Source organism: Phocoena sinus, chromosome 2, assembly GCF_008692025.1.
Source record: "Phocoena sinus isolate mPhoSin1 chromosome 2, mPhoSin1.pri, whole genome shotgun sequence".
NCBI classification, from domain to species: Eukaryota; Metazoa; Chordata; class Mammalia; order Artiodactyla; family Phocoenidae; genus Phocoena; species Phocoena sinus.
Window position 1 is genome coordinate 136,981,506 of NC_045764.1, and position 72,089 is coordinate 137,053,594.

Below are 72,089 nucleotides of genomic sequence, written 5' to 3' on the forward strand. Positions count from 1 at the left end.
TCTTTTTTTTTAAAAATACAAAGTATAGTTGATTTACAATGTCGTGTTAGTTTCAGGTGTACAGCAAAGTGATTCAGTTATACGTGCGCATGTGTGTATGTATCTATGTGTGTGTGTGCGTGCGTGCGTGTATATATATATATTATTTTCCAGATTATTTCCCTTATAGATTATTATAAGATATTGAATATAGTTCCCTGTGCTATATAGTAGGTCCTTTTTGGTTATCTATTTTATATATAATAGTGTGTATATGTTAATCCCAAACTCCTAGTTTATCCCTCCTTCCCCTTTCTCCTTTGGTAACCATAAGTTTGTTTTCTATGTCTGTGAGTCTGTTTCAATAATATATATTATCTTCATTTAAAATTTAATTGGAGGTTTATATAATTTAATTTTTAACAGTGACCATGTTTAGCAAACAACTGGCAAAATTCCTAAAAATTTAACAGTCTGCTCTCATGAGATAGTATAAGCCAGTTCTGCATACCACTGTTGACTCTAAGTCCATGCTCTTTCCACTCCTGACTCTCCTTGCTACCTTTATTACTGGCACGTAAAAGCTAGGGATGATCTGTAGGATACAGGGGAAAACCTGGGTACCAGTCATTACTTTTGGTGACCCTGGGCAACCGCTAGCTCTCTGACACTCAGATTTCTCTGCTGGAAAGGATGAGAACAGTCCTTGCCTTGCCAAGGGTTATTTTGAGGATAAAGTTGGTTGGTCTAAGTGATAGGGCTTTGTAAACTGTAGAGTCAGATACAAAAAAAAAGCCTTTATTATGATGGCATTTCATCACTGGTTTTCAACCAGGCCACCATTGTTAAGGACACAAAATGTGTTGCAGCTTTTAAAAGTATGCTTTAGTTTGAGATCTTCTGTAATGCCCACAGTAGACAGTAAACTCCCAGAAAAACTGTTCTCAACAAGTCCAATTTTTTGTTAGTCTTTACTCATTAAGAATACCTATCTAAATTGGGAGAAAAACAATTTTTTCTAAACTTTAGTTTACTCATTTCTAGCTGTTGTGGACTGTCTGAAGGGACCTCTTTCTGGCATTGTGGAATGCTTCTTAATTTCAAGAGTTGAATAAAAGTCCTTTGATTTTTAATTTTGATTTCTCAAGCTGCTTTGCTTTTTGGGCCAGACCAGTTCAGTAAGTTATTTTGTATGGACTGTGCCCCTCTACTTAAGGTGGTATCCTAGCTGTAAATTGGATTAAGTACCCCAAATATCTTAAGTTATAATTCTAAACTTGAGCAACTTTATAAAATATTTGCCTGAGTTTGCTGAACTTCTCTTTGGTCTGCAGACAACTTTTCTGCCAAGCTCTTTCCCACAACAGGCCCTTTGCCCACGCTGATCCTTCTGCCTGTAAAGCTCTCCCCTGATTCTTTGCGAAGCTGGCTCCTCCTTCAGCTTGAAAGCCACCTTCTTAGAAAGGTCTTCTCTGCACACTTGTTTCAAGTCATCCCCCCAGTCTATTTCCTTACTTATTTCCTTCACAGCACTGATCACAACCTGCAGTTTCCTTGTTCATTTGTTTACTTCTTTGTCTATATCTCTCATTATAACATCAGCTCCTCGGGGGCTGGGACGTTGCCCATTGATGTCATTAACTACGCCCAGTATCCAGCACAGTGCCTGGCACATAATAAGCAGCCGTTGAACAGATGAATTTGTCTCACAAGATCCACATCAATGCTGTGGGGCTGTGGCCACCTACAATCTCTTGAGGGAAGATCCTACCCTAAAGGTTATCCAGGGCTTGACCCGTGGTGCTCCCAGTGGCCACATTTCTCTTAGGGCCCAGGAGAAGACACAATGGCAGCACAAGCCTGCTGGCTCCTGTCTGCCCCACCCTGATGGGGCCACCTCAGTGATGTCGTACAGAATAAAATTCTCTAATCCTTTTCATTCTGTGACAGTCCTTTAAACAGCTGTTTTTCATGACCTGATATGGTGGGGTGGGGGATGGAGGAAGGAGGAGGGGGGCGGGGCGGGGGGGCGGTTGGTACATTCCCCGCCAACAAAATTAGTGTAGGGACACTATCTGCTCATATGTATTGCTTCAGGAGAAAGTGGGTAGCAGAAGCTGTAATTTGGACTAGGCTAGGGAAAAGTGAGAAGAGAAAAATGGGGAAAAGAAGAGCAAAGGAGATAAAAAGAGAACAGAAGAAAGGGAGAAGAGTAATAAGGAGAGAAGAGAGGAGAGGAGGACAAAAGAAGAGGATATCTGTGAGGAAAAAACATGAAACAGGTAGTGAAAGAGGAGGGAGGAGGAAGGTAGAGTTGAATGTGTGTTCTGCTTGGCTTTGCGACTCTTGGGTAGTGACTGGCCTCAGTGTGAGTGGATGGATGACTCAGCTGAGAGGGTTCTCAGGTGCTCCCCTGAGGGGCCACTTAAATCACTGAGGTCATTTTGAGAGGCTCAGGCAAGGCTCTTAGGTGACTGTCTTGGATGGATTCACAATAGTAATTTGGTTTTACAAAAAAATACAAACCTCTTTTAAAAAAATAGTGATTGTGGAGGAAAAGAGGAAGGAGTATTGCTGACTGGATTAAGCTTCAGATTCCTCACTTCCTGTCCTCACCCCAAGCCTCGCAATTACTAGGCTAATGGCATATAGTTTAAATTCAGGACTTGAAAACCAATCTTTCAGAAAACCTTCTTCCTCTTTGGTAATTGAAATATAAACAGATTTCCAAAGCAGAGTAGAATAATTTCACAATATACCTGTAAAAATTACTGAAGTACAATTATGGCAATATATTCTCACTGATGTTTTCCAAAAACTTACTATGAACATCTCAAATGTGTGTAGGAGGCCCAAGCAAAGCCTTGTAGTTCAAAAGAGGAGACAACTTTTTTTTTTTTTTTTTTTTTGCGGTACGCGGGCCTCTCACTGTTGTGGCCTCTCCCGTTGCGGAGCACAGGCTCCAGACGCACAGGCTCAGCGGCCATGGCTCATGGGCCCAGCCGCTCCGCGGCATGTGGGATCTTCCTGGATCGGGGCACGAACCCGTGTCCCCTGCATTGGCAGGCGGACTCTCAACCACTGTGCCACCAGGGAAGCCCGGAGAAAACTCTTAACACTCTTTTTTTTTTTTTTCAATGTCTCTTTCCCCTCTTCTAATACTTGTTTTTTGCCCTTAGCATAATATTTTGGGAATATTTAGTATAATATTTAGGGAATATAATATATAGTGTAATAATAAGGAAGGGGATATTATACCAAGCATATTTATTTAGATAATATTAAGATATCTTTGTTCCAAATTTTAAAATGTTAATCTTATAACCCATGAATTTCCTAGTTCGTACCAAAATGTCCATGCAAGCTGTATTCAGAAAAAAGAAATAGGGGGAAGGTGCAGCTTAATTGGTAGGCTGTGGTATACTGTACAGACTCCTTAAAAATATCTTTATGGTCATATTTCCTATTTTTCTACCTCTTCTGCTATAATTGACCCAGATTCTCCTACAAGTGTAGAACAGAGAGAAGAAAGACGTGGAAGCCTAAAGGAAGGAAGCAGAAAGACAGGCAAGACCTTCGAGCTCTTTATGGTCCAAGAGTGACATTGGCTACCCAGGCTCTGCCTTATGAATACGAAAATTTGTTTTCTAAGGGCACTCCAAATAGTGGTTGCCACATGGGCTATTCTATTTCAGAATGGTAATGAGTCTATTAGCATGCTAATCATGCTGCTATTTGTCTGAAATATTAAGGATTCCAATAAGGTAGAGTTTTAAAGATCTTTGATCTAATTTCCTTTTTTTTTTTTTTTGGCAAATGTGGGGAAAAGTAATTAGGAAATATGTCCTCAGATAATACTGGGACCAAATGCATAAATGAACTTTATTTTTACTTTCCATACCTGGAAATGATCCATCTTCATCTTATGCTAAGAAATTCTAACCCCAAAGATATCGGGTAGAGTAATTTTGGGGTTCCTTGAAGAAGTGGCCTGCCAGTGATCATTAGGTGATATTGTTTCATACTGTTGTTAGATCCCAGGCCTAAAAGTGAAAGGAACAGAATCTTCCCAAAAAGACATGTTGAAAAAACTGGAGACAGCTTTTACAGCTTTAAAAGTAGCTAAATGTTTGCTAAATGACAAGAGACAGAATAAATAGGTTGCTTTTGACCTAAGAGTTGGAACAACAAAGTGGCTTTAGGAGATACAAAGTAGCAGTTCTTTTTAAAGTACCTGTCTCTAATAATACAGTGTTTGGTTTTTCTTTGTATATACCAGAGCATCTCTTTAAAACACGGATTTTTCTATTAAACTTCTGTTCCTGCAAATGTGGTGTAGGTCAAATCCATGAACAGGTTAAGTCTCTGGCAAGAGAGGGATAAAGCACCCCAGCCAATAGGAGACCTGGCTGGTGATGTACTGTTCCCCAGTTCTGATTCATTGGCCGCCTAGGGTTTGTCATTCTATCCGCTGCGGCGTCCGCAAACAGCCTGCGTCCGGCGTGGGTCCGGTTTTCCGTAGTCTAGCCAGCTAAACTGGATTTTGGCCGCCTGCACGTGCAGTTTCAATCAGGTTTAGCAGATCTCTAACTTTTAATAGAAGGAGCTGTTACGTTTTTGATTATCTTCCGGATTTTAAAAAATCCTTCGTTCCTTTAACCTCACTGGAGGTCGATGGAAGTCCCCAGAAGCAGAATCACGTGACTGTCTAACAAGTGCAAATAAATACGATGTGAAACCCCATGAGCTACAGACGGAAAACCTGCCAGAAACTCAGAGCATGTGCCTCGTGCGTGTATAGGCTGCATCAGCGTGTGGGTGGGTGGTAGTAGAGTGTGTGGGTTGTTGCCCTTAGGGACGGGAGGTGTGTGCCTGGGGCACCTCCGTTCCGATCCGGGATTCGGATGCTCCCTTCAGCTTGGGCCTGAGGCCGGGGCCGCGAGGCGATTGCGGCGAGAGAAGCCGGGTAGGACAGTGACGTCATCTGCGTCCGCCCCTCCCCCGCTCGCCTGCCCGCGCTGCAGTTCCGGCCCAACGACATCCGGGTCTCTCCAGCTGCTCCACCGCGCCGCGGCTGTAGTTGGGGCCGAGCCGGCGGGGCGGGGCGGGGCGGGGCGGGCGGAGGCGTGGGGGAGGGGCAGCACAGCGCCGACGTGAGCGCGCCTGCGCGGGGACGCGCTCGAGGCGGCGGCGGCGGCGGCGCTAAGGGCGGGAGCGCGCGCGGGAGCGAGGGAGCTGTGGTCTCTGAGCCGGCCCGGCCCGCAGCTTCGGGTGCTCGGGCGGCTGCAGCTCGGGAACTGGTGGCTGGGGAGGGGGGGTGGGGGGCGCCAGGCAGGTGGGGCGCGAAAGCTATGAATCTTCGGCTCTTCCTCGTCCTCCGGGACCCGCTCTCCGCCTCCCGCTCCAACGCCCGGATGATCTGAGCCGCGAGGGCGCCGAGAGCCGGGGTCCCGGACGCAGCCCGGCTCCTCCCCTCCTCCGCCCCCTCCCCGGTCTGACCTGGACGGCCGCCGCCGCGGTGACCCTCTTCCCGCCCCCTCCCCGGCTGCCGTCGCCGCCGCCGCCTCGGCGGACCAGGGACCTGCCCGCCCTCTGCTGCTCCGGGTAAGCGCGACGCTCGGGCCGAGGGCGGGCGGGCGGCGCGGGCCTGCGCGGCGGCGACCAGGCCTGGGGCCTGTAAACAAGCCGGGCGTCTGCCCGGGCGCTCCCGGGAGGAGACGCGACAACTCCACCCCCTGGCCCGGCCTCCTCCCCGGAGCCGGGCGTCGGGCGGCGAGGGGTTAACGCTCCGCGAGGGAGGCGGCGGGGAGGCGGGGGCGGGGTGTTTGTGGCGGCGGCGGCGCGGGGAGGGGGCGCGACCCTCCGGCCGCTGAGGCCGGGCGGGGTGTTTGTGACGGCGGCGCGGGCGAGGGCCGCGGACCGGCCTGTCCCGAGAGCGGCCGGCGGAACTTTCCCCAAGCGGGGAGGGGGCGTCCGGCACCCGCACCCGCCCGGCCACCCTGGGCTCCAACCCCTGGAGAGAGGCCGGGAGAAAGAAGCGGGGAGGCCTCCTTTGGACCGGACTTGGCCTCGAAACACTGAATTCTGGAGAATTAGCTTCAGGTTTTATAGGGGGCGGAGCTGAGCGTGAGGCTCTTTCAGAACTCGGCAGTGATGCGTCCAATTCATTCATTATTAAGGCATCGAACGAATCCACCGAAGTAAATCGAACTGATTTCTTCTGTTTTTAACCGTGTAAATTGTGTGGGTAAAAGTTGTTGATGTTAAGAGTTTGGTTGAGATGTGGTTCTGTTCAGCGTGTACATTTTAAATATTTTCTTGAAGGACAGCTGGCTGTGGAGCGCCTCTACCAACCGCAGTTTTAGATACGTTTTGAAAATTTCATCACCGGAGGTATTTCTTTTTTCTCAAGCACCGCATGGTACTTAAAAATCCACAAAGGTCATACTTCAGTTGTCCAGGCCAAGAAATCTGTTCGCCTCCCCGCCCCTAACCCTAAATTTTCTGCTAATTGGAGTAATGAGCCGAATGCATTTTAAGAAGTGATTGGAAGACCATGGGAGGTGTGAAAATCTATGGGAGGTAGTTATTATTTTCCCGGAGTAAATAATTTTGACATTACTGAAGGAAGTTAGGAATTAAAAAAAAAATTGTTCTGAGGAAAAAGGTTTAATCTTTTCAAATTTGCACACTGGAATTTTAAACACAATCACTTTTTAGGTGCACAGAGCTCTGAAGAGTCAGAGGGCTTATTTATTTTAACAGTGCTCTTCTGAGCCTTAGGGGTTACAGAGCTCTCAGGAGTCCAGCAGGGCTTGCTCCCCAACTGCTCTTTAACTCGAACAACCTCACTTTTATATTTTTATCTTTTTACATATTGGGCCTTTTCCAGAGTGTAGTTCTGTAACTCTGCAGATTAGGAAACTGACTAGGGCAATAGTGACCCACGCCTCTGCCTTTTTTATAAATATAGATGTTCCCTTTATTGATTTAATGTTTCTTTTGCCAATAAATAATTTGAAGCCCAAAATAACATTCCTTGTTTGATGTTTTAGTTCTGTTCCTATGTGTAACTCACATATATCTGTTTAAACATTCAGTCATACAAGGCTGATTACTTTTAACCTGCAAGTTATAGCAATACCACATGAAACTATAATGAGCTAGGCATGGAAGTTAAGACATTTTTGATTAGATATCACTAAATATTTTTCACATCAGTGAAGTAATTATATTATGGGAGAGGTATATTAAGACTGGTAAAGTTTGGCTAGCTACCTCAGTATATATTTGAGAAATAAAATGGTTGAATGATTGAGTCATCAAAAATTCTTTTTATGTGGTGTGTGTGTGTATTTTAACATATAATATAAAAGTGGTTTATATTTTAGTTTGAAGAGCAAAAGTGATGCCCATAATTACAATGTAAACTGTTGAAGGGAACACTGCACTAGGAGACAGTAATTGTTTGGTCATGACTGTGCTCCAAAATAATCAGCAAAGCCAAAGGGGTAGATTATATTATCAAATGTACTGTCCAGTTGTTATATTTTTTTATTCTCAATATTGTCTATTTAATATGCTTTGACTAAATGCCTGCTATGTGCCAGGCACTTAGATGTTTCAGCATTCTGAAGCTGATTTTCTTTCTGGGTTGTCTCTTATTTAAAAGAACTTAAAGTTGTTGATTGTTGTTTAGGAAAGATATTCCTGTAGGTAGCTTTTATTGATTTTTCTGTTGGGATTGAGAAGTCTACAAAAACTCTTGGGAGGAAGGCAGATGGAGATTCCACAAGAGACAAAGGGTGGTTGAGACTACAGGTTTGAACAAGCACATGACCCTTGGTAATTTTATGTGGAGGGCATTTTAAGAACACATTGTTAAGGTTTTTCTGTCAGTTCAAGCTGAGTCTTGCTTATCTTGACTTGTTAAGAAACCTTCATTTGAAAATTTGTTCTCTAATACCCAATTTTCTTCAAAGAAATTAATAGTACATCGTATTGTCACATGGTAAATATTGCTAAGCAGTTAGTAAAAACCTACAGTCTTTGAATTTGTTCCCCTAACACCTAGACTATTTATTATAATAGCTAATAGCATGTGTAGCTGATTCTGGTTTAGCTGTAAATGCTTATTTATTTAAAAATTTAAGACTAAAGACTGACATATGTCCATAGGGAGCTTGTTATCCCTGAAATGCTCATGCATGAGAGCTGGATTAATTTCTTAAGATGTGAGGTTGTGATCATGTAGAAACAACTAATTATAAGATGATAATTTCGATGATCCCCTGAATGACTGACTCTTGTCTGGGCATCTGACTCTGAGTGGTACTCCTGACTACTTTCCATCCTTAATCAAATCAGAGGAAGGAGGCAGCCCTGTAAGAAAATCAGCGCAAGTGGTGTCCTGTAAGTTAAACAAGATAAAACAAGGTATGGCCCTGTGAAATATTATGGACCTTGGGGGACGGGAAAGGTGTTGTGAGGCAACTAGGTAAAACTCTGTGCCTTCCTGTACCCTGGGTAGTAACTTTATGCCAGAATATGTTCTGTCTTCCATCTCATATTACGTTGGTGACAAATTTTTAAAATTGAGTTGCTTCATTTATTATTTCACTATTACCCAGGAAATTCTCTGAATTTCCACCTGGGATTATTAACTACTCTTATATGAAAGTAGCTTGGGTTCAATGATATCAAGATCAAAAGCTTGATTACCTCTATTTTTTCTTCTTTTGTTTTTTCCAGTGTCTAATGTGCTCCGTATTACACAAGTAACAATTTTATATTTTATTGAGTCTCCAGAATATATTTCTTGATGATTTTGACCTTTATATGTCCTAGATATCTGTGTACTACCTAGATAAGCTCTTTACCTAGCTTTTCTTTTGCTGAGGCAGGTAGGAGGAGCTAGAGAAAGTAATTAAGAGAGGGGAGCTTATGTATACCTTTATCTAAAATGTAATAGACTTTAGAATTTTTCTGAGAAACTGAGGGAAAGGTACTGGATGTTAATGTGTGTTAATAGATTGTTGGTACTGTGTTTATAAAATTAGAGATGTTTTAAACATTCCTTGAGTAAATGTGATAAAGAAGGGAGTTTGAGTTTTTAATATAATTCTTAACATGTTTATCTGGATCCCATTGACTTAGTTTATGTAGTATTCGTGTTTAGGATCTGGATTGAAAGTCACTAGATTTTTTTGTGGTTGATATGATTTGAATTAAAATCCTATGAAACTAAACTTCTTCTAGATACAAAAGAAAGTGAATAATAAAAGCCATAATTTATTGAAAATAAAGCATCAGCCTTTAATTTTCACCACAACCTTCTAAAGCATATGATGTTATCTCTGTGTTACAGATGAAGAAATGTAGGCTTAGAGAGTCTAAGTAATGTGCCAGAATCAGAGCTGTAAATACAGAATTATTTTCAGAATACTCTTGAGTAGACTTTTCCCAATTAGATTGTTGTTCCTAGGAATCAAAATTTGAAAAGCTGAATGTTACACTTCTGATACAGATTCCTAGAATTAAAAGGGACCTTACAAATTTATGTAGTTAAGTCTTCCAGTGCAAGATTCCCTTCTAAAACATTCAGTAAAGATTTAAGAAGTTAAAATCATTTTCTCATTCCCAAAGTTTCAGAAGTCAACAGAGATAAACAGTTTTATATGTTTGACCATCATTGTTCAGATCGAGAAATGGAATCAATATTAATTCTCAAATGGTTGATGTCTGTATTGAAGGACTTAGGGAAATGTTTCTGAGTGTGTACAGTCAGTGGAACCACATTGTAGGCTCCAGAGAACATGATAAAACTTCCTAGTGGGGTGATCTTGGGCAAGCTACTTGATTTTTCTAAGCCTCAGTTTTCTTTATCTGTCAAATGGAAAAGCCTTTCTCATTAGGTAATCTTGAATATTAAATGAGATAATCATGTAAAGCACTTGACGTATTTTCTACTGTAAAGAAATACCAAATAAATGGTAGCTGCTATTATTGAGTATATGAAATCTTGAAATACTTAGGGGAATAGAAACTTAGTGAGTATGAGAGGGTTGTCTTTCAGTATAGTTTTAGCAGTGAGCCTGGAAGACAAACTATAAGTCTTTGGATTGAGTAGAGACTTCAGAAAGGTGCTAAAGGTTGTGGGCATATAGAACTTGTATATGAGTAGACTAAAAGTTAAGAGGTAATGGAAAAGAAAATTGAGTATGAGTAGATTTATTTGACTGTACGAAGCTGGAGAGAAGTCATTAGGTTAATGATTAGGTGGGAGTTGATGGTTAAATAGAGGATAAAGAGTAAGTAATAAAGCAAAGGTGAATGTTCAGACAAGAATGATCAGTAAATGAGGAAGGACACAGGTTGGTGTTTTGAAGAGGGGTTGCGGTTCATGATTACAAATGATCAAGAAGATATTGCTACAGAAAAGATGCAAAAGAGAGTAAGAAAAATAACTTATTCTAATTAACTCAGTTCTTGTGAAACAAAAAAAGAAAATTTCATGATTAGAAATGGTCAAGAAGATATTGCTGCAGAAAAGATACAAAAGAGAGTAAGAAAAATAAATTATTCTAATTAACTCAGTTCTTCTTGTGAAACAAATAAAGAAAATAGGGAGTCTTCATGAAAGGCATTAAGGCTTTGTATGTGGGTCCTGGGTTATATAAGGTTAAAAAATTGTACTGGAACATTTCAGGTTGTACTACCTCATACCCAAACCATGCTTTAACACTCCAACTGTTGTTTTCTACTAGCATCTTGTACTGCATCTCCCTCCTCCATCACATTATTTCTCTGCTCAATATGTTGAGTGACTCCCTTTTGCCTCTAGAATAAAGCTTAGAATTCTTGGTTTGGCTTTGACACTTTCCATGATTGGACCTCAGGACTGATCTATTTTCAACCAAACTGGTCCTCTTGCCATCTCTGGAGCACACCCTGAACTTTTCTCTCTCTCAGTGGGTCTTTGCTCGTGCTAATTGATGGTTCAGAATTCTTGTCCCTCCTTCTCCAGCTTTTGTTTTCTTTTTTTATCAAAGCTCATTTCTATTATTTTCTCCCCCACAAAACCTTTCCTGATCACCAGAGTGTTTCATTTCTGTTCTCTCTGTACTTCTACAGCATTATGATTGTATTATTTGTATGGCTTTAATCATATACTTTACTGTTTATGTTTTAAGTATAATTGTGTGTTCAATTTAATTATAAAATTCAGAAGGGGAAAATGCAATAACTACTGTACCCAAAGCCTGGCACAGTGCCTGTAGATAGTGGACATTCAGATATTTTGTAAGTATTAGGCAAAATCTACCTGAGAATGGGAGTGATTGCTATAGCAGGTGGCGGAAGAAGTTAAAAGCTTTCTGGTGGCAGGTATTTCTGACTCTCTTCTTATATATTATTTTGGCTGAACCTGAATTTTTTTTTGGCCGCACCACTTGACTTGCAGGGTGCTAGTTCCCTCACGAGGGATTGAACCCGGGCCATGGCAGTGAACGCACTGAGTCTTAACCACTGGACTGCCAGGGAACTCCCCTGAACCTAGATTTTAAGTGTGAAGATTATACAAATCAGAAGAGTGGCCGTTATTATGTTGGCTGATTTCGGACCTAAGTATTTCATTTTAACTTCTTATGTTTTGGCTGTGAGGGTTAACAGGACATTCATGACCATCATGCATCTCTTTCCAGAGTTATATTTGCAAATATTATGAAGTAGGCATCCTTTTAACAGAAAGGAATTGCGGAATCACAGTAACTAGACAATGTATTGGTTAAAAAACGGAGGTAACTATCAACTTTCTTAAAAAAATTTTTTTACAGAGCAGATTTTTATTATTTATCTTATACATATTACTGTATATATGTCAATCCCAATCTCCCAATTCATCCCACCCCCCACCCCCCTCACACTTTCCCCCCTTGGTGTCCATATGTTTGTTCTCTACATGTGTCTCTATTTCTGCCCTGCAAACCAGTTCATCTATATCATTTTTCTAGATTCCACATATATGCATTAATATACGATATTTGTTTTTCTCTTTCTGACTTATTTCACTCTGTATGACAGTCTCTAGGTCCATCCACGTCTCTACAAATGACCCTATTTCGTTCCTTTTTATGGCTGAGTAATATTCCATTGTATATATGTACCACATCTTCTTTATCCATTCGTTTGTTGATGGGCATTTAGGTTGCTTCCATGACCTGGCTATTGTAAATAGTGCTGCAGTGAACATTGGGGTGCATGCGTCTTTTTAAATTATGGTTTTCTCTGGGTATATGCCCAGTAGTGGTATTGCTGGGTCATATGGTAGTTCTATTTTTAGTTTTTTAAGGAACCTCCATACAGTTCTCCATAGTGGCTGTATCAGTTTACATTCCCACCAACAGTGCAAGAGGGTTCCCTTTTCTCCAAACCCTCTCCAGCATTTGTTTGTAGATTTTCTGATGCCCATTCTAACCGTTGTGAGGTGTACCTCATTGTAGTTTTTGTTTTTGTTTTTGTTTTTGTTTTTCAGTACATGGGCCTCTCAGTGTTGTGGCCTCTCCCGTTGTGGAGCACAGGCTCCAGACGCGCAGGCCTACCGGCCACGGCTCACGGGCCCAGCCGCTCGGCGGCTTGTGGGATCTTCCCGGACTGGGGCACGAACCCGCGTTCCCTGCATTGGCAGGCGGACTCTCAACCACTGTGCCACCAGGGAAGCCCCCTCATTGTAGTTTTGATTTGCATTTCTCTAATAATTAGTGATGTTGAGCAGCTTTTCATGTGCCTCTTGGCCATCTGTATGTCTTCTTTGGAGAAATGTCTATTTAGGTCTTCTGCCCATTTTTTTATTGGGTTGTTTGTTTTTTTAATATTGAGCAGCATGAACTGTTTATATATTTTGGAGATTAATCCTTTGTCCTGTTGCTTCATATGCAAATATTTTCTCCCATTCTGAGGGCTGTAGTTTTGTCTTGTTTATAGTTTCCTTTGCTGTGCAAAAGATTTTAAGTTTCACTAGGTCCCATTTGTTTATTTCTGTTTTTATTTCCATTACTGTAGGAGGTGGGTCAAAAAAGATCTTGCTGTGATTCATGTCAAAGAGTGTTCTTCCTATGGTTTCCTCAAAGAGTTTTATAGTGTCTGGTCTTACATTTAGGTCTTTAATCCATTTTGAGTTTATTTTTGGGTATGGTGTTAGGGAGTGTTCTAATTTCATTCTTTTACATGTAGCTATCCAGTTTTCCCAGCACTCTTATTGAAGAGAATGTCTTTTCTCCATTGTATATCCTTGCCATATTTCTCATAGATTAGTTGACCATAGGTGCATGGGTTTATTTCTGGGCTTTCTGTCCTGTTCCACTGATCTATATTTCTGGGGTTTTTTTGCCAGTACCATATTGTCTTGATTACTGTAGCTTTGTAGTATGGTCTGAAGTCAGGGAGTCTGATTCCTCCATCTCCTTTTTTTTCCCTCAAGATCGCTTTGGCTACTATCAACTTTTAATTTGAGTCAAACAAATGTCTGATATATGAATAGTCTGTTTTCATATAAATCTCTAAGCTAAACTTTAAACCATATCAAATTGTTATGCTATTTCTAGTATTTAGAAAATGCATAGTAAAATTTCCTTTATTGAATTTTTTGAATGGATAATTTTATATAGGCTGTCTGTGGCTGCTTAGATCCATTTATTGGAGTATGATACTAATGAGACCAGAATCATGAATTTGATTCTTTGTGTGGCTCTTAACTTTTTCTAGCCTTAACATTAGCTAGTAACAACGATAACTGACATTATTGACCACTTATATGCCAGGCATTATCATAGAAATTTTCAAGTACTAGCTCATTAAATCTTTATATCTATCTGTATGAGATAGATACTACTATTACTTGTATCTTAAAAGATCGGGAAATTAAGACAGAGGTTAATTTTCACAGCTAGTAACAGAAGCCAAACACATGTCCTTGGACTTTTCAAATAATTATATATGTGGGTCACTGCAGTTTCATTGCTACTGCTATAAGTAACTCTTCTGGCGATTGTAATGGGGTAGACAATCTTTGTATATGAAGGGTATGGCTACAGTTCCATTGTACCCAGAGAGTGAATCTTGTGATTGAGCTGCAATCTGAGGTGGAAGTATACATAAAGTTGAAAAGTACAGTATCACATGTCATGTCAGCTCCCTTTAGAACTTTTCACCAAGAAGAACCATTACATTTTTTAATATAAAAAGCACGTAAGTTAAAGCTATAATACAACTAGTACTATAAACCATACACAATTTTGTCTTATTTTATTCATGTTCACTTTTATGACTCCCACTGACATAAATGATTTCATCAGTCCTTCATTCAAATGAAATTCTTAGTGAGTTTAGGAAGATAGTCTTAAATACAAGCTAATTGGTCTCACAATAGAGATTATACTGTAAATGGAACATTTCAATATTAAGATTTATTAAAAGTAAATTCCTTGAAAGCAGGGACCAGGTTTCATTTATTTTAAATAAGTGCTCAATATATGATTGTTTAATCTTTGTAGTCTCCCTGCTCATTTTCTGATAAACACATGACAAAGAAAATCGAATGTGAGCCAGAAATACAGCATACTATGAGAGAGCATAGGTCACAGATAATCTAGTTTAAATTTAGGCTGGTGCTTTGTATTCATCTGTGATATGACTGTCTCAGGAAGGGGTGTAGATAAACACGTTGTTTGGTTGGTTGGTTGTTTTGTTTTGAGTCCTGCTGTATGTGGCTTAATTATTTTATTTAAAAATATGCTATTCAGGAACTGTTGTACTGCTTCAGAGAATAAGAACATAATTCATTACCAACTTTGAATGTATTGACTTCTTAGCCCTGCTCCTTGTCTTTAGTATGAGTGGTAGAAAATTGTGTCATATTTCATATTATGTCTATAGGAGATATGCAGTTTGCTTACTTTGTTACCAAAATTTAGTAATGAAAATGTTAACGATAAGGATAAGCAAGGAGTGGCTATATATATATATTTTGTTTTACAAACAGAATTGCAAAACTTACCAGACTTTAGAAAAACATTTTTGCAATATTCCATCATACTTCAGAATATAAATAGGTAGTAAACAAAATTTTCACTTTTCATAAAGCAGTAGAATATCATCCTTGTTTGGATGTCAAGGGGCTGATCTTAGAATTGGCAGCTTTTGTGGTCAACTCACAGTTTAACCCTACGTTACTCCATATCTGTCTTCATTTTCTCTCTATAAATGCTTCCTGATACTACAAGCAAGTACTTTAACAACTAGTCAACCATCTAGAGTGATCTTGTAGTGGTTTGCTACAGTCAGTAGAATCAGGAGCTCCTTAAGTGCAAATGGGATTGTTCATTTTATACAGTAAAACTCCCAGACTAAATTTAAGATATTTTTGTCTAAAATACATTGAAAGTAGATTCCTAGCTCCCAGTAATTACTCCTTTGCATTTAAATTACCTTATACTTTGCTTCTTACATAGAAAAGACTTTTTAAAAAATGTACCCATTCATGAATGTTAAATGAATGAGCAGATGAATAAGTAAATAGCCCAGGGAAAGAGAATGTATAGGCTGTAACTTCTAGTCAAAACTACATCTTTTCTCTTTTCTCCCCTTCAACATATCTCATGTGGCATTTTTCAGTAATGAATATGTATCTAATGATGTTGAGAAACTTTTAAAAGTCATTAATGAACAGTAATCTGAAAATCAAGTTTTTGACTGGTAACCTGCAGCTTTGCAGGGTCTGATATTTTAATATTAGAAATCAATTGTGTTCTGTAGAGATTTTAAAAAATTAGAACTATGTATTCTATAGAATAACAAAGTGGAAATGGTAGGATACAATTCAACTTCTATGGGAATACCTTTTCCTGGGTAGAAAACAATTCCTAACTCTGTTGACAAGGGAGAAGTCATGATGATGTCCCATATATTAATCAAGTGTCACTATGTACTAGGTACTTATGAACAGAAGAGACATGATTCCTTCCCCCATGGATCTTAAAATCTAAAGATTCACAGGGCCTTCTGTGCTATGATAAGAGAAACACAGCATTCTGTGAGCTCATGACTAATGGTAGATCTACTTCCCGAGACAGAGAAGTGGTAGGGAGTTGAGAAATTTATTTTAGGCCACGTCATTTGAGGTATGGCTAATCAAGTATAGGAGGTGGTTGGATATATATATAGAGAGAAAGAATTTTCACTTTCAGAAAAACCCTTTTTTCTTTTACTTTCCAGCACCCTTTTCCATATACACAAAGCATCTCATATCGCAGTTTATGGACTCAGTGAATTATTCTGTTTTGAAGAATGTTAGATTTTATGGACAGAAGTCTATCTTTTAAAGGCATATACTTTTTGGTCCTTTTTTCCAGCAGAGACATTATTCATACGTGTAAAATATTTAGAATCTTCACATATTTTGTGTTTGAATGAACCTTTTACCATCTTAAGTATTTAATAAGTTTTATTTTTCCCTTATTTCAACTTAAGTACACAGGGTTATCAGCAAACACTTATAAATGTTCTCTGTGAGGGGTTTTGTTTTTTTTCCAAGCAAAATTAAAAATGATGGATTGGCTGAGGAAATCAGTTATTGTTTTCTGGGCCAGTCAGAGTCTGAATCCTCAAATATGCAAGAATTAAAAAATAGGGGCTTCCCTGGTGACGCAGTGGTTGAGAGTCCTCCTGCCGATGCAGGGGACACGGGTTCGTGCTCTGGTCTGGGAAGATCCCACATGCCACGGAGCGGCTTGGCTTGTGAGCCATGGCCGCTGAGCCTGCGCGTCCGGAGCTCCGCAGTGGGAGAGGCCCGCGTACCGCAAAAAAAAAAAAAAACAGCAAACTGGGAATTGAATCCACTTCTCAATATGTAGACTTCTCAATGTGTATAAGTTATCCAAAACTGAGAAATTTGAAATAGTTAACAGATGAAGCAAATTGAGATTGTGAATACCAGAACAGTCTTAGGAAACTTTAAAAACTAAATCTATGCCATCTAAATCTTTTAATGTTTTGCTTATACTATAATGTTTAGTAAAAATAGGTCAGTATCTAATTTCATAGTCACTAGAACCCTCCAACTAAATTAAGGTTAGGTATTTTTCAGGCAATTGTGTACTTCTAAATTTTACTTTTAAAAATTGTGCGGTACATACCTTTGTGGCAATTTAAGAAGACTACCTTATGGAGTGTGTGATTCAGATCACAGCACATGTCTAGAAGATGGTGATACATTAAAAAATCATGAAACATTAAGGAAACATCAAAAGTGGCAAGCTCTGTCTCACACACACTGTGAAATTGAAACTGCTGCTAATATCTGTGTAAACTGACTATAGTTTGTGTACTAAATGACTTGTGTCATGGGCTTTATGGAAATACTATTTAGTATAAAAGAGCTTTATCTGACTTATTTTCGTTGGTTTGATTGGTTGACTTTGTGTTTTGAAATTTCATTTTTAACGTTTTAATTTAGGGTATTATTTAACTCAGTAACAGTATTTTGCATTAGAATTCATGTGAGTGAAATTTGGTTTGTTGAAGAAGGTTAAGTAAATATTTAATTGAAAGAGTGAAGTAAATATTTAGTTGAAGCTGTAAGATGAAGAGATACTGAGCAGCTGAGAAATTTTCAGGTAACTTTTTTAATCTGTGAAAAAATTTTAATATAGTATTTTTCATGTTACTACAAATAATATATAGTCATCTTTTTAAACCTTTTTATGCAAAATAAAATATAGATACAGAAAGCCATATAAAACCATAGTAATCTTTTAAAATGGCTTTATTAAGATATAACAATAGCATGAAATTCACCCATATGAAGTTTACCACTCAGTAGTTTTCAGTGTATTAACAGAATTGTGCAACCATTACCACAATTTAATTTTAGAACATTTTCATCACGCCCAAAAGAAACCTTGTTCTCATTAAGAGTCACTCCGCATTCTCTTCTCCCCTATCCTTTGTCAACCACTTATCTACTTTCTGTCTCTAGGTTTGCCTTTTGGATATTTCATATAAATGGGATCCAAATAACTTTTTGATCAGTGATTTCTAGCCTGATAAACATCATGTATATCTCATGAGATAGCCAGCTATGAATAATTTAGCCTCTTTTTATAGCTTAAATAATGGCTGTTTCCTCCTCTGTGACCAGGAAAAATTATTTAGTAATTGGAAATACTATCCAAATTTAAACCAAGAATCAGGTTCTTCACTAGTAGTATAACTTCAAGGAATATGTAGTCCTCACCTCCAGTAGTGCTTTTCACTGTGGGTTGCTCAGTAGCCCCTCAGCTTTGTTGATGTAGTAGCCATTTCTCTCCTACTTAACAAACTCAGACTTGCATGAATTCACTGAAATATTTTCCTTGCCTGAACTCTGCCTTCTTACTCTCCCCTAAACACAAGAATGAGGACGAATTAAAAGCAAGAAGGGGAAAACAGAAGAGATTGATTGCTCAGACTAGGGAGGGACAAAGAGCAAGAATAGAAATGGTATAAAAATTTTGAGGAGACTTAATTTGTGGGCAGAAGAATAATAAAACTTGGAGGTTGCTTAGAAGAGAGTAAGACCTAGAGGGAAGAAGCAGAAGGCAAAAATGTTATAATATATTGGAAGATAAGAAGATAAGTGAAATATAGAAAATTTTCACTTCTGAATTTTAGTCATATGTCTGTGAAGCACAAATGATGAATCCATTTTCTGATGAGGTGTATTGCCCTTATTTTCTTTTCACAAATTTGTAGGAATTTTGAAGCTGAGCCATAGTCATATGTTTCTTTTGGGTTATTTGAAGATCCTCAGGTTTGAACCTGTGCAGACTCAGAAACTCCTATCACCTTGGGACTATTCTTTAGAGAAATCCCAGAGAAAATAAAAATGGCACTGTGCCCCTGGGCTTTCTGAACTGAAGGGGCAGAATCCTATTCTGGGTGCTACCATATTGGGCTGCTTCAGAGTTCTAGAATTAGCCAGAGAATGGCACTAATTGAGAAATTGCTGCTGCCAAAGAAAATCTTGATTTGTTAGAGGTGCCTTCTGGTTGGATTAGAATTGTTAGTGAGATTTTAGGGATACTCTGTAAAATTGTCCCCAGAGATCTTGAATCCCACATATAGCTTTTAAAGTCAGTAAAGTCCTATAATAAGCAAACTGGAAATTTGTGGGGAGGGGAGTGCACACTAATGGGAACTGTTAGTACCTATATTTGACCACTTGGATGATATGTTTAAAATCCGATATTCAGCTCCTTATCAGAAATATGCCTACAATGTTTTATATATACATTTTTAAGGAAAAGCTGATGAAGATAGGTTACATTTTCTTTAGAACAACTGAGATTTATTATTTAACAGGTAAAATGTGTTATCTAATTTAAGTGAATGTTTTAAGTATTGGAAACCAAGTTTACGAAATCTGTGTATAATTTGCTTTAATAACAAGCATTCCTTTATTTACAAAAGAACTCCTCTATATATAATCTATGACTGTTTATTAGATTATTTATATTGTGGAAAGAGAAGCTTAAGAGTACTTGTTGATTTGACTGACTAATCTATAAGATTGAGCTTTATTACAAGAATATTTAACCAGAGAAACCTGTGAAAATATTTTTGGTCTTGAGGAGGATTGGAGGAATGTTCTAGAGGAATGTTCTTGGCCCTGTGAACTGCAAACTAATGGACCATATAAGAAACTTCTATCTCTAACTAAAGAAAGATGTGAAAATTTAAAGATTGCTATGATTTAAGTATATTTAGAAAATATGAGATACCAGAGGAGCATTTGTCAAATGAAATTAAGTCTTACTGTATAGGGTAAGGTACCATTATTTTGCTGGTGTCTTCTGATTCTCAGTGGAATAGATGTTGGTAATAGGGTCTAGAGAGCTCTACAACTTATATGTTCCAGGGAGTTGACATGAACAGAGATTAGTTAGTATTTCCTGGGCTTCCAGGAGCACTGCAATGTCCAGGTCTTAAATTTCTTAGCGCCTACATCTGTGGACTGTTTATGCTGCTTACTGTTGTTGGAGAATTTAGTTTTCTTTTTCACCTTCCTCTTTCTCTCATACTTTGGTTGTAGGTTTTTTGAAGTGAATGTAATTTTTAAAATTTCCTCAACTCAATGAGCTAATTTACTGCATTTATTTATAATCTGCTGTTTAAATCATCCTTTGAGTTTTTAATATCAACGATTTTTTACTTTGATTTCTTTTTTTAATTTTATTGAAGTATAGTTGATTAACAATGTTGTGTTAATTTCTGCTATACAGCAAAGTGACTCAGTTGTACATATATATTCTTTTTCATACTCTTTTCCATTATGGTTTATCAAAGGATATTGAATATAGTTCCCTGTGCTATACAGTAGGACCTTGTTGTTTATCCGTCCTATATATAATATTTTGCATCTGCTAATCCCAATCTCCCAATCCTTCCCAACCCCCACCCCACCTCCCCCTTGGCAACCACAAGTCTGTTCTCTATGGCTGTGAGTCTGTTTCGTAGACATGTTCACGTCATATTTTAGATTCCACGTATAAGTGATACCATATGGTATTTGTCTTTCTCTTTCTGACTTTTCGCTTAGTATGATAAACTCTGGGTCCATCCATCTTTTGTAAACACATCCATGTTTGTAATAATGCAAATGGCATTATTTTCTTTTTAATGGCTGAGTAATATTCCATTGTATACAGTATACCACATCTTCTTTATCTGTTCATCTGTTGATGGACATTTAGGTTGTTTCCCTGTCTTGGCTATTGTACATAGTGCTGCTATGAACATAGGGGTGCATGTATCATTTCGAATTATAGTTTTGTCTGGGTATATGCCCGGGAGTAGAATTGCTGGATCATATGGCAACTTTATTTTTAGTTTTTTGAGGAACTTCCATACTGTTTTCCATAGTGGCTGCACCAATTTACATTTCCACCCAATTAAAAAAACAATTTTTTAAAATTTCCAAATGTGACATTTAATTCTTTCCCAGTTTGCCTGGTAATTTTTAAATAATTTCTTATTTCTCATTTTTCTGTTTTTTTTAACCTTATTAAACACTTCATACATAGTTATTTTATATCTCATATTCATTAATTCTAATATCTGAAGTCCTAATGAGATAGGAAGGAAGGGGGCAGGGCACAATCATTAAGAACAGGGTACCACAAAAACTGGTTAGAACCTAGTTGGCCCAAGATGGTGGAAGATTCAACTTCCAGTAGACCTTGAGCTTCATTATACACTCATTGTAATACATTAGCATGCTAAGTGACACACCCACGGGTGCCATGACAGTTCCCAGGCTGACCATAAAAGGCCAAAAAGTGGGTGGTGCCCCAATTCCTAGAAATATCTGCCCCTTGTCCAAGATAGTTAGGATATTACTTCCACCTGTTAGCCTATGAAATTACCCAACCCATAAATACTAGCCACCCCCACACCTCTCACCTTTTGAGATGGACCACATTCTCTCTGTGGAATTTGTATCTCCCAGCACAGCTCTCACTTTCCTAGAGGACCCCATGCCCTGGGGCTGCCTCTCTTTCACCCTCCAAGACAGCCCACACTCTGTCTATGGAGTGTGTATCTCTCTAAATAAATCTGCTTTCAGGCTCACTCTTGAATTCTTTCCTGTGCAAAGTCAAGGACCCTCACTTGGCGGCCCGTCCCAGGGACTCACTCAAGATCTGGGACATGACCATCTTCTCGCACCCCATTTTTCCTACACCATCAAGGGAGTATTTGTTATATGTTAACTCCTACTCATGGCAACTTGTTTCCTTGTATATTTGATTTTTTTATGAACTTATATTTGATTTAACACCAAACATTCCTCCATCATGTGTATAATTGCCTACAATTTTATTTCCCCTTTTTGTAGCATAAATTTCATTTCCTTGTTTATAGTTAATACCTAATTTAATCAGCCACTATATTTTACCAGTTTTTGAACTTATTGTTCCTTGTATCTCACTCTTGGATTCACCTTTCTTCTTGCTAAAGTATATCCTTTAGTAATTTTTTTAGCAACAGAGTATGGCTTGTAAATGTCCTTAGTTTTTGTCTGAAAGTATATTTTATTACACAGTACATTTTTTTTTTTTGCAAATAAAAATTCTTGATTAATAGTTTTTTTCCCGCTTCCTATCAGCACCCTCAAGATATTATTTTATTGTATTATGAAACTTGGCAAACTTGGAACTCGGAGAAGTCTGGTCTCTACCTAATTGTTATGCCTTTGTATGTAATTTTTTCCTCTGGTAGTTTTAAAAAAGATTCCTTTTCCGTATCCTGTCACCAGTATTTACTGTGTGACCTTGGGCAAGTTCTCAACAGAGGTAATGAAATAGTATCTGTATTATAGGGGTTGTTGTGATGATTGCATTAATAGATGTAAAGCATTTAGAGCCCTGCATATTTCAAGTATGATATAAATGTTAGTATTTGTTTGTTTTACCATACTTGATGTTCTGAGCACATTCCCATGGTATGCCTAGGTATGTGTATGTTGTGTTATCTGTAGGCACTCTTTGAAATAGATTGTTGATCTGAAGTTCAGTTCTAGGAAATTCCTTAGCCTTTATGTCTTTGAATATTGCTTTTTTAGTAATCCTTAATCTCTGTGTCTTGTTCTAGGCAGTTCCTAGGTACATTTTCCAATTTACTAATTCACACTTTGACTTTGTTCAGCTACTTTATGTGGCCTCGGTTGCTTTTCTCAGTGAATACTTTTTCATGTTCAGGTTCTCTCACTCACTTATTGCCACCTATTCTGGTTTGACTTCTGCTATTCTTTTTTTTTTTTATTTTATAAATTTATTTATTTATTTTTGGCTGTGTTGGGTCTTTGTTTCTGTGCAAGGGCGTTCTCTAGTTGCGGCAGGCGGGGGCCACTCTTCATTGCGGTGCGCGGGCCTTTCACTGTTGTGGCCTCTCGTTGCAGGGCACAGGCTCCAGACGCGCAGGCTCAGTAGTTGTGGCTCACAGGCCTAGTTGCTCCGTGGCATGTGGGATCTTTCTGGACCAGGGCTCGAACCCACGTCCCCTGCACTGGCAGGCAGACTCTCAACCACTGCGCCACCAGGGAAGCCCTGCTATTATCCTTTTACCCCCTTCTTGTCTGTTGTTCCTTTTAGCTTTGGAAGGATCCTAAACGTACACATTTTAAGTTATTTTCTGATTGCTACTTTTTCTTCTAGATGGAATTCCTACAATTTTTGATGTTTGTTGGCTGTCCATCTTAGTTTAGTTGTCCCGGTGTGTTTTGGAGTTTGGTTTCATATTAGGTAGAATTTTTTTGTTTTCTTTCTTTTCACCCTTCTTATCCAGTGTTTTTTTGCATGCACCTTTACCTTGGCTCTGGGGTGCCCAGTCTGAAACCATGTCTTATATTGGAGGCTTGGTTCCCCTGATTCTTGATAACATCAGGATCAGGCTTATCTCTCCAAGAAATACAGACTTAAAGAAGGTGTGTGCTTCTGTTGAAGGAGCTCGTAATTTCAATTAAACTAAATTCCCTGGCAATGGCTAGTAAGTAGCTTTTCCCTCCTCCTTTTACAAGCAAGAGAGCCCCTCCACCACAGGCATTCGTTTCAGTGAGGCTGGTTTCTATCCCAGCCTTGCATGGGGGCATTTTTAGTTCTGTTACTATCCCTACAGGATGTGGACTTCTGTGCATCTCTGTTACCTGAGCCCAGGCAAGTCACAGTTTCAGTTTCACCAAGTGCTTTGTATTTCAGGAGTTTATCTTTAGCAGGTGGCTTGGTCTTCTTAATTTTCTGTTTTATAGTAATTTATTTTAAAAATACATTTGGAACAGAGGAACACTTCAAAGTGTGAATATACAAAACCATTTTAATGGAAATCATCATTTAAAATTAATGTATTATATATCATACGTAGCCTTCAGAAAGGTACCAGTTTGCTCTCCTTATGTACGAGAAGTATATTTTTTTTACTCCTTTGCCAATAGTGGATGTTATAAATTTTTGATCTTTGATAAAGTAATGTGTGAAAAATAAGTTTATTTTTAATGGCTAGTGAGATTCGTCATTGCTCCATATATTATTGGCCACTTGCATTCTTTTTTGAATTTCATTGTCTGTTCGTGTTCTTTGTCCGTTTCTTCTCCTTTAAAGTGTTCATTTTGTTGTCTTATAAGACTTTTGTTATTTTGGGAATATTAACTTTATCATGTATATTTGCCTTTCAGGCTTATGAGCTTTGTTTTATAGTGCAGAAGTTTTATTTCTCTGGAGTTACTTTTTATTCCTTTGGAGTCTGTCAGTCTTTTCCTTTTTGCCATTGTGGCATACTTAGAAAGTCCTTTCCTACCATAAGATTATAGAAATATTTGCCTAGATGTACTTGTATGATTTTATTGTTAGTATTTCAAACTTAAATCTTTAATCACCTGGTGTTTTTTTAAGATCCACGATAGGGATTCAGCTTTCCTCCATGGGAGGGCAGGAGTGGAATAGGCCAGCCGTTCTAACACCAATTATTGAATTTTTGTTCCTGCAGCTCTTTCTGGAGTCTTGGTTCTATTCCACTGATCAGTTTATCCTGCAGTAGTATTCCCTCTTAAATACCATAATTTGAAATTGTTTTAATATTAGGTATGGCAAATTCTCATGGTTTTTAGAATGTTTTGGCTGTTCTCATACATTTAATCTTTCATATGAATTTTGGAATCATTTCATCAAGGTCTGGGAACAAAAAGACCCAGTTGTGATTATATTGAATTTATTATTAATAAAGGGATGAAAAATGTCTTTACAATATTGAATCTTCCTATCTCAGAAAAAAGAATGTCTTGTATTCTGAGGCTCTTAAAGGTCATGAATATTTCTTGTTAATTATTCAGATATACCTTTGCTGACATTTTAATTTATTTTCTAAATGATTATTATTAATAGTTTTCTTATATGATTTTCTTTAGTCACATAGCCTTCTTGAACTTTTTCTTCTAACAGTGTTTTAGATTTTGAGTTTGCCATCACATAATCGTTATCTGCAAGTAATAATATGATCTCATAATTTTATGCTTTTTTTTTTTAATGTGACTGCATTGATCAGTATTTCTAGACATTGCTAAATAATAGAGATAGGAGCAGGTATCTTTGTTCTTGTTTCTTTCTTGGGAATTGTTCTAATCACTATGCTTCCCTTCTGGCTTGAAATATGTATTATCATATCATAGCTTATGCAGAGACGATCATATGGTTTTTCTCCTTTTTTTTTTTTTTTCTTTGCGGTACGCGGGCCTCTCATCGTCGTGGCCTCTCCCTTCGCGGAGCACAGGCTCCGGATGCGCAGGCTCAGCGGCCATGGCTCACGGGCCCAGCCACTCCGTGGCACGTGGGATTGTCCCGGACCGGGCACGAACCCGTGTCCCCTGCATCGGCAGGCAGACTCCCAACCACTGCGCCAGCAGGGAAGCCCGATTTTTCTCCTTTTAACTTTTAAAGAGGTGACTTATATTAATGGATTGCCGAATGTATTTAAATTCCTAAAATGAACCCTACTTGGTAACTTGTAAGTAACTAGCATTACTTGTCTTTATTCCGTAATATATGCTTATATTTTACTTGGGGTTTTTTGCATCTGTATTAATGAATGTGTTTGGACTATAGGTTTATTTTTTTAGTGCTATCTTTGTCAAATTTTACGTCAGGATTGTGTATGTTCATAAAAAGTGTAAGTTTTTTTCTCTCTTCTTTAGGTAGTTTAGGTAATTTGGGAGTTACATGTTCTTTTAAGGCTTAAAACATCTTGGTTGTGAAATTGTCTTTCTTGCCTAATGCATTTTTATTTTTAATAACCTCATTTTGAAAACAATTCAGACTTACAGAAAATATTAAAAAAAGAATACAGTGAACTTCCATATTTACCAAATGACCAGTTGTTAACATTTTGCCATTTTTTTATAAACTCTTTTTTCCCTCTATGTGCACACATGCATATTCTCTCTGCTCACACAAATACATATAAGCCAGCGCACAATCACACATTCCACTTGGTTGTCATATTTTTTCGGTCTTTAACCTCGAATTGTTCTTCAGCCTTTTTGCTTTTTGTTTCTTGTGAGCCCTGGAGCTTTTTCTAAAGATAGTTCTTTGATAACTTTCTCATTTTGTTCCAGAGTTACTGGTCTTTATTCCGTCACTTCTTGGGGGGAAAAAGAAAATTGGTAATTTGTTTTCCTAGAGCATTGTCAATTTCCTTCATATTTTCATATTTATTGACAAAGAATTATACAGTATGTTTTATAAAAAACAAAACGAAAAACACCTACCTGTGAGGTGAGTTTAACCTGTTTGGTTTCTAAGTTTGAATTGTAGTTTTTCTCAATTAGGCTAACTAGTGGTTTACCTATTTTAATCATTTTTCTCTCATATTTATCTTATCTTAAGGTAATTATCATATTTACCTTAATTTTTCATAACATATTCCTTCGGCTTTCCTTAGGTTTTGTGTGTATGTGTGTGGTTGTTGTTTTTACTTCTTGAATTGAATATTTAGGATACTGGCCTTCACTTTTTTACTAAGAAACTATGAGTTTCCATGAATAAGATTTGGTTACATCTCATAGAATTTGATATGAGATTTTTCTTATTATTATTGTTTCTAAATACTTTGTAATTGTAAAAATATACAAACTCAATGAAAAGTTGATTAGAAGCATGCCTTTTAAAGCAATTTCCAGATGTTTGAAGTTTTCTTTATTGTTACCAGTATCTACTGTTTGTTGTATTAAAGTCAGATAATATGGTGTCATTTGTTTCCTTTCTTTTTCTTTCTTTTATTTGGTCCCCAGTGTGAGATCAGTGGGAGTGCATTAGGAAAAGCTATAAAGCTTTTGTTTTTCAATATACAATCCAATAAATGTTTGAGTTTTAATTAGTGTTTCTAAGTGTGTTTGAACACAATACATAGTTTTGATTTCAGCATATAGTGTTTTTGATAGGTGTGCTATGAATTATCTGGCATAAAAATAGTTATTTAGCACATAAAATTTGTAAGTTAAATTATAATTTTAGACAACACCCATATCAATTTAAAAAAGATACCCATACGCATCCTCATTATTGCTTTATTCCTTATGCTTGCCTTTGTCTGATATTAAAATTGCAACCCTTGGTTTCTTTTTGGTTGTATTTGCTTAGTATATTTTGCCCACCCCAAAGCCCTATATACTAGGACATCTCCACTATTGAGTTTCTTGTTTTGATTAATCCCTTGATAGCATTAATCTGTCTTTAAACAGATTTTTCAGAAATGGTACATGTATGATATACCTCTTTAGTGCTGGCATATTTGATAATATCTTTCTATTATCTTCATAATAAATGCCAACATTGCTGGGTCTAGATTTCTTGGAATATACCCCTTTACCCTCAACATTTATAGGTATTAGTTCATTATTGCCTATCATCTGACATTGCAAAGAAGTTTGAGGCCAGCCTGGTTTGTTTTTGTTTTTATTTTTTGGCATGTTTTATTTGTCTAAATTCTCATATTTTTTTTCTTTTTCATTTTAAAAAATATTTTAATTTTATTGGAGTATAGTTGATTTATAATGTTGTGTTAGTTTCAGGTGTACAGCAGAGTGATTTAGTTATACATGTACATATAGTCATTCTTTTTTAGATTCTTTTCTCATATAGGTTATCACAGAATATTGAGTAGAGTTCCCTATGCTACACAGTAGGTCCTTGTTGGTTATCTATATTTAGTAGTGTGTGTGTGTGTTCATCCCAAGCTTTCAATTTATCCCTCCCCTAAATTCTTATATTCTTGAAATTCATTATCTTCACCAAATTATGCTGTGGTATTGGTCAGTTTCTACTAAAATTATCTAGTACTTGATGAATGCCTTGAATCATCAAGTTCAAATTTTCTCTCAGTTTAGGATTAATTTCTTCTTTCTTTGAGGTTTAATTTCTCTTCCATTATTTGATTTTCATTTTACAGTGTACTAATAAACAGTTGAATCTACAGTGTGTGTGTCTTTAATCTACTCACTTTTACCTCTTTATTCTTACTATCTGCATACTGGATGATTTTTCTTATTTTGGTTTTTACTTCTTGTTTTCTATAAGTTCTTTACTTCTCATTATTGCTTTTCATGTTATTTAAAATAATACAATAATGTTTTATCTCTTAAATTTCATTCCTTAGCTCTGTTAATACTTTTTATATTCTAGTTTCTGATTTTTCATACACACTTATTTTCTTATAGTTCTGGAGGTCACAAGTCCAAAATCAGTTTCATTGAGCCTGCAGGAATGTGCTCAATCTGGAGGCTTTAGGGGGAAAATGCATTCCCTTCCTTTTCCAGCTTCTGGTGGCTGTCAGCATTCTTTGGATTGTAGCCACATCACTGTAATCTTCAAGGCCAGCATCTTCAGATCTCTTTCTGCTCTGTCTTCACATCACCTTCTCCTCTGTGTGAGTCAGCTTTTCTTCTGCCTCTATAATGACACTTGTGATTGCATTTAGAGACCCCAGTATAACCCCAGATATTCTCCACCAACCCCCCCAATCAGAAGTTTCTTAAGTTAATCACATCTACACAGACCTCTTTTTTTCCAAATGAGGTAATATTTACGTGATTAAGGCCTGATGTCTTTGGGAGCCATTATTCAGTCTACTATAGGTACTGCTACTTTGGGATGAGGTGGCCACATTAGTGAAAGATCAGATTAGAGTAAATCCTCATGGATTGTATGCTGTTACAATCACAGGTATTATCCTCTTTACCAAATGATGCAAACTCAGGTGCCATGGTGGAAAAGTGGATGAAATGGTCTAGATATGGTCAGTAAGGAGTAGTGGGGACTCTGGAGAATGCATGTTGCTTGGGAAGAGGAACTAACAATATATGTGAAGGTCAAATTCAGGCTACCAATTTGTAGTCTTAGTTGGTAGCTGCTTTTTTCTTTTTTCCTTCTTTAAAAGTTGACTTTTCTGTAGTAAAATAATCTTATTTATCTAATAATCATCATCTTGGTGTTGAGAATAAGTTTTTAAATGGGAATTCACTAGCATGATTTTAGACTAAAGTATTAATTTACTAATGCCATTTATGTAGGTATTCCTAAAATTTTAATCTTCTCACTTAATTTCTTATACATTTCTCAGAACAATTACCTTGTTAATTAATCAAGGTTGATTATTTATCAGTAAGGAAAGTTAGATATTAAGCTAAAGGACTTGTCCAAAGTCTCATATTGGATAGATCTGTAACTTTTAAGTCTTATGAAACATTTTTTGTTTGTTTTTTGATTTATATGTGCTTTGCTGTTGATGTGAGAATAATTCTAAAGACATGAGAGTGTCTCCCTAGTGTTAACTTGGATAATTGGGCCACTTCCCAAGTTCTTTTACTTTATATATTGGGATTTTGTTTTTCTAGATCTGTATTTTTAAGAACGTTATCTTTCTATAATGTTATTAAAAAGTTAAACTAATGACAAGTCTTAGAGATGAACTTAATAATTTTAAAACATAATAGATGTTTGCTTGTTTGGAATTTTTTCTTGAATTTTCCATAAAGTATGAGTATATGCTTTGAGTCCTTATATATCTTTTTTTTTTTTGAGTCCTTATATGTCTTAAAATGTCTTTCCCCCTATACACATGAATAATAGTTTGGATGATTATGTAATTAACCTTAACTCTTAGAACTCTGTTTATTCTCTACTTTAGTATTCAGTTTTATAGTTGGCAATGGCTGATACTAATTTGATACTCTTTCCTTTGAAGATTACCCAAGATTTTCCTAGAAGCTTATGTTATAGGTTTTTTTTTTCTTTTCCTTGAATTTCTTCAGTTGTGGGTGAATAGGGGTGGGTTTTTAGCAATTAATCCTCCTAGATATTCAGTGAGCTTTGTAAGTTTGAAGACTTCTACTGAGGGAAAAATTTCTTTTTTGATTATAGCTTCTCTGTTTTGTCCATCAGAAAGTCTTATTTTTTTATGTTTATATTTATTCCCTGGGTGTACTCGTTCTGTTACCAAATTTTTAATATTTGCATCTGCTTTTTCTTTGGAGCTAATTCATTCAGCAAGTGTTTATTGAAGGTCTGCTGTGCTAGGGGAGTCCAGAGTATTCAAAGGAGGCTCTCCAGAAGACCTGATACTTGAGTTAATAATCTGAAGAATGAGTATGAATTGGGTAGAGTAAGAGAGGAAGGAATAGCTTTTTATAGAGGAAGTGGCATTTGTTTATGTTATTTGGAGGAAGGGGACATGACAAGTACTAGGTACTGTAAGAAAGCCCTTACAGTTGGACTAGAGAATGTTATTGGGGGGGCGCATTATGAAGTAAGGTAAGTCTGGAGAAGGTTGATGGGCGCCTGACTACTCAGGACTTTCATGTGAGCCATATTAAGCAGTTCATTATGCCCCCAAAGAGAGGAAAGCCATTTGAATGACTTATATTATAGAAGTGATACAGTGAAATTTGTATTATATTATCTTTTTTCTTCTGGTTTTATTGAGATATAATTGACATACAGCACTGTGTAAGTTTAAGGTATACAGCATAATGATTTGACCTACATACATCATGAAATGATTACCACAGTAAATTTAGTTGAACATGTGTCATCTCATGTAGGTACAAAAAAAATTTTTTTTCTTGTGATGAGAACTCTTAGGATTTACTATCTTAAAAACATAAATATAGCATACAGCAGTGTTAATTAGTCACATTGTACCTTACATCCCTAGTACTTATTTATCTTGTAACTGTTAAGGTTGTACCATTTAACTACCTTCATCCATTTAATTCCCTTTCACACCACCCCTGGTAACCACAAATCTGATCTCTTTTTCTGTGAGTTTGTTTTTTGGGTTTTTTGTTTTCTTTGAAGTATAATTGATCTGCAACACTATGTTAGTTGCTGGTGCACAACATAGTGACTTGATATTTCTGTAGATTACAAAATGATCACTGATATTTGTATTTTGAAAAGTTTACTAAGGTTGCAGTTTGTAGAATGAATTGGAGGGAGGCCAGCATGCATGTGAAGAGACAAAATAGGAGGCTGGTATAGAATAATGCATTGAAAGATGATGGTAGCTTGAAGACTATGGTGTTAGAGAAAAAACTGGGCAGATTTGAGAATACTTAAGAAGTAGAATCCATGGAACTTGATGTTGGACTGATGGGAGATAAAGTAGAAAGAGGTATCAAAGATATGTCCTTGGTTTCTATTCACTTTGATGAATGATGGTGCCATTCACTGGCAAAAGCCATGAAAGAAAAAAAAAAGAAGAAAAACCGATATGAAAGAGTACCTTGGGAGCTAGCATAGAGTGAGAAGAGGGCCTAGGTCTAAGCCTTGAATGCTAATATTTAATGGCTTGAGAGATGAGGATGGGCCTGCAAATAAGACAAGGATGGAAAAGCTAGGGTAGGAGGAAAGCTAGGAGTGTGTAGCATCTTGAAAAGCCAATGGGAAGAGTGTTTCAAGGAGTATTGTGTTGAGTGCTGCTCTGAGCAGTCAGTCAGACAAGGGCCAAAATGTCCATTGGGTTAAGCTTGGAGGAGCTTGTTTTGATGGAATGGCCAGACAACAGTTCGGAGCATCAACACTTTTTTAAAAAGACTTTGAACTGTAGGGGAAAGAAAGAGGCAGGAGGTAGCTAGAGGGGAATGAGTCACCTAAAGACTTTTTTTTTTTTTTTTTTTTTTTTGCCGTACACGGGCCTGTCACCGCTGTGGCCTCTCCCGTTGCGGAGAACAGGCTCCGTACGCACAGGCTCAGCGGCCATGGCTCACGGGCCCAGCTGCTCCGCGGCATGTGGGATCCTCCCGGACCGGGGCAGGAACCCGCATCCCCTGCATCGGCAGGCGGACTCTCAACCACTGCACCACCAGGGAAGCCCTAAAGACTTATTTTTAATGGATGACATTTGAGTGTCTTTAAAAGTTGTACTCCAATAGAAAGGGGGAGGTTGAATATAAAGGAGTGAAAGAGGATAGTAATGTTATTATTCCTGGGAAGACATATAAATTGTGTAAGATTCCTTTGAAGCATGGGCTCCAAAGCTCTAACAGAGGGATTTAACTTAAGTGAGAGGACAGAGAGTACTCTGTTACAACAGAAAGGTATGAGGATAGGATGGGTACCAACATGGGTGGGTTTGTATGTTTGGAATCAAGATGAGGAAAGACCTGAGTTCTAAAAGAATTCCTCAAAGTGATCTCATTTATTGTTTTGTTTTGTTTATTGTTTTAACTGTGGTATCTATTTGGCTATTCATTGTCTCTTGAAAATTTTAGTTCAGTAATTGTTTTTCATTTCCATGAACCTACTTTCAGAGTGGTTTGTTTGCTTTTTTTGTTTTTGCTTTGGTTGACAGCTTGCAGTTGTTTCATTCATTCAGTGTCATCTCATAAATTGATGGGTGTTTTCTAGTTTGGAGCTAATGAATACTGAGCTCACCCACCCACCCCCAATCCCCACCTTTAATTTCTGAATCTTTAAAAATACATCCTCTTAGTTTTCTCTGCTCATTATTATATTTTATTTAGCTCGTGTATTTGAAATTGGCATTGCCAGAAATTGCAGTTAGTTCACTGTTGTTTTCTATTAGTCTCGGACAAAAAATAAAAGTTGGATTTCTTGCTTTTCTTCCTTTTCTCTTCTTCTTTACCTTTCCTTCCCTCCTCTTTTTTTGGTCATTCACCTTTGGTAGTTTAGAACACAAATAATGTAGAGTAGGCAGAGGAAGAAATGACACTAAAAGAAGTTTCTGCTTTCTTTGGTGACCATCTTCCATGCCTCTCTGCCTTGTGTGTTGTCTTTTTAAAAGTACATTTTTAGATTTCCATTACTACATTTGCAGATATACAGGATGGCTTGTGTAGGAGAATTAGAGTGTTAGTCCGGAAACCTAGGTCCTTTTCTCAGGCTTAGTGCTGAACTAGCTTTTTGACCTTGGGCAAGTCATTCTGTTTCTCTGTACCTTCTCATTTGTAAAATAGGTTTAGACAGATCATTTCTACATTTTGGCTCTGATTATTTATACAAGTTATCAAAATAAAATTTGTACATATAAATGTGTGACTATTTTTGTAATGATTAGAAATTTCAGACTCCAAATGGGAGAAAAATTACCCAAGATTGATCTTTTTTTTCTCCTCAAATTGTGTTAAATTTTGTCCATGTGCTTATGTGTCATTACCATAGATAACTTTGAGATGGTTGCCTTGGATTACAAAATATAATTTATGAATTACCTTGTTTCATAGCTTGGGAAGTTAAAAGTAGTTTATGTAGCCTAGATTATCCTTTGCAGAGAGATGTGGCCACAAGGACTTTGTGCACTTTCTCTGAACCCCGTCTGTGCAATAAATTGCTTAGTATTCTATTGTTCAGTAAGTGTGCATTCCAGAGGTCAGCTGACCATTTGTCCTCATCTTTGACAGTCTATTCATACATAAGCGTTAGTGGGCAATGTAGGCTATACCAAAGGTTTGGTAGTAGTAGAGAGTTCACTCCTCACTGCAAATGACTTCAATGTTGCCATGTTATACACTGCTACCAGTGCTGCTAACTGGTATTCCATTTTTTCCCTTTTCCCCCAAGAAGCTTCAAGTCTCTCTTGCCATATAGTTTTTTCCCTCTGGATTTCCCCCAACCTTTAGATTTCTTATTTCTTATGGAGGTCTAGTCCAGATTTTCCTCCCCAGTTTTTATAATCAAACCTATCTCAGTGCTCATCAAACAGCATCTACCCTCCTTCAAATGCTTGTTTAGCAGTGATCTTTTGTTATGTTGAGTATATCTTTTGATCCTTAACCCCTTACTTACATATCTGATCAAAGTAGTGTTTCTCAGAAAAAGTAGGGCTTGCTGTAAGAACAATTCTGATATCAATTACTAAGAGAATATAATTTTCTCAACATTGTTTACATAGTCTATTTTGTCCTCTGTTAGTGGAGCACCAGGGCATTCTGTATTATATACTGTGTGTCCATAGGTAAACAGAAAAGAACCCTGTAGTGTTTTAGTCTTCGATTTTTTACTAAAGGACTCTGCCAGAATTGTCAGTTTAATAACTCTTGTTTCATGGCTAATATGGTGCTTAGGGATCTTAACAGTGGAATGAATATATAGAGCTTTTTTTTAACTTGGGATAATTCTGAGTGGATTAAACCAAATGACCAGGTTCAAGACTCTTCATTTTGATTGTGAGATCGGTTTTACTTAAATAAAAGGCAGTTGCTGAACTTTAATGAATACTTCCTGACTCAGCCTTAGGATTTTTCAATTTGGGAGTTTGTTGGGTTTTAAAAGACAAAAAGGGTCACCAAACTTTCTGATTATATCAAAGATGAGTTCAGTCTTATGACTGTCATAGTACTTTGTATTGAAATGTTCAGATCCTCTGATAATGCTAGTGTTGTGGTGAGACCCAGCATGTGCTCAGAGTAGATTTAACACTAGGTGAGAACTAGAATTTCTCTCAGAAACTAACTTAAACTTTCATGGGCAAACTGAATCGCCTTGGGATTTACTGTTTGTAGATACATGCCAATTTAATAACTTGACTAAATAAAATACTCTTTAGTAGTCTACTTATGGAAAATAACTATGTATTTTTTAAAAGTAAAAATTATTTACTTAATAGGTACTTATAGTATGTCATAGTACTTATAAGTATGACATATTTATAAGTACTATGTTATAGTATTTATAAGTAAATAGTTTCTGATAACTACTATTTTTATATAACTATCTGCTGTATTTTGTAGCTATAGTTGGCTGCTTCACCAGGCTTCTACAAATTATTCAGAATCCCAGGAGGTAAGATTTCTGAATCACCTATTTTCAGTATGTAAAAGTCCAGACACAAAATTATTTGCCCTTGACTATATTTTTGCATTTGCAGTAGAGCTGGACCTAAAATTTTATCAGATGATTGACTTGGTTTGTTAAATTTTTATATTTCTAATATATATTTTTCAAAAGTTGGGGTGTTTTTTTTTTAGAAAGCACATACCCTGTTTATCTTCAAAGAATTATTTGGTAGTTTCATATCTATATATCTATCTATCTATATCTAGATAGATAGATAGATAGATAGATATATCTCTGGAAAATAACTACTGGACTTTTCTATAAAAGGGAGAGGGAGAGTAAGATCCCTGTTAGGTAATATCAGAATCTAGATGTGTTGTGTATGTGGGAATGTAGTCATAATTAAATAGTTTCCATTTGCTGAGTTCCTCATGTTTGCTCTGCTCTATGTGGCTACTTTGCAGCAACATTCAGAAGTACGTATTAATATATGCCCATTATACAGATGACGAATGCTAGATTGGTGGTATCAAGTGTCTTAAGTATACAGTTATCCCTCAGTATTTGCAGGGATTGGTTCCAGGAGCCCCCATGGATACCAGAATGTGTGGATGCTCAAGTCCCTTCTATAAAATAGCATATAGTACAGTGAATATGGTGGGCCCTCCATATCCAAACCCGAAGATGTGGAGGGCTGACTGTAACACCTCCCACCTCCCCTTTAGCCTAGCTAAAGGAGTTGAGGTACAGAGATGAGGCAACTTGCTGTTGACCTTCAGCAGATGACTTAACCTCACCATGGCTTAATCATCTTCTATCTACCTATCTATCTAGGCTTTCCATCTAATCTTTACAACAGATACACAGATGCCTAGATTCCAACCCTACTGTGGAAATTCTGGTTTTTTTAATCTTAACTTTTCAAAAGGTCCACAGATAATTCTTTTGTACAGCCATGACTGAGACCATTGCTGTAGTAGTAAATGGTGCTTTAGAGCCAGGCAGGCTTGAATTAGAGACCTGACTCCCCTCAACTTGTCTGATGAGTGACGTTGGCCAAGTTCTTTAGTCACACTAAAGTTCATCTATAAATTGAAGATAATATTATTACCTACTTTAGAGTGTTGTTGAGAATGACTTCAGGTAACAGTTGTAAAACACTTATCAGTGATTTAGAATTCATCTTAAACATTGTCTGCTATTAAGGTATCATTACTATTGTATCTTTTGTCCAATCAAAACACTCACCCTTGCCATATTGTGTATCAACTTGGTGTCAGAAAGGTAATTTGATGAATACCACCATAAGGAATGAATAATGGCTAGTTTTCATTATTTAACCTCCATTAGTGGAATTGTAATAGGACACAGACAAGTAGGCAGGAGATCATTTTATCATACCAATCAGCCAGACTTCTCTGCTGTGTATTAATTTGGCCCTCGTAGGATAGAGAAGGAGGGAGAGGTTGCTGGGAAACTGTTTCCTTTCTGAGTTGTTTTTCTTTTTCCTTTCTCTCTCCCAGCTTCTTCTCAGAGCTTAGCATCATCAATCCCCTAATCTCCTAAGTGCATCCTGATTTACCGGGGTACTTTTCCCCACTCCTTCCCATCTCACCTTAACCTCCATTAAATCTCATTGTATCCTTCTTTCAGATTAAAAACTAAATTGTGGCTCATTTGATCACTTGGACCCCAAGGCTCTACATTCTAGGCCATTACTCTAGTAAAGGCCAACTGTCTTCCTGCCTTGTGTAAGCTCATTCCAGACCAAGGGTTTTAGCTTTTGATTATTGGGAAAGGATTAGATTAGCTAAGCTTTCAGGCTTGTCCACAGTGCTGTCCTAGACCTTTTGATCTCCTTTTTTGTTTATACCAAATGGTTATAGAGTACCATATGATGATACGTGTTATTACCACTAGATTAGGTTACAGTAGATGAATTTTATTATATCTACATATGACAGTCTTTGTTATATGTATGTATAATTGCTTTGCAACTTGAAAATTGAGGCTGAACCACTTACAGGTATCTAATAACTTATTGGCTTTTCAGAGACTGAAAAACCGATGGAAAAGGTAGAATTTGAGCTAGACGTTAAAGGATGGGTATACTTATTTCTATAAGTAAGGAGGAAAGACTTAAGGGAAGGAGCATGCAAATTTGAATCATTGTGAGTAGATCGTTTTCTACTTTTTCAGAGAGTTGATGTAGTAGGAATAAAACTAGATATTTGGAATCAAACTTTGGAAAATCCTGAATGTTCAACTAAGATGTTTGAATTAGTAGGCTTTTGGTATGTCCTGTGAATTCATTTATTTGTTTTTTCTTGATTAATATATACATACAACTTAGTTCTGAGATTCCCTAAGAGATTCACATATTCAATGCATACTTAACCACTTGACATGGTTCATGTAAGCTGATGGCCACTGCCAAGTCTCTTTTCTATTTCAAGTACTTGTTCCTTGGGGAGAGTGTCAGATCAGCTACTTTTATCATGATGCTTACTTCTCTCTGCCTGTTGTACATTCTGAGCTGTGCCTGAACAGCCTTTCCCCCAATTCTTCCTTGTTAATCATCAGGTTCCAAGTCAGCAGTGAGTGTCTGCTTATCACAAGAGTTGTGAATTCTTATTTAAAGCTTTCTTGGTATTTCCTTCTCTCTTAAAAAGGTTGTTGGATATGTAGTTTGTTTATAAGATAGCTATTAACTTTCCTGTTTCTCTTCCTTTGCAGACCTAGAGGATCAAGACATAATGGGAGCATTTTTAGACAAACCAAAGATGGAAAAACATAATGCCCAGGGGCAGGGTAATGGGTTGCGATATGGGCTAAGCAGCATGCAAGGCTGGCGAGTTGAAATGGAGGACGCACACACGGCTGTGATCGGTTTGCCAAGTGGACTTGAAACATGGTCATTCTTTGCTGTGTATGATGGGCATGCTGGTTCTCAGGTTGCCAAATACTGCTGTGAGCATTTGTTAGATCACATCACCAATAACCAGGATTTTAAAGGGTCTACAGGAGCACCTTCTGTGGAAAATGTAAAGAATGGAATCAGAACAGGTTTTCTGGAGATTGATGAACATATGAGAGTTATGTCAGAGAAGAAACATGGTGCTGATAGAAGTGGGTCAACAGCTGTGGGTGTCTTAATTTCTCCTCAACATACTTATTTCATTAACTGTGGAGACTCAAGAGGTTTACTTTGTAGGAACAGGAAAGTTTACTTCTTCACACAAGATCACAAACCAAGTAATCCTCTGGAAAAAGAACGAATTCAGAATGCAGGTGGTTCTGTAATGATTCAACGTGTGAATGGCTCTCTGGCTGTGTCAAGGGCCCTTGGGGACTTCGATTACAAATGTGTCCATGGAAAAGGTCCTACAGAGCAGCTTGTGTCACCAGAGCCCGAAGTCCATGATATTGAAAGATCTGAAGAAGATGATCAGTTCATTATTCTTGCATGTGATGGTATTTGGGATGTCATGGGAAATGAAGAGCTCTGTGATTTTGTAAGATCCAGACTTGAAGTCACTGATGACCTTGAGAAAGTTTGCAATGAAGTAGTCGACACCTGTTTGTATAAGGTAGCTAGACTTTTTTTTTTTAGATGAAACGATTTTATGTCATCTTAATTACTACTCTAGTATATAATCATCTTAGAACCTATAGTACTCAGAAATAAGTTTTTGGTACAATTGCAGGATACTTTTCATCAATTATGAAAATAACATAGGAATACTTCTTAGAAATAAATTACGCGGTTACCAAAAATGCAAGGGTTATAATCTGAATGTTTGGTCTTTTAGTAACCATGACTACTTGAGCTTTTTACTATTGTGGAATTTTATCAAAGGTAAAAGACTGTATCATGTTTTAAAAAAAGGAATGGGGAGGGTTAAGCCTCAGTGTCTATATATGAAAAGCATTTTAGAATTTTAATATTTTATTTTTACCATGTGATATCTCAGTACATTTATGGAAATACTTTGACACTATGGTCTAATGAATCTGTAGCACCAACAGAGGATTTAGTGATCATTTGGTGTGATGTAATAGAAATAGCCTTGGACATGGAGTCAGAAGAACTTGGTATGAGACTGTGTATGACTTCAGGTAAGCTATTTAAATTGTCTGGAAAATCAGTTTCTTTAATTGTATAAAAAAGAGAGAGAAAGAGAGATATTATTACCCTGTCTCATGGGGTTGTCGGAATGATCAAATGGGATCATGTATATAGATGAGCAAGAGAAGGCTCTGCGGACTTAAGAGTCAGACCTAGAATCAAATCTTAACCTCTGTTACTTTTGTACTCTATAGTCTTGAACAAATTGTTCCACCTCTCTCAGCTATTGAATGGAGAAAATAGTATCTAACTCATAAGACTGTTGATGAACTCATGTATACATATGAAGTACCTAGTTTTAGCAAACAGTGTGTGCTTGATACATGCTGCTCCCTTTTCTAGAAAAGTTAAAAATGTTACACAATTTACTTCTTTAGTTGCAGCGCTAAGACTAGAATCCAAGTCCTTGACTTAGGTGCAGTGTTCTTTACACCACAGTTCTATTTTGTCAATAATGCTCATTAACTAATTCTTTGTGTTTGTTTGTTTAACAAATGGTGATTTTATAAAACTGTTCTGAGGCTGTATATTTGATGTCCTTTTAAAACTCAGAAATAGAAAGTCAACATAATATTCTCTCTGGTTTTATATGCACAACTGCCAGCTGTACTTAAAATCTTAATTAAAAATCAGGTTTATGTAACATCCAACACATATGTTAAAAAAATCAATAGAGCAACAACTTGGTAGTACACACTATTGTTGTTAATTTCTGAATTTGGGGGGAACCAAACAAGGATGCTTATGTTCTTTGTCCCTTTTAGTATAAAAAAGGGAAAAAGTAGCATTCATTTGTTAGGTTTATTCTGTAGTGCTTGAGAGTTAAATACTTGTTAACTAAATTAAAAGCTGTTTTCTTGAGAGACTTGTTCAGATTCAGATATTAGTAAATTATGACTCAGATTCTACTTTATCTCTTCTGCATTATGCTCTGTTTTAAAAATTGTTCAGTATCTTATCATTTGCCTCATTTTTATACAATTTTCCCCCAATATTTTAAATATAAAATTCTTTGTATTGTTTGCTTAAATTAATGGTATAACTTCAATTTTCCCATATAGGGGAATTAAATACTTAAAATTTTAGAACTCCAATTACTAATAAGAAGAGGAAGTCTGATTTTTGGGGAGGCCAAAATTGATTCAAGTATTTTAATTATAGCATTTTGATTATCTAGGTGCCTTTAAAAACAAATGTACTTCCTAAAAGTTGAACCTTTTTTTTAAATTATGAAAGTTAAAAGCTGGTTTATAAACTTTATATATGTAGTTTTATTTCTAATTCCATATTTCTACTTATTATGAAGCAAATTAATTAGCCCCATAATTTATTTTAAATGTAAATTTGTCAAAAAGTAAATTTCTCAAGTATATGTGTAACTACAGATCAAATCATGTTGTAAAGAATATCACTAGAATTTTCTATCTTGTTGAATGAATGTATGTATGTGTATTTGTGTTAGGTATCACTTCATGTTAAGTAGGCCACCAGTAAATGTTCAGAAATATTTGTTTTATAGAGCTTTAAACTACTACTGCAACAATCATTTTTTTAATCTGTAGTGTTTCTCTCCTGTCTTTTGGAGTATTGGTTATTCTGTATACCATATGTACAATATATGTATTGGGGGGTGCCACTCCACATGTGCATGTATATTTTTCTCTCCTTAAAAACAATATATGTTTTCACTAGAACAAGTATAATTGGCGTGACTGTAAAGGTTCTCAAAGCTTTGAAGAGCAAAAAGAAAACAATATTTTCTCAAACTTTTTTCTTCCCAGGGAAGTCGAGACAACATGAGTGTGATATTGATCTGTTTTCCAAATGCACCCAAAGTATCGCCAGAAGCAGTGAAGAAGGAGGCAGAGTTGGACAAGTACCTGGAAAGCAGAGTAGAAGGTGGATCATTTAACAAAAAATAAGTAGCTTTATTAAAGAAAAACCTCAACATAATCAAACTTTAACATTTTAGCTTTTAGATCTTTACATGCCTTTGACATTTAGTGTACAAAAGTGGGAAAGGGCATTTCTGTAGTAGCTGTTTAGATATTTGTTATTGTCCTATCACAGTTATATTAGAAATAGCAACTCGGATGGCCCAGTACATTCTGTTCAGGATACTTCTGTTTAAAAAGGCTAAAGTGTTGTGTGCTTTCAAATTCTTTATGAATTCATTGGCATGAATAATTTTATGCCAGGAAAGTCTAATTTGTGGTTTATTTAATTATAAACAGATTTTTTATGATGGTGATAATTTGAATACCATCTTTCTGTGTAAAGCTGTGTGTATGAATTTAAGGTCTCTGGGACTTGAAAAAAATAACTTGAAGATCATAGCCTGGTTATTAACAACTTTCATGTGCCACAGCTTTTAAAAATTTATTTTAAACTGTTCCAAAGCTTCTTGCCTAAGCCATAAACTGTTTCACCTAGACAACATAAACCTGAATAGAAGACATACCTGGCATATATCTCTACCTGGCAGAAATATAAATGCTGAATAAAATCAAGAAATAAGTTGGGAATTACAGAAGTGTATTTGTCATAATTCTGCAAATTACTTTGAGACAATTAGAAAGGTATTTGTAGCTCAAGTGTAATGCCTTTAAATATTTGAAAAACTTTTAAATGATCATTGATGCAGCTACTATTTGCCATAACTATTAAGTCTCCCCAGAGAACTCCAGTTTACTGCATATATGCGATAAGCATTAGATTATGCAGTTTCTTTAAGGAGAAAAATTTGACATGCCAATAATAGTGTTAAAATGCATTTTTGGCTCCTAATGTCATTACATTGCACGTTAAAGACCTTTAATAGCATGCAAACATTGATACACTATTATATCCTGCTGTGCCTGCATTATTAAAATTAATATGCACTTTAATTTTGTTTTCTCCCTTTTTGCTGTTTGATACCAATTATAATTAGTCTGATATTAGAATTATGGTTGGTTTTGATTTTTCAGTACTGTCTGGAGCTGCTATTTTGTTTTTATTTCTCTCACCTACTTGATAGTGATATATCTAGTATGTGTATATAGTATTTAGTATTTCATTCACTGGACATACTATTCAATGAGTTTGTTTCCTCACTGTTTCCAAGGATCTTGGAAATTTTTTGTTTTAAGTGATTCATTTCAATATAAGTTATCAGTGAGATAAAATATTTAGAATGCTACCAAGTCATAGCACATTGGTTCAGACTGCTGGTTAGTGGAAAAATATGAAACCTGAAGAAGAATATGTATTGGGATATGTTGATATTTAATTTATTGGCACTTTAACCTGAGTGTACATGTTTTCTTATCAATTTAAAGAAATAATTAGTTTTATTTACTGTGAAATGGGGTCAAATTTTAGAAATGAATTGCTATTTTTTCTCTTTAGTGTGCACTCTTAAGTTTTTGATGCAATTCTAAATAATTGCTTTAGATAAGTAATTTTATGTTACAATATTAAGTTTTATATTGCTTATTATCAAGCAAAAATTGCCACCTGAACAGGCTTTACATTAATCCTCAATATTTTTGGTATGTTGAAGTGTTGTTATACTTGTATTGTTCAACTGGAGATTATTATGTCATAAATTAAATACAGTATTATTTACTGAGGTAGATTTGATGAGACTGCATCTAGTTAAATAATACAGTAATTAAAAACCACTACTATATTTAAAAACATAGAAAGAATTAATAGAAAGAATGTAAAACATAGAAAGAATGTAACTATTTGCATTGTAAAAGTTGTTATATATCTTAAAAAGTGATAAATACTGCAATCAGCTTCCAAAACAGGCACTGAATACCTTTTTCTTTTTTTCTTTCTTTAAATACATGCCTTCACTAAATTGCTGTGACCTATTAAACCTCATTTTATTTGCTTTGAATACTTTTGGCTTCTCTGTCCACACCACAGAAAAGGACAAAGGCTTTTTAGCTCTCCTCCTATGATATTCTAAATATCATAGGGTTGTGAAAAGATTCAGCTCATGATTTAAACCATACCACTTAAGGTTGTGGTCCTTCTAAGCCAGTTTAAGAGGATACTTGTGTCATGTATGTATTTTTATTTGCTACTGACTGCCCAAGCTTTAAAGTTGCTAATTTGGAGATAACTGATAGAATCCCTCAGGCTTGGTGGAGGGGCGGGGGGGCAGAATATGTTTATACATGAGTATGTGGAACATAGATATTCTATACATATATATTCCTTAATAAAAGCATTCGGTCTTTTTATAATTCTAATTAAAATGTATAGTCCAAGAGCAATTAAAGGAATATTTCTTAAAATTTCTTTTTCTTTTTTAAAGCACAAAGAATCAAGGCTAGTGTAGTATTAATGGTCAGATAGTTTAAGTGTATTGTCCCATGTGGAATAGGAGATATAACTGTTTTTAAAGTCTTATATTATTTTTTTAAAGAATTTGTCTTCCTGTAATTTTATTCACAATTAAAATATCCTAATTTTTATATTTTAACAAAGGAGATGTATGAAACATCAAATATAGATGATTCAAGGTAATGTTTTTAGACCTGAAACCATCATTGATTGAATTTATCATCAGTGTTCATTTATATTGTATCTAGTTATCTATCCAATAATTGTATTGGCTTAGCAGAGACTGTATGTTAAGTGTATTACAGCTTTAGATTGTGAAATTGTGCAGTTTAGGTCAACATCAAATTCCTTTATTTTTGTACAGCAAATTTCCAGCATTAGAATCATGTAGAATAAATATACTAGATGTTAAAGATTATACAATAAAGGAACTTGGCAAACCAAATCTGAGATCCTTGCTTTTTGTTCAGATTAAAGACTGGTTTTTTAAAAAAGCAAAAAATAAAAGATGGTAAAATTTGGCCTTAATCCTCAAAGGACAGTTTGAGCCATTTAAAGAAGTATGGGTAGCAATGTCTGTCTTTTAATATGTGGCTTTAATGATGAATTAATATTTTGAAGCTTGATCAAAGGATGAAAGGTCTTTACATGCATTGTTATTTTCAAAGGTATTTACAAATTGAGAACTAGAATGATCTACAATGATGACAAAGAAAACTTCTTAGTGTAAATAATGGAAAACAAAAAATTGAACATATAACTTAAAAATATCCTTGGCATGATCTTACGTTTAGAATAAATATGCTGAAACTCCAGGTAAAGACTTCCTGTACTTAAAGTGAATAGTTTGAGAGCTCTTTAAGTTGTCTGTGCATAATGGTTGGTATGTTGTGGTATGAATAACAATATGCATCTGCATGGCAACAGTGCCGATCATATCACTCTATCCATTTAATAACTGAATGTTTTGAAATTAACCATTTTAAATACAGTTGTATGGTTTATCAAATTTTTTCTTTTTAAAAATTTTGTCCTGAAATTTAGCCTTTTTCCATTCTGTAGGCTTTGTTCAAACAATCAACTAAGGAAATGGTATATATCTATTTATTACTTAAAGATACTTTAGACAAAAGTTAAGCTGAGAGTGGTGTTCAAGTACATGACCTATTCTGCACATGCTACTTATCATTTTGCAAATATAAACATATGTAAATATGATTTGGGTTAGTATATAATCAGTAAATCCCCCATACTTAAAGGTGTTTTTTTCCTTCTTTCAAATCTTGAAATTATTTTTTTTAAAAAATCTGTGTACTGTATTTTCAGGGCAAAGTTCAGGAAACATGTTTCCAGTCTAAAGAGAGGAGTTAATCTCCTCAGATGTAATTAGTTGGCATCTTAAGAGGAATATCCTCATTTGTACACACATATCCCTGATTATGGTAATACATTGATTTTAATATGAAAATTTTTCACATTTTTATCTTGTTTATTTTCATTCTTTGAAGTTTCTGGAAAGTATTGTATCTCTTGTATCATTTTGTACATCCCTTTGTCATCAATTTTCAAAGGTCAATTTGATTTTTATTTTTTTATATAGTTTAGAAAATCTCAGATGTGGTAAATGCCATCTTTAAAAACCTAAGTTATCTTTGTTTCAGTTTTTTTAATTATTATTAAATTTGGATAACACTTACAAAAAAAGTACTTCTGATTCCCAGAAATCATAAAGAAGCAGGGGGAAGGCGTCCCTGACTTAGTCCATGTGATGCGTACATTAGCGAGTGAGAACATCCCCAGCCTCCCACCAGGGGGTGAATTGGCAAGCAAGTAAGTTATAGTCTGCGTACTCTTACCATCTGTCTCTGTACATGAAAATGTTAGGTGTCCGTTGATCAAATGTGTATTTACCTAATTTCTAAAGTGAATTCAAAATGTTTAAGCTGTGGTTTGGTGTTTTTCAGTATTAATGATATATGGTGCTTACTTAGAATAGGTATCAGAATATCATTGTAACTAATTACACTGAAGGCTGTCTTCAGTGGAGGCTTGGATTACACTGATTGCCTCATATAGCATAAATGAGATAATACAGTGAAAGAAATTTTTAAACTAAATTACATAGTACTACAAAATTCTAAGTATCATTATTATTCCTACTAGTATAATTTGATTTTCTTAATCCCTGGATAACTGAACACCCCATGGATGAGCGTTTTTCTCTTCTTCCATCTGGGCCATTTTTCTGTATCTCTGATTTTCCTAGTGTTTTTGGTTGTTGATGCTGGTTGGTTGGGTTTTGGTGTAAGGCAAGATAGGTAAATGCATTTCTTGCTTTTTTTCTCTTTTCACTTTAGTTCCTAGAACTGTGGGCTAATATGTGTTAGATACTAAGTTTACATCTTTATAAACTACAGTAGAGACTTTAAGCAATTTTATAATTCAAGGCTTAAAACATTTTTACCTCAGATATCCATGTAATTGACCTACAAAGATATATTGACTAATTTCCTTGATCCTCCACTTGATCTGTAAGTGTAGCCATGTTCTTTAATCATTTCATGTAATTGTAAAACTTCCTGTTTGAAGGTTTTATTTTTTGGAAATTGTTTCTTCCGATATGATCTGTGAAATGACAATAAAATTGCTTCAAATCAGTTTTGTAAGTAGGGAGGCTTATAACTTATAAATACCACTACTGATTTTTTAATAAAATATTATACAAAAAGTAATTCCTAGACTTGCCAGGGAAATGTCATATTTGACATTTCAGTTTTAATAGCGCTTTTTTAAAGGGGCATTATGAAAAGCAGAAATTTAAGTGTAAAATATCTAAATTATTTTACCATAACAGATATTGAAGTTATTTCTACTTCACAACATTCAGCTCTTAACCAGAATATATTAATATTATATCTTAAGAACTGCATTGTCATTTCTGACTCATAACCACTAAATGCCAATTCAAACAGAAGTAGCCCATATAGACTGATTTTTTTTCCAAGCCATGACTATTTTGTCTTCTATTAATTGCATTAGTAGAGTGTTACATTCTAGAATAAATTCACCACTACTTTAACAGTGGGGCCCAAATATCTTAAAGTATGGCTCACTTATTGACAGTAAGAAATAGAACTAAAATAATTTAAGTGTATGAGTATCTTTGACATTTTAACGAACACCTGGCTATGCGTTACTAAGCAGTTTTGTGCTCTGAAGAATTAACTTTCTGCATTTTTTTTCTTAATTTAGGCGGAATGTTATTGAAGCCGTTTACAATAGACTGAATCCATACAAAAATGATGACACTGTAAGTGGCATTGAGCTCCCTCTGCTTTCCCTTCCCCTCTACTCTAAATGCATATCCTTCCTACCTGTTTTTGCAGAGCTGTTCATTGCACCCATTCTCTTACACACACCCCTGACTGCTCTGAACTCTGCCAGCACCACAGTTCTAGTGCTTGAGGATATAATCATGGTGAGTGGCCATTTAACTCAAAAAAGAAGAAAGTCCCTTTTAATTACTCTGGTTTTTTTAAGCCTCTCCAAGCAATCAACTTCAGAAGTTTTCCGCCACTAAATGTTTTTTTGAAGTTGGGAATATCTCTGCTCAGAATCTTGAATTAATTCTGAGTTTTGTAAGCAGCTGTAACAGAGCTTCAGAATGCCCATCTCCATTAATGCCCATTCTTTGCCAAGAACCCTGCATATTTCATTTAAATACTAGAGAATTCTGTTTATATAAAGACATTTAGAATGCCCTATTCTCCAGTTAAGTTTCCTGTTACAATTCTGTTGTCGTATGGTGATTACAGAAAAGTGGTAACTTAAAATCATTTGGGCCTGGCTCTGAAATATTTTATATATTGCATTATGAAACTTCCTCAAATCTCTTATTACTTGAGGTTTTTATGCAATAAAAATTTGTAAAGGTAGTGTTCTAAAAATAAATTGGGTTTATTGAAGAGAAAAATAAAATTCTTTTTAGTAGTTGATTGGTTTAGAAATACATTTGGTCAACCTCATGGTAAAATCATATTTCAAATATTTTATTCCAAAACAAAACAAAGGGTTCACAATTCTTTGAACAGATTAAATATTGATATTTCATAAACACATGTACACATATTATATATTTTAGAAAACATTTATATTCTAAAGGTCAGCTTTACAAAACCTTATCTTTCTGCATTACCCAGGAAATAATGCATCTCTAAGTTTTAATTTAGTTCCTTGTTTTGCTTTGTTTCCTTTTATAAAGGACTCTACTTCAACTGATGATATGTGGTGAAACTGCTCATCTAGCCATGGAGTTTACCTTCACCTCCAAGGGAGAGTACAGCTCAACTTCCTTGAACCTTTTAAACATCCATCTTCAACTTTAAAGAAGGGCATGTATGACATGGGTGAGAGTGATTACACCAGAGAACTTCAGCAGTACCACAGCTAGCCCAGAACTGATTTTTTTTTTTTTGTAAATTTGAGACTTATGTAAACGTGATTTCAAACCATAATTCATGTTGTAAATCAGACTCCAGCAATTTTTGTTGTATGATTTTGTTTTTTGTAAAGTATAATTGTCCTTGTATAAAATGCTCATATTTAATTATGAACTGCTTTAAATCACTATCAAAGTTATAAGAAATGTTTGGCTTGTTGTGTGACGCAACAGATATATAGCCCTTTCAAGTCATGCTGTGTTTGGACTTGGGGTTGGGACAGGGAGAGCAGCAGCCATGTCAGCTAGACGCTCAAATGTGCACGTGATTATGGAGAATTATTCCAAAATCTTACAAAGCTGAATATCCAGGGAGTTAATTGAAAACTAGTTTAATGTTTTTGGCAGTGGGATTGGCATTGTCGATAAAGCTGGTCCCTTCATTTAACTGTTCTAGGTTCTCTCCTTGTTGCCATGAGTATTGCAGGTAATACAATATATTCATAAGAATATCAATCTTGGGGCTAAAATGCCTTGATTCTTTGCATCTCTTTTACAAGTCCTTACATTTAATTACTAATTGATAAGCAGCAGCTTCCTACAAATAGTAGGAGACTGCCACATTTTTGCTATCATGATTGGCTGGGCCTGCTGCTGTTCCTAGTAAGATATCCTGAATTCCATTTTATCAATAAAGCTTGATTTAACAAACAAGAAATTTAATCATGTATGTGTAATTCCTCCTTTACTCCGCCCTTATTTTAAAGCACCATACCATTGTAAATGAGAATTTTTCTCATGGGGAAAGATGTTAGTCTCTTTTAATTGGAAAATACTGTAATTCAAGGCATAAATGGAACTGTTTCCCTTCCATTAGAAAGAAAGACTATAAAAGATTTAAGTCTCTGTTGTTCTTTGATCTATTTTTAAATGGGTTTCTTTCAGGCTGCTTATTTTTTCATTTAGATGTGTTATCAGCCTGAATTTGCCTACTGTTCAGTTAAAATAATTGTCAAAGCTTGACAATCTAACAATCTATCGTAGGGGTGTATGTGTGTTTGTGAGTGTGTGTGTGTCTGTGATTTTTAATTAGCCCATGTCTTTAGAATCCAAATAGTTAAGATGTATTTAGTGATTTGAAATATAGCATGTTGATAATATTTAGCTGTCGGCCTTTAAAAATAAAAAGCTTAAAGAATTGTAGATATAAAAATAACCTAATTTAATTTAGGCTTAAATTCCTCTGATTAAGCATGTGAAAGTAAGTTTTAAAATCTGTCACATTGAAAAGACTCTACTGTTCTGTGCCCTTCTGTATTTTTGTCTCTTTAGGTTGAATATTGTATTTAATCACCATGTAATTTAATCATTCAGTAAGCAGATTCCCCACTAGAAAACTATTAAAATGTAAGGTATAAATACAACACTGAATACAAAATCAAAACTGTGTATAAAAGGTAGTATAATTTTGTTATATTTGTTTTTTCCCTAACTTGGAAATATACGTATTTGTATATATATAGCCTTAAAACTAATGTAAAGTTAGGGGAGTATTGGGAAGAGTAATGTGAAATATCTCAGACTTAAGTAGTTATATGCCAGCAAAATCTTTTCATTATCCCTCTTATTTGGGAGGTGATTAAATGTAACTTAATTGTATTTAATTTATATCTTAATCCGGCATGAAGAAAAACAAGTGCTATTTATATTTAGAAATTCATAACAGTTGGAATTACAGAACCAATTCCGTACTTGACTTACAAATAAATGCTTAATGTCTAAATCTGTGGTAGAGTGCGAAGTATGATAATGTTCTAAGTTATGACTGTAAGCATCTAAATGCACGTTTAATGAACACCAGTGCTTCTAGTATAGATTACCAGTACTGAAAACTAAATTCCTATTATAATTCCTTAATTTTTTAAGTAGACTAAAGTTTTTAGTTCTGGAAATTTCAAAAACTTGAACTGGATTTTGAGATGTAAAATCTTAAATCGTAAGTAAAATATGTGATGGAAAGCTATATTTCAAACCATAGTAGCATATTTAGAGACTTTTTAATTTGAGGGTCTTTAAAAAAGAGGAGGTTAAGATACTCCTCTGTTAAAATGTTAAAATTATTAGTACTGAAATTAGGCCTGGAAGTGGGAGAAAACTGTATTAAGTGTGACCAAAGAAGACTAAATCTTTTCCACGTGAGTCAACATTGCCATACTAGATAGAATTTTTAATTATAAAAGTACAGGAAGGAAGTATACATTATAATGGCAAACTATGTGTGTTCTTGATTTCTGGGGCTAATGGTGGTGGTGGGGAACCAGCCACACTTTAAAAGGCACTTTTGCACCTCTCTTGTGCACTTCATTTTTGTACCACTTAAATTCTTGACCTCCCACCCCATTTTGTGTGCTAATTAGCATCTCAGGGCAATGCCTCAATTTTTTGATATGTTGTATGTTATTTTCTTTGGAGGATAAAAGTTTTGTGTGATGATAACATACTATTCAAATGTACTTTCATTTAAATGTTTTAACAGGATAAACCCACTTTGCTGCTTTTAATAGGAAATTCATTTTGTATAGCATTCTTCTTGCCCTAACAATTTCACTGATCTCTTATTGTTTTAGCAAGGTAAGTTCTCTTAATTTCCACTTTCTTAGGGAATATACTTTTACAGATAACAGAAACAGTTCTCAGTATTAGCATTAACTTTAAAAAATCTAAGTGGTATTTTTCTTATTCAGCTTTAGAACTGTTTCAAACATTTTTAATTATGATGCATTAACTTGTTTCTAGAGTTCTATGCAATTAGTGTACTGCTCCAGCCACTTTTTTTTTTTTTTTTTGCGGACCTCTCACTGCTGTGGCCTCTCCCGCCGCAGAGCACAGGCTCCTCCGGACGCGCAGGCTCAGCGGCCATGGCTCACGGGCCCAGCCGCTCCGCGGCACGTGGGATCCCCCCGGACCGGGGCACAAACCCGTGTCCCCTGCATCGGCAGGCGGACTCCCAATCACTGCGCCACCAGGGAAGCCCCCAGCCACTTTTTTTTTTTTACTACATAAAATTAAGAAATTTGGAGTAAAGAATAAATCAACTATGTAATTCAAATAATCTGAATTATAGCAGTACTTTTAGTGATCATTTGACCATATATTAATCCAGCTAGTAACTCACCTTTTCTACAAAATATATAAAGTGTTATTACAAAACACTGTTTTAGGGTAAGCACCTTGGAACTATAAAGAAATGAATAGGTCCTTGCTCTCAAGGAGTTTACATTTGAATAGAAGTTATAATCTAATGTATGTTAATATTATAACTGGATCACTCATCCAAAAAAGTTACTACTCACCTGCTGTCTGCCCCATACTTTCCTGAACAAGGCGGGTCTCTGCCCTAAAGAACTCATTTGCAGTTCCTTTAGTCACTTGAAAACTCTTTTTTCTGTTTTATTCTTCTCAAAGTTAAAAATCGCATTCAAAAGAAAATTTTGCTTTGCATAAGAATAAAATTGGACTGATGAGGCTTAAGTCTGTTCGGTATGATTGATTGCCTTTCACGAATGGCTTATATTCTTCCAGCTGACAGCAGCAAATCAGAGAAATAAGGTAATGTATTGAATATTTCTTAGAATTCTCCAACCCTGGAAATACTGGTGGAATTTAACGCATTTAAAAACATATATCTAGGACTTCCCTGGCGGTCCAGTGGTTAAAACGCTGCACTTCCAATGCAGGGGACTCAGGATCAGTCCCTGGTTGGGTAACTAAGATCCCACATGCTGCGTGGTGTGGACAAAAAATAAAAAAAAGTAAGAACATGTATCTAGCTAAATTTATCTTATTTAACCAAAAGTGTGTATTTTCTTGAAAAAACAATGCCAATGTTAATATCCAATTTTAGCTAAGTGATTACTGTGTTTTAATTTTTTTAAATAATTTACTGACCATCTTTACTGGACAAATTCATATGGAAATTCAGTTTGCAGTTTCTGAAAGAACTGATGAAACTGGTTACAGGGGTTTATTTTGTTTTAATTTTGAATTTCATGGTGTATACTTTTAATTCATAAAGTTTGAATGAGAGGTTTAAACCTTTAATGTTTTGATTGCCATTTGTACAGTATTATGTTAGGATTTGGTATTAGAAAATATGTAAATATTTCAGTATATAAATGTTTCTCATTTGAGTTTTTTCTTCAAAGAAAACTTCTAGAGTTTCATATACTTTTGCTTACAAATACTGCTGATGAGATGACCGTTTTTTAATTAAGTGATCTAGTCTTCTGATTAAGTTTTTGTTTTAGGCGTTAGAAAGACTTCTTTATACTTTAAAATTTTAGAAGCTTAATTTTACTTAACTTCATTCTATAACATGCTATGAATTTGGGGTTGTATTTGTTTTAAATTTTATATACAATACTTCAGAATATGCTTGAAAGATTTAAGAATATATTTCTAAATGTTATGAGTATAATACTGTGTTGTTTTGTTGGTCAGAATAGTTAAATGTCAGTTAAGTGTCAGTTATTACTAATAGAATGCTACACAGAGATGATGAAAGGCATTTGGTTCCACTTTTGTTTCCTATGACACAGATTCTTTCCCTTTTTCCTGTTTTATATATTTAGTGGCCTCTGCTCTCGTGGTTTCCTAATTATATTACCAGTGTGCCAGTTAGAAACACTCAAATGTATTAAAATTGAAATCGTAGTTGACAACTTATACTTTTATAAGATGGGGGGGGTGGGGTGAGGAAGGTTGTTTAACTTGATGTAACAACAGAGTGACATTTTTTCTCCCTTATCCTGCAGGAAATGTTGCTTCATTTCCTCTACTACCCTCTTGGTGGCTTCTCTTTTTTCAAACCAAAACAGGCCAATTCCATTTTCTTGAGCAAGAAAGCTTAGTGCATTACCTCACCAAGGCCAATTAATACTATGTAAACCTGGGCCAAAAATAGGAAAACGTGGGAAATGAAGGGTTGGGAAGATGCCAGTGAGGAGGACAGAGGAAGATTACTCTTAATTATTTAAAAAGCCATAGGAAGGTCTTCCTTGGACCTAGCTGTATATTATTAAGAACTGTTGCATCACATAAACCAGCAAGAACCAGCCTTTGCTTCTGCAGATAATTTGATTTTCCCAGCAAAGCAGATAATGATAAAAAATTACTGCTTCTCCAACATAGAAACAACTGAGAAAAATAAATGCAATGTTTCGTCACCACAAAACCCAATCCTTCAGTTCTTTTCATGGTTTCAAAAACCCAGTTTTCTATAATAACTTTCTCGTTGAATTAAATGTTTAGAAAAATTATTTAGAATTTTTCTTTCTTTTTACATTGTCCTCCTGATCCATTAAAGGACATTTAGTAACATTTGCATTTCTATGGTACTATTTGAAGTTAGATTTGTGTAAGAGATTGGGTAGCTGCAGAACACAGTACTATCTTAATTAGGTATAATGAATGGCACAAATTCATTGCAGCAATACTTCTTAACCTTTCAGGGTCACAGAGCCTTTGAGACTGAATAATCCTAGGAATTTGGCACCCAGGAAAATGCATATAATGTACATACCTCCCCAGAGTTAACAGTACTGCAGTGGTTCATGGGCCCGTGGTTAAGATCCTATACTACAGCATAACAGAGCATCAACATTTTTCCATCAAAGCCCATAAAAGATATTAATACATCAAGGACGTCAAAATAATTTGAGTCTATTTTAAGGAATCGGTTTTTTTTTTAAAGATAGAGTAGGTAGATGGGTGTCTAGGTAGAATCTGATATTAAAATGTCCTTTTTAAAATTCGTATCTTGTGGGGGAAAGAGAATGATTAGTATTTGCACTAGTTTTGGAGGATAACATCATTTCTAAATTTGCCACTTTTGAATCTCAAAAAACAAGAGGTAAAATGGAAATGTTCGTGGAACATTTCTGACCTGCATAGTATAGATTTAATATATTCACAAACAGCACATTTGACTTGTCAGATCTCACTCAGGTTTTAAGATTTTGAGCTTCCTCGTATCAGAGTTTATTAAATTATGAGAGGAATTAGGTGTTTACTGATACATAATGTTAAAGTAGGATCTAACATACATACAGTCACCAATGTACAGGACTGAGATTTCTCTTAAACATAACCACCGTGAAAAAATTGATTAGCTTGTTGCATTTGTTGCCAAAATTGGATGTTCGGTTACAGCATATTTAATTCCCATTTGTGGGAATTTTGAAATGTAAAGACTGTTGTCTTACCTGGTTAGCCCTGAACTAAGTCAACAGCATATCTGCAGGAAAATATCTTATTTATAGTAATATGCCTGAATACTGCTTGGTTTCACTCTTGAAATGATTTATTTCAATTAATTTGTATAAACGTTATGAGTGGAGAGATCATCTACATGTTAAAAGCACTATATATCCATTTTTCAAAATCCATACATGTAAAACTAATACAATTACAGAAGTATTTCCTAAACACAGTGTTTAACAAAATTCTCCACAGTAATTCACCTACTGTTTGCAGTTTATGTGATCCAAACTCTTAAAGAAATTCCATAAATGTATATGTTGTATTATGTATCATTTCCTTGTCCAAAGAAAGTATGTGAATTCAGTTCTAACTTTAAGAATGTACTTTTTGTTTTCAAGTCCACTGAAGAAATTGCATTCAATCTGTGAGTGGTTGCAGATTGTATGAAATGAAAAGTAGAAATAATTCTAGCTCGCAAAACTGGTGCCACTAAATAAACAGGCAATTGCATAATGTGTGTGTATCTATGATTATTTGATACTGCAGGCAGCATTTTTGTTCTGCATAGAAACCTGGAAATTTTGAATTTATTTATTAGGAGACCTTAAGAAAATTTTTGTTCAACTGAACTTGGTTAATTTGCTTAAAAAGATAGATCTGATAGTCAACAGTTTGAGCTAGACTTGTCCCTCCCTGATTTTAGGAAGATGATTGAAAGCCAGTAAGTTCAGATTGATGATTATTTTCATGAAACATCCCAGAAACCAAAAAGCCATAAGTTGTCCCCTTGGCAAGAACATACCGTTTGTCATCTTATAGATGTGTATTTCTTACTCCCTTAAAGAGTTGAGACTGTATGGGGAGTGGCCTGGAAAAGGACTTCTCCACCTAGCTAGTATCCCTGGTGTAGTGCCTGCTTCGTATTAGACACGTGTTTAGGATGCTTACTTCCTCTGCTCATTCTGAAAATTGGTTGTATGACCTCTGTCCTGTGTTCATTTGTGTCTGAAAGTGTGACTTATTTTATAGGCTTGTGTAGTTAGAGGGATTTTAGAGTACATTGAATTGATGATGTAAGTGAAGTTCTATGAACTGCAAGAGCTTATTTTGTTCATTGTAAAATGTGTAATGAAAACACAGTAATGAGGCATCATAGCGAAAGGTAGCAAGTCTTACAACTAAGTAAGGTTGAAGTAAAAAAGGATTCATTTGGCTTATGCATAACTAGTATCTGTTCACTGGTCAAATTGTGTCCTGAAGTTTTGGTTTTGTTTTTTTTGTAGTTATTCTTTTGAATGTTGAAGCTAGGTTTTTTGTGGGGTTTGTTTTTGTTGAGTAAAAATTGTTTCAGTTTTTTCCCTTAATTGATCACATGCTGAGAAGCTGATATTGGGGTACCCTTTTTTTTTGTTGTTATCACTTAGTAGCTCAGACTTGAAATTCCCATCAAATCACAGAAATTTTGATTCTAGTTGAAAAGTCTATTCTTAGATGAACTACCCCAAAAAACTTGGCTTGCATGCCCTCTGTAGGACTTGGTTAACTTGGCACAAAACCACTGGTAAAAGATTTGTGTTCTGCTGCTGCCTGATATTCATATTTATTCTCATACCTAATATAAGGTGATTCAGAGTACCTAAAAAGCTTTTGATAAAATTGTGTTTCATGTTAATAGTTGTACTGTTACCTGAATAGTGCATTAGCTAAACACACTATATGTGTGTCATTCTCTGCTATAGTTTGGGTACCAGCTTGGGTCTTCCAGATAAATCATTTTCTCTATGGCTTTCCTTATAGCTACACAAATGTTCTTCTAGACACTTGACCTAGTGAAATTGACAATATTTGATCATTTTTGATCTACCAAAATGGCAGTTTTTATCTGGTTCCATTTAATAGTTTCTGAAGTTACTAAATGATCAGATGGCAAGTCAGTACAGTTGACCCTTGAACGGTGCGGTGGTTAGTAGTGCCGACCCTCTGTACAGTTGAAAATCCAAGTATAACCTTACAGTCAGCCTTCTGAATCCTTGTTTTGGCATCAGCAGACTCAACCAACCACGGATTGGGTAGTACTGTAGTACATATGTAGTGGAAAAACTCTGCCTATAAGTGGACTGCGCAGTTAAACCTGTGCTGTTCGGAGGTCACCTGCACTTCTCAGTATTTATATTTCAATTAAATCATGTCTCCTTAGGATTGATCCTTATAACTGGATGACAAGTTTAAAGAAAAGCTATAGCTTTGAAAACAATTGCCAATATGAAGTTCGGTAAATGGACAATACCAAATTTATAATTCCTACCTTGAAATTAAATGAAAGCTCGTAAGACAACTTTTTATTTTAAATTACTAACTTATTCTTTGTCTTTCCGACTTTTCACAGTGCCCCTATAGTTGCTCTAGGATAGATCAACTTGCTGCGTAGACATTTGGTATGAGAAATGTTATTCCAGCAGTGACCCAGAAAGGGAATAATATTGAATTTAAATGTTCAGGCAGAATTATAATTAATAAAGCATAAAAATAAGGTGGGAAAATGATGTTTATGGTTTTATTTTTAATTACATAATTGAGGTGAGTGAAGAGTTCCTTTCAGACATTTTATTAAGCCTGTTAAGATGTATGGATCCAACTCAGTCTGTGACTGTGAGACATCATTGAAGTTTATGAGAATCATACTCTCAAGTTCAGTCCTTGTTAAAGGTGGGTGAAAGCTCTAACTTCATTCTGAGTGATGATCAAACTCTGACTTAGGTTGTATCCATGCTGTGCCCTTCCTAAAGATCTTTTATATTTTGCTATTTGTGTTTGTTTTGGTAACAAGTATTTAAAAATCAAAGGGTTTGCTAGAAGAGTTTGTGACTAAGTCTAAGGTGTTAGTATGTACCTTATATTAGCATCCTGAAACCATTCCAGGATTGTCTTTTAAATTCTCAATATAACATTTTGAATGTATAGTTGATTCTATTTAATGAAGAAAACAAAGTTTAACTATATGTCATTATGAGAGCAGAGTTATTCTCAATTATTTTAGCCATTGATCTTTTAACTGCCTACTAACAAAACTGAAAGGTTTTTTAAACTAAAAGTCTCCAAAACATTCCTAACAAAAACTAAAATTTTCTAGTGACTGGATGAAGTAGAAGCACATGGGAAGTAACTTTTAAAACTTAGCATTAGGCAAATAAAAGTATTTATGTATCTGATGTAAATTCAATTTTTATAACTGTCTTCTTTGATGTTCTTTGACAGACTCTTTGCTGCAGTGATCCTTAATAGAGAGGGGTCTTATTAAGGGCAATAAAACTGCTTCTGTGCCTAGATCACAGAAAGGGAGCTTACTTGCTGTCCTTCCTTAGTATTTCCATTTCTGTCTGAAATCAGAATAATTGCCTTGTTTTTTCCTTTGGTTTTGTCTTAAATATCTAAGTTCCTAGCCTATGTTCTGCTTTAGGACTTCTGTAATTATTTTTTAGAGAACTCTTAAGGCGTTGAATTCTATATCCTTGGGTATCATAAAGGTTTATCGTGTGCTCTGTCCTGATTTTTAAAACATATAGACTGGACTGTTTAATGACAGTATGGTTATAAGTGTATTATATATGCATATACAAATATCCTTGTTCAAGGTCAGCTCCACAGTGCCTGTCACTACCGTTACTTGTTCAACCTGACCTTCAGAGAGGTTTGCCTGCTTCACCACCAGATGGACTTGGCATCTGACAGGACCACAGTGTCAGTAAAAGCTTCATCTCAGGAGGATCAGGGCTTCAAGAAGGAAACTTCCTAGAGTGCAGGTCTCCGTAATTTGAGATAAGAATGCAGTAGCAATTTTTGAAGATCACATAGTTGGTGCTATAAATCTGTTGGAACTGTCTTGATATTTTAGTTTCTTGGACTGAAAGTCAAACACTTCTGTTCAAAACTCATTTGTTCAGGTATAAAAATTTGAATACTTAACGTAAAAAGAATTGTACTTTTTAATCTTAGAATCTGATTTTTCTTAGACATTAACCTGAAGTCATTTAAGGAAGTTGGCATTTTTCTTTTGGGCACGGGAGGAAGAAGGGAATGTGGAGGAGGGGAAGAAAAGGAGATAGATACTAAGGGCAAGAAGAGGAGGTTGTTTTAAAGTAAAAAAGTATCTTTTTTCGGGCTTCCCTGGTGGCGCAGTGGTTGAGTCCGCCTGCCGATGCAGGGGACACGGGTTCGTGCCCCAGTCCGGAAATATCCCACATGCCGCGGAGCGGCTGGGCCCGTGAGCCATGGCCGCTGAGCCTGCGCGTCCGGAGCCTGTGCTCCGCAACGGGAGAGGCCACAACAGTGAGAGGCCCGCGTACCGCAAAAAAAAAAAAAAAAAATATATATATATATATATATATATATATATATATATATATCTTTTTTTAAGTTAAGAAAATTCTGTTTTTCTGAAATTCAAAATGGAATTAATTTAGTCCCTAGAAATCATCTTTGTTTTATAGTAGTCAATAATGCATTACTGTTTGATGGATTAGTCAAGTCTCTTTTTGTTCTCCCTCCATTAAGTCCCTCCAAAGGCCGTGTATTAGGGGAAGAAGGGGATGATCCAACTTCAGTTGTCAACTGTCACTTGTAGGTTCCATTAGGAAAGCAATTAAAATGAGGTTTAAGATAAGGATTGCAGATTTTCCTTCTGTTATCAGTTCCCTGGCTTTTCTGAAGCAGTGGTTCTCAATCTGCTAGCAAGATAGAATGACTTGGGAAGCTCGAAAAAATCCTTCAGCAGTGAAGGTTAGGTTGAAAGGTTCACACTTAAAGTTAACCACCCCCACCCCCACCCCCGCAACATCTCCAGCGAATGCCTCCCTGGTTCCACCCCAGGTCCTCTGTTCAGATCCCTGCAGTGGCTCCCATTTCACTCAGCAAAAGTTAAAGTCCTTATATGATCACCCTACAAAGCCCCCTAAATGACCTTGTCCCTCTCACACATCTCTCACATATCTGTGTGTGACCTCTCACACATCTCTCTCTGCTTCCACACTGGTCTCCCGGCTGGTCCAGTGCATGCCTGTCTCATTCAAACCCTAGGGTCTTACAGACACTTGCTTTTACCTGTTCCCTCTACCTGGATTGTTTAATTGACTAAAACAAGTCACGTCTAACTCCAAGGGGACCTAAAAGGAACAAACCAGAATATCCGTGAGCAACTCTACTTACTAACATGGGGGCACAATATGCATTTGATGGATGAATAAGCCTGTTCATGTGTGTGTGCCTGCAGAAAATGAGATTGGTGTTATGTACGCTCTAGGAGATGTGGTCTCTTTTGAACTGTGCACTTTGAGATGAGTGCTGGTAGCAGAATGGCTGGGACCACATGGCATATACTAGTGTCATATTGTAAGTGCTCATAATTTTTAAGGAAGAGGTCAGTGCTACTGCATCTTTCGGTATGAAGTTGGAACACATGGTGTAGAGGATGAGGTTAGATTTCCATAGGCGGAGCTAAGTAGGAAGAGTTTTCCAAGCAGAGGAAACAGGTGAGCAAAGGAAAAGAAGTATCAGGTAGGGAGGGCAGCTGAGGCCTGTGAGAATGTTGGTCTTATCGGGAACTTCCCACACTCACACCCCCTAAGGGGTACGGGGTACAAGAGAGCTTTACATAAGGTAGATCCCTAAGAAAGCCAGCTGCTTATGTCCTTTGCTTCTTGAAAAGAGCTTTCACTAAGTTTATGTTATGAAAATAACATTGCTTATCTCAAATCAGCTTTACTCAGTGGCATTTCAATAACACATGGAATTGTCCTTCCCTCATATACCACCCAGTGCAGTGCTACCCCAAACCCCAGTCTTTAAATAATTTTGCCTGACTGTCCAGTCAGAAAAATCTATTTTGTTATGCCCTCCACCCAAATGGAGTATTCTGGAGTCTGGAAGAGAGATGGGTTGTGGACAGCCTTGGCAGTAGTTCTGGCAGACCTGTGGATCCGTGGAGAAGGCATTCTTTATAACCTTAGCTGGCCTGGCTACTGCCCGCCCAGCATGCACTAGGAGCCGTGGTCTAATCTGAACTGGGCACTTTGAGGCGAGCACGTGGGAGCAGGGAGGCGGGGACCAGGTGAAGTGCTGTTGGAGACCCTGTTTGCTCTAGTTCTGCTGCTGCTGCCCTTTGCCACCACCACCCGCCAAGCCAAACAGAGTAACACTGACATCGAGAAGGTGGACTTGGCGCTAAAAGCAGTCAAGCATCTGGTAGCTTACCATTCTCCAAGTTTTTACAATGGACAACGTATATTTTATCATTCAAAAAACATTACAAAACAGTCTCCAGTTTATCAGCAACTTATTTCTGATGTGACTACCTTAAGCTGTATAATTATGTGCATATTTTTGAGCTGCTTCTAAAGCTCTTACCCAAGTCAATTCATGGTGACTATGATCATTTGTATGTGAATACTGCTTTGTTCTCTCAGGCTTCCCTTCCCCCACGGTGCTCTGCTTGCAGTCGCTTCCAGTTGTGGCTAAGACGTGAGGTAAATAGTGATATATTTTTCTTCTTAGTCTGATTCTTTGGAGTAGAAATTCTCTGAATATAAGTAGTAAGCAAGAAAAACAAAAGCAAAACCTAACAGCATGGGCTCTGCTCACTTAACTGGATACTTCATCTTCCTGCTGCTCCAGCTGTCCTGCCCAGTGTTGCTGGGGAGAGTTATTCCCCAATATTAAATAAACCCCTGCTGACACTAACCCTCCTGTCAAAGCCCTCTCCACTGGCATCCACACCTGTGACTTGGGAGGCAGTTAACATGGAAACCATCTGTCTCTACTGCATGTTCCTGTTTACCAGCAGATACTTAGGGAATCATTATCTAGAGATGAGACTGAGACCCATCTATCCAAGGTGCTTCTGGGAGCACCGAAGTGTATTTTATGTTTGCCACAGACTTGTATTTTGAGTTAGACTACCCTAAGCCTTCAGATTTGGTGACAGTCTTTCCAGTCACTTTCTCGTGATGCAGGGAAAAGACAAATCAAATAGAAGTTCTAATGTATATGGATTATTGTATAAATTAAAGAATATTAATAATTAAAATATAGTAGATTTATCTCCTACCATGATTTAAAATAACCTGTAAAAAAAAAATCCTAAGCTGAAAAAACCCAGTATTTTTTCAAACATCTTTGGTCGATATTAGCCACGTGGATTGACTTATCAGAGAAGAAAGACTGCACCATCCTGATTATCTTTCAACACATTTTTTATTGTAAAATACACAGCAAAAGTTAGCATTTTAACCATATTTAGTGGCATTAAGTACATCCACAATGTTGTTTAGCTGTCACCACTATTTATTTCCAGAGCATTTTCATCATGGCAAACAGAAACTGTACCCATTAAGCAATAACTCTCCATTCTCCCCTTCTCCTGGCCCTTGGCATCCTATTCTATTGGGTTGGCCAAAAAGTGCCTTCGGTTTTTTAAGTAAAAATAAAAGACACATTTTTCATTTTCACCAAGAACTTTATTTGCCCTTTTGTTCCACTACCTTCTGCCGTTTTTCAGACAACTTCATAATTACATCTTCCCAAAACCTTTTATCTTTCTGAGCAAAGAACTCTTCCAGGTGCCTTTTACAGTCTTCCAGGGAATTGAAATGTTTTCCATTAAGAGAATTTTGTAAAGACCTAAATAAATGGAAATCCAAAGGTGCAATGTCTGGTGAATACGGTGGATGAATCAGAACTTCCCAGCCAAGCTGTAACAGTTTTTGCCTGGTCATCAAAAAATTCAGTCTTGCGTTTTCTGACGGAAGATAATGAGTTTTCTGTTGACTAATTCTGGACGCTTTTCGTCGAGTGCTGCTTTCAGTTGGTATAATTGGGAGCTGTACTTGTTGGAATTAATTGTTTGGTTTTCCGGAAGGAGCTCATAATAGAGGACTCCCTTCCAATCCCACCATACACACAACATCACGTTCTTTGGATGAAGACCAGTCTTCGGTGTGGTTGTTAGTGGTTCATTTCTCTTGCCCCACGATCTATTCTCTTCCACATTATTGTACAGTATCCACTTTTCATCGCCCGTCACAATTTGTTTTAAAAACGGAACGTTTTCAGTATGTATAAGTAGAGATATGGTCAAGGTTTTTTTCGCTTAACTTACGTGGAGCCCAAACATCAAAGTGATGAACATAACCAAGCTGGTGCAAATGATTTTCAGCGCTTGATTTGGATATTTTGAGTATGTCGGCTATCTCCCGCGTGGTATAACGTTGATTGTTCTCAATTAATGTCTCAATTTGATCGCTATCAACTTCGACTGGTCTACCAGACCGTGGAGCATCGTCCAGCGAGAAATCACCACGAAACTTCACAAACCACTTTTGACACGTTCGATCAGTCACAGCACCTTCTCCATACACTGCACAAATCTTTTTTTTTGCATTTCAGTTGCGTTTTTACCTTTCTTGAAATAATAAAGCATAATATGCTGAAAATATTGCTTTTTTTCTTCCATCTTCTATATTAAAATGGCTACACAAAAATTCACCAATTTTGATGTCTTTTTTAAAATTCATGCTGATATGACAGCTGTCACATACAAGCTAACAAAATTGTTTGGAATGAAGTTAAAGACAACTAAATGCTACTAGAGCCATCTTACATAAAAAAACCAAACGAACCTTTTAGCCAACCCAATACTTTTCCATCTCTAGGAATTTGCCTATTCTAGATATTTCATATAAGTGAAATGATACACTATTTGTCCTTTTGTGTCTGGCTTATTTCACTTAGCAAAATGTTTTCAAGTTTCGTCCATATTATAGTATTTATAGGAATTTTCTTCCTTTTTATGGCTGAATATAATTCCAGTGATGTATATACCACAGTTTGTTTATCCACTGATGGACACTTGGTTTTTTTCCCATCTTTTGGCTCTTGTGAATAGTGCTATGAACATGGGCATACAACTTTGAGTACCTGTTTTCAGTTCCTTTGGGTATATATCTAGGAGTGGAATTGCCATATCTTTTCGTAATTATTTATTCAACTTACTGAGGAGCTATTAGACTGTTTTTCCACAGCAGCTGCACCATTTTGCATTCCCACCAGCAATGCATGAGGGTTCCAGTTTCTCCACATCCTCACCAACACTTTCTGTTTGAATAATAGCTGTTCTAAGGGGTGTGCAGTGGTATCTCATTGTGATTTTGATTTGCATTTCCCTGATGACTAAAGATTTTGAGCATCTTTTCACATGCTTATTCGTTATTTATGTATCTTCTTTGGATAATTTTTTAAATTTATTAATTTTTGGCTGCATTGGGTCTTCATTGCTGCTTGCGGGCTTTCTCCAGTTGCAGCAGGGGGGGCTACTCTTCATCGCAGTGCGCAGGCTTCTCATTGCAGTGGCTTCTCTTGTTGTGGAGCATGGGCTCTAGGCACGCAGGCTTCAGTAGTTGTGGCACGTGGGCTCAGTCGTTGTGGCTTACAGGCTCTAGAGCACAGGCTCAGTATTTGTGGCTCACGGGCTTAGTTGCTCCGTGGCATGTGGGATCTTCCCAGACTAGGGCTCAAACCTGTGTCCCCTGCATAGGCAGGTGGATTCTTAACCATTGTGCCACCAGGGAAGTCCCTGGAAAATTTTATATTTAAGTTCTTTGCCCAATTTTTAATTGGGTTGTTTGGTTGTCTTGTGGGTTGTTGTTTTTTTTGATGAGTTGTAGTTCTTTATAAATTTTGAATATTAATTTCTTGTCAGATAGATGATTTGCAAATATTTTCTCCCATTCTGTGGGTTGACTTACTCTGTTGATAGTCCTTTGATGCACAAAATTTTTAATTTTGGTGAAGTCCAGTTTTTTCTTTTATTGCCTGTGCTTTTGGTGTAATACCTAAGAAATCACTGCCTAATTCAAGGTCATGAAGATTTTCACCTATATTTTATTCTACGGGTTACATAGTTCTTAAATTTAGGTGTTTGGTCCACTTTTTGACTTAATTTTCATGTATGGTGTAAGGTAAGTGTCCAACTTCATTCTTTTGCATGTGGATATAGTTTTCCCAGCATCTTTGTTGAAAAGATTACCAATTTTATTTACAATGATAGATCGAGCTGTTCCTTTTCTTTTCCTGCCTCACCTGACAATGGGCACAGACAGCTTGCAAACTGCTTCTTCTCCTATCACCTGGCTAGTGAGGATCAACCCTGATTTGTACAGTTTAATAAAGGTACTTACACTTCCCATTTAAAATTCGCCATTAGCCAAGACAAATAGGTTCTGCAGTTCTTGTTACCATTGTTTTCCCCATGAAACTGGTGGATGGCTGTGAGAATTACTGAGACAATGTATACGAAAACCTAGCACAGTGCCTACCACACAGTGGATGGATCCCTTAGGGCTCTTCCTTTCTAAGCAACAGATCCTGGCTCTAGATAACTTAAGCAAAAAGTGAAAAATATAGAAAGGCCATTACAAACTCACAGACTTATAGAAGTCTAGAAAACCAGGCTTGGAAATGGGTAGGAACCAAGGTAATTAGAGGAAGGATCTATCCTCATAGCTTCATATGGGACAGACATCAAAATTTAGTGATGCACCAAGACTATACATAATGCTGTAGAAGAGATTTCCCAAAGGAAATCAGAGCACAGTTAGGAAGAGGGAGTGAATGCTGGGCAACAATTTACGGCAACTGTCTGCTATAAATAATTTGTTGGTTTCCCAGTATCCACATCCACGTGCTTTTCATTCATATACTTCCCAAAATGCTCCTGCGTCACATAATGCAATTATCAAAAATGCATTATCTCTCCTCAGAGGGAGACAACAGAAAGTGTTGTCAATGTTCCAAGGCCAGGATATCGCTGTGATGTCTACTGTTTAGTCCTGTCACAGTCCCATCTTGCCATTCAGTAACTTACATATTAAATGGTGAATTTAACCAACAAGTAGGGGTAGGAATAAGATAAATTATCTGAAACATTTAGATAAGTACACACCACTATTTGTTATATCAGCAACACTATTTCCTCTTAATGGTCTGTGTGAATCATTCCCACTGTTGTATTTTGTTCAGAATACTCTTGTGGCCCTCTCTAAAGGGTACTTCCTGTGGGACCCTCCATTGGGAAGATTATACACCCCCATCCCCATCCCACTGCCATTAGGCTGGCCGTGTGGTTTTCTTTCATCAGTTGAGTATGAGCTTAAGGGACTTCCATGAAGCAGATTTTATCATGTGGTTCTGCCCTTTTCCCTCTGTCATGAGCTTGGCACTGCCCCATATAGGGGCTATTCTATCATCCTTGGTCCCAGAGTGAAGAGGACATGGGCAGAAGCAAAACTATTGATCCATGATTGGCATATAATACAAATGAAAAGTAAACCTTTGTTGTTATAAGCCACTGAGAGTTGGGAGTCACTAGTCAGAGCATAATTTAGTCTTTACTAGCTAATACATCAGTCAATAACATCCCTCTCCCCCAACCCTTAAAAAGTCTATTTGCCCACTAGAATGAGGAGCTCCAAATAGGTGGCAGCATCAGTTTCCAGCTTAGTGGGACTATGGTTTTGTACCTTGGTGTAAGCATTCCTCCTTTGAAAACAAAAGTCCTAAACCAGCAGTCATGAGACCTGAAGGCAAAATTTTTGTGGGCGATCTACTTCTCTTACTTTGGTTATAGACCAGTGCTGTCATAACAGAACTTTCTGTACTGCTATCCAATACGGTAACCATTAACTACATGTGGGGCGACTGAGGAGCTGAATTTTTTATTTTGATTCATTTTGGTTAAAGAGCCACATGTGCTAGTGGCTACTATATTAAACGGCACAGTTCTAGACCCTCATACCTAGCTTTCGAAGAAAGAACACCATATTGTCACTGGCTCAGAACATAAAAAGAATCCTACGTGGTAGCACCCCATATTAAGGTGCTACCTCCCAGCTGGTCATGGGACTGATCTTCAATAGGCTAATCTACTGTTCTATAAGACTAGATGCTTTCTGGGTGGTAGATATGTGTTAAAACTAGTTAGTCCCAAGGGTACTAGCCTATCTTCTTATGCTGTAAAGTGAAAGCAGGTATTTATCAGAGAGCACAGTCTTGCTCCAAAACCCTGTGGAGCTCAGATACCCCAAACCCACTAGCCCTACTGAGTCCTGAGGGCAGGAGGCAAACCTAAAAGCATTTCCTCTAAGATCAGGAAAAAGACAAGGATGCCCACGTTTGCCACTTTTATTCAGCACAGTATTAGAACTCCTAGCCACAGCAGTTAGACAAGAACAAGAAATAAAAAGAATCCAAAATGGAAAGGAAGCAATAAAATTGTCACCATTTGCAGATGACATGATACTATATATAGAAGATCCTAAAGATGCCACCAAAAACAAAAAAAAACCCCAAAAACTACCAGAGCTCATCACTGAATTTGGTAAAATTGCAGGATACAAAATTAATGTACAGCAATCTGCACTCTATCAAAATGTGAAGGGTAGGAGGGGGATCAAGATGGTGGAGTAGGAGGACATGGAGCTTACCTCCCCACACAAACACATCAAAAACGTCTATATGTGGAACAACTCTCATGGAAAATTAACTGGAAACAGGCAGAAGAACTCCTATATAACCAAAGATGCAAGAGAGATCTACACATAACTGGGTAAGACAGAAAAAAATGGCATCATGTCGGGACCTGTGCCCCTGAGGGGGATCTGTAAAAGAGAGAAGATCCACACTGGTGGACCCTCACCCTGGGGAGTGAGGAGGTCTAGCCACAACCCGGGCATCCCAGTCCTGGGGTCCTGCACAGAGGTGACAAGCCCCCCTTGCCTCCTAGGAAATCCAGTGAGACAGATAGGAGGGCTGGAGAAGACTAGACTCCTGAGGAGTGCACCCATGCTAGCTTTCTAACAATTAGGGCAGAGAGAGCGTTGCGCTGGTGCTGCCACCTTGCCACACATCCCAGTCTGAAGGGGCAAACACCCTGGCCCTGCTCGCTCCACACCACAGCCTGGCACATGATCTCAGCAAAGATTCAGTCTAGCTATGCAGAGACAGACCAAGGTGCCTGGAGTGTAAACCTAGCAGAGCCTCAAAGACCACTGTCAGCCCATGTACAGGGTGGTGCCACAGAATGTGCAGAGGCTAAGTGCTAAATCTTGGGCGGATAATCTGGGGGAGGTCTTGATCTAGTTACGCAGAGACAGCCTGGAGCGCCTGGGGTGTGATCTAGGTGGAGCCATGGAGCCCATTGTCAGCAGGTGCACAGGGTGGTGAGTGGGGCTGCAGCACACGTACCAAACAGCGCCACAAGAATGCAGTGGCTAAGTGCTGAATCTTGGGCAGACGGGATCCGGGCATGAGTATCAGCAGTTCATTTCCCAGCAAGAATGCGCAGCTTGGCCCACTCCACACTGCAGCTTAGCACTGGATCTGGGCAGAGAGGTCCTGGGAGGAGTCTTGCCACAGAAGCAGCCCAGATCTCAGGCGGCAGCACAGCTACCTCAATTCCTGCAGCCACAACACCCCGACCCCATACCCAGCCCCAGCCTACTCCATACCACAGCCTTGCACTAGATCTGTGATGAACACAACAGAGAAAGGGACGTGACTTTGGCCTGCTGAGTGAAACCTTGCATGCCTGCACAGGTGGCACATAGGTCCTCTGTGAGGCCCACACAGGCCTCACTTGCTTTAGCAATCACCTCCTTTATGGCAGGGCACTCAAGGGCAACAGAACCTGATCAAACCCAAACCTCAGGGCTTCTACTCCAACAGCTGGGCAGCAGACCCTACTCCAACAGGGTGGTGAAAGCCAGGGAGAAGAGAGCAAGTGCTACCTCACATCTAGCACTGGCTCTAGATACAACACCAATCACACCCTGTATCAAGGGGATAATAGGCAGCACACTGTGAGAAAAGACCTGGCCGGCATCTATACTGAAACCAGCCCTTACACAAAAAAATATTGAACACACACAGTTGACATAGAGTCGCTCCCCATAAAAACACTCCTTCAAGACCACAGTAGGTAACTGTTTCTCCTAAATTCACAGAGATAGAAACGAAAAGGCAGAGGAACTACTCCCAATTAAACAAGAGCAAGAGACATCTCCTGAAAGAATAATGAAACAGACCTCACCAGTCTATTACACCCCAAGCTCAAAAAGGAGCTAACAAAAATGTTAACTGAATTAAGAAAGATTATTGATAGAAATGCAGATCACTGTAACAAGAAAGTTGAAACTATAAAGATGAACCAATCAAAAACAGGCAATTCAATTGCTGAGATTAAAACCAATCTAGAAGAAATGAATAGCAGACTAAATGACACAGAAAAAGGAATGAGTGATGTAGAAGATAGAATAATGGAAATCACCCAATCAGAATGGCAGACAGAAAGACAAAAAAATGAAAGCAACATACGAGATCTATGGGATAATAAAAAGCATGCCAACCTATGCATAATAGGGGTTCCAGAAGGAGAAGATAAAAAGAAGGGCATTGAAAATGTATTTGAAGAAATTATGGCTGAAAATTTCCCAAACCTAAAGAAGGAAATTGGTATTGTGTACAGGAAGCACAGAGGGCCGCAAACAAGAGAAACCCAAACAGACCCACACCAAGACCTAATTAAAATGGCAAAAGTGAAAGATAAAGAGAGGATTCTAAAGGCAGCAAGAGAAAAACAAAGAATCAGTTACAAGAGAACCCCATTAAGGCTATCAGCTGATTTTTCTGCAGAAACTTTGTAGGCCAGAAGGGAGTGGCATGATATATTCAAAGTCCTGAAAGGGAAAAACCTGAAACCTAGTATACTCTGCCCAGCAAGATTATCATTAATAATGGAAGGAGAGATAAAGAATTTCTCAGGGAAACAAAACTAAAAGAATTCAGCAATACTAAACTTACCCTAAAAGAAATGTTGAAGAGTCTTCTCTAGGTAGAAAAGAAGCAAGAATCTACAGGAAAGGGAAAATCACAGAAGAAAAGCAAATATAGAAAAGGATTGAAGATCACTTAAATCAGCCAATACATAGATTAAAAAACAATCAACAAAGTGTAAAAGTGATTATAACTACAATTAACAGTAAAAGGATAAGCATGAAGATGTAAAATAGGACATCAAAATCCCATGTGGAGGGGGGAAGTATAAAAACGTAGATCTAGGGCTTCCCTGGTGGCGCAGTGATTGAGCCATGGCCGCTGAGCCTGCACGTCCAGAGCCTGTGCTCCGCAAAGGGAGAGGCCACAACAGTGAGAGGCCCGTGTACCGCAAAAAAAAAAAAAAAAAAAAAAGTAGATCTTTTAGAATATGTTTGAACTTCAATGACTATCAGTTTGAAGCAAGTAGACATAGCTATGGGTCAACATACTTGAACTCCATGGTAACCACAAATGAAAAACATACAATGGATTCACAGAAACCAAAAAGAAACAAACTCAAGCATACTACAAAAGAAAATCATCAAACCACAAAAGGAAAAACAAAAGAATTAGAAATGAAGAAAGAGGGGGGAACTTCAAGATGGCGGAGGAGTAAGATGTGGAGATCAGCTTCCTCCCCACAAATACATCAAAAATACATCTACATGTGGAACAATCCCTACAGAACACCTACTGAATGCTGACAGAAGACCTCAGACTTCCCAAAAGGCAAGAAACACCCCACATACCTGCGTAGGGCAGAAGAAAAAACAGAGACAAAAGAATAGGGACAGGACCTGCACTTCTGGGAGGGAGTTGTGAAGGAGGAAAAGTTTTCACGTACTAGGAAGCCCCTTCACTGGTGGAGACAGGAAGTGGGTGGGGGGGAAGCTTCAGAGCCATGGAGGAGAGCACAGCAACAGGGGTGCGGAGGGCAAAACGGAGAGATTCCCGCACAGAGGATCAGTGCTGACCAGCACTCACCAGCCTGAGAGGCTTGTCTGCTCACCGGCCAGGGAGGGTGGGGGCTGGGAGCTCAGGCTCAGGCTTCGGAGATCAGATCCCAGAGAGAGGACTGGGGTTGGCTGCGTGAACACAGACTGAAGGGGGCTAGTGCACCACAGATAGCTGGGAGGGAGTCCAGGAAAAAGTCTGGACCTGCCTAAGAGGCAAGAGACCATTGTTTTGGGGTGCGTGAGGAGAGGGGATTCAGAGCACCGCCTAAATGAGCTCCAGAGATGGGCACAAGCCACAGCTATCAGTGCAGACCTCAGAGATGGACATGAAATGCTAAGGCTGCTGCTGCAGCCACCAAGAATCCTGTGTGCAAGCACAGGTCACTATCCACACTCCCCTCCTGGGAGCCTTGCAGCCCACCACTGCCAGGTTCCCGTGATCCAGGGACAACTTCCCTGGGAGAACACATGGTGCGCCTCAGGCTGGTGCAACCTCACGCAGGCCTCTGCCACCACAGGCTCGCTCCTCATTCCATACCACTCCCTCCCCCCAGCCTCAGTGAGCCAGAGCCCCTTAATCATCCTCTCCTTTAACCCCCTCCTGTCTGGGCAAAGAACAGAGGGCAACCTACATGCTGAGGCAGGGCTAAATCCAAAGCTGAACCCCAGGAGCTGTGTGAATGAAGAGAAAGGGAAATCTCTCCCAGCAGCCTCAGGGGCAGCAGATTAAGTCTCTATAATCAAGTTGATGTACCCTGCATCTGTGGAATACCTGAATAATCAATGAATCATCCCAAAATTGAGGCAGTAGACTTTGGGTGCAACTGTAGACTTGGGGTTTGCTTTCTGCATCTAATTTGTTTCTGGTTTTATGTTTATCTTAGTTTAGTATTTAGAGTTTATTATCATTGGTAGATTTGTTTATATATATTTTCTTTCCATTTTCTCTTTTTGTGAGTGTGTATGTGCATGCTTCTTTGTGTGATTTTGTCTGTATAGGTTTGCTTTTACCATTTGTCCTAGGGCTCTGTCTGTCCTTTTTTTTTTTTTTTTAGTATAGATTTTAGCACTTGTTATCATTGGTAGATTTGTGTATTGGTTTGGTTGGTCTCTTCTTTTTTTATAATTACTTTTTTATTTTAATAACTTTATTTTGTTCTATTTTAATTTTCTCTTTCATTTTTTTCTTCCAAGCCATGTGGCTGACAGGGTCTTGGTGCTCCAGCCAGGTGTCAGACCCGAGCCTCTGAGGTGGGAAAGCCGAATTCAAGACATTGGTCCACCAGAGACCTCCTGGCCACATTTAATCTCAATCGAAGAGAGCTCTCCCAGAGATCTCCTTCTCAATGCTAAGACCCAGCTCCACTCAAGGACCACCAAATTCCAGTGCGGGACACCCCATGCCAAACAACTAGCAAGACAGGAACACAACCCCACCCATTAGCAGAGAGCCTGCCTAAAATCATACTAAGTTCACAGACACCCCAAAACACATCAGACGCAGTCCTGCCCATCAGAAAGACAAGACCTGGCCTCATCCACTAGAACACAGGCACCAGTCCTCTCCACCAGGAAGCCTACACAGCCCACTGAACCAACCTTACCCACTGGGGGCAGACACCAAAAACAATAGGAACTACGACCCCACAGCCTGTGAAAGGGAGACCCCAAACACAGTAAGTTAAGCTAAACAAGAAGACAAAGAAATACGCAGCACATGAAGGAGCAAAGTAAAAAACCACCAGACTGAACAAATGAAGAGGAAATAGGCAGTATACCTGAAAAACTATTCAGAATAATGATAGTAAAGATGATCTTGAATCTTGGAAATAGAATGGAGAAAATACAAAAAAGTTTTAACAAGGACCTAGAAAAACTAAAGAGCAAATAAACAACAATGAACAATACAATAAATGAAATTTAAAATTCTCTAGAAGGAATCAATAGCAGAATAACTGAGGCAGAAGAACGGATAAGTGACCTGGAAGATAAAATAGTGGAAATAACTACCACAGAGCAGAATAAAGAAAAAAGAATGAAAAGAATTGAGGACACTCTCAGAGACCTCTGGGACAACATTAAACGCACCAACATTCACATTTTAAGGGTCCCAGGACGAGGAGAAGATGGAGGAAGAGTAAGAGGCAGAAATTACCTTCCTCCCCACAGATACATCTGAAATACATCTACACGTGGAA

The 72,089-nt window shown here is 37.2% G+C and overlaps 1 protein-coding gene across 2 annotated transcripts; it reads left to right on the plus strand.

The window, feature by feature from the left end:
* Positions 1-5,169: 5,169 nt before the first annotated feature.
* Positions 5,170-48,656, plus strand: PPM1A (protein phosphatase, Mg2+/Mn2+ dependent 1A). Of its 2 annotated transcripts, XM_032622714.1 has the most exons (7): positions 5,170-5,583; positions 34,802-34,853; positions 37,584-38,437; positions 40,758-40,875; positions 45,039-45,147; positions 46,570-46,627; positions 47,579-48,656. In XM_032622714.1, the coding sequence occupies exons 3-7, from the start codon at positions 37,604-37,606 to the stop codon at positions 47,606-47,608; spliced, it is 1,149 nt and encodes a 382-aa protein (XP_032478605.1). In that variant the 5' UTR covers positions 5,170-5,583; positions 34,802-34,853; positions 37,584-37,603; the 3' UTR covers positions 47,609-48,656. The 2 variants fall into 2 exon arrangements, with proteins under 2 accessions (XP_032478605.1, XP_032478604.1); XM_032622713.1 differs by lacking the exon at positions 34,802-34,853.
* Positions 48,657-72,089: the final 23,433 nt, after the last annotated feature.

Excerpts from the sequence above, each read along its gene's own strand:
- PPM1A (XM_032622714.1), top strand. The coding sequence starts at position 37,604 with ATGGGAGCATTTTTAGACAAACCAAAGATGGAAAAACATAATGCCCAG. Across the intron at positions 45,148-46,569 it reads GGGGGTGAATTGGCAAGCAA|GCGGAATGTTATTGAAGCCG; the intron begins GTAAGTTATAGT and ends TTCTTAATTTAG. Across the intron at positions 46,628-47,578 it reads CATACAAAAATGATGACACT|GACTCTACTTCAACTGATGA; the intron begins GTAAGTGGCATT and ends CCTTTTATAAAG.